The sequence below is a fragment of the Pituophis catenifer genome, unplaced genomic scaffold (genome assembly GCF_029215685.1).
Source record: "Pituophis catenifer annectens isolate HBS135680 unplaced genomic scaffold, rPitCat1.0.hap2 SCAF_1, whole genome shotgun sequence".
Taxonomy (NCBI): domain Eukaryota; kingdom Metazoa; phylum Chordata; class Lepidosauria; order Squamata; family Colubridae; genus Pituophis; species Pituophis catenifer.
In genome coordinates, this window is record NW_027256881.1 from 89,250,385 (window position 1) to 89,322,473 (window position 72,089).

Consider the following 72,089-nt stretch of genomic DNA (forward strand, 5'->3'; position numbering starts at 1 on the left):
ATCATCTTGATTTTTTTTGAACATACTCTAAGGACACTCCTATTTAACACTTACATAATCCAGCGTTTTCCCAGATTTTGTCATTGTTTGTAAGGTCTGATTTTTAGCACAAAGAATCCATGTCTGAATACCTATTATTTAAGGCAATGCATATTTTTTTTTGTTATAAAACTAAGCGTGCAACTGTAAATGCCAAATGCCTTTGTTTTTAAGTAACATGCCATACTTAAACATCATACGTTGTTGTCACAAATATGGCATAGGGTTGAGATGAGGATACTAGACTCTGTGGTGAATATCCTTTCCTCAGCAGTACTACCAAAAATAAACTTGATATAATAAATATTTGGATATATCAATCATGCACTAAGTTAGACTGAGTTTATTTGCATTCATGCGGTCATCTTTCCCACATGTTCTTCAGTTAAGAAAATAAATACTGTTGTTATAAACATCCTCAGTGGCAAGATAATTTGCATGCACATATAAATTATGTAAATATACAAATTCAAAGCTGATTTAGCCCTAACAATTTAAAGGTTCCTCTCTTTTCCTTTTTTTTTTTTTAATTGTTTTGGTCCTTTGCAAAATTCTTTTTTCTGAGAACATGGAATCATTATGTCTTTGTTTATGAATATGGAAATTATTTTAACAAAGTATGAGTGAGAAGCATCTATTTTTATTCCTTTAGGAATAACCCCCCCCCCCTTTTTTTTAGACTTTTTAAAAATAAATGCTTACTGGTCAAACTAGGAAAAACAAAGCAGCCAGAGTAGTTATAGATGACAGAAAGAAATTTTAAAAAGGGCTTATAGTAGCATAACAGATTTGAGCTGCAAATATTTGGATGAGAATGAAATGACAGCAAAAAATGAAAGTTTGCTATGTTTTTCTGAAGCCCAGATGCCAACTTGTGTTCTATGGCAACCTGGACCAGGCAGTTCTGACTTGGAGACCATTGAGTTCAATTTACTTTTTAAAGCAGGAAGTCCAATATCAGCCTCAAAAGATGGCTAACATGATACTCTTTGAGGGATTAGATGGAGTGGAGGATCCAAGATGGCAACACACTAGCAACTTCTGAAGTAAATTGGCTTAACCCAAAATAGCATACAAGGACGAGAAAAGAATCTAGATGAGCCCTAGCAATGTTATGGAAGCCATCAATCTTAACAAGGCAGAAAAACAGATGAGGATAAACTCTTATCTCCCTACTAGAGATGCACCTTAAAAAGTCAGTAGTGGATCCACTGTTCCAGAATCCCTTTAACTTCCAAAGACTATAAGAATGAAGAATCCAGCCATAACACAGGCCATCTTCTCAAGTCTCCAAGAACTGCCAAAATCATCCACCAAAGCAGGGAGATAACCTCCTGGAGCAAGCTCCTGGACCTCTCTGACAATTATATTTCTAGGCTTGTCTTCTGTCTGTTACTGTTTGAAAACTTCTACCAAGGGAGAACAAACTTACTGCTAAATGTCATAGTCAGTTTATTTCATATAACATAAAGATCAATTCAACAGTGATTGGACTACATCTTTCAATTTTCCTCTTCAGCAATGGCAATTTACAAGAGGAGAAATGTTGGAAGAAATGTCCATCTGGGTTCAGTTCCAAGTGGGAAAAAAGACACTGGAAACATGGAGACTGCTTGGAAAGATGGTTTAATGGTGGACACATGGTTTGAGGTCCTGGCCAAAAAAGAGCACATGGGTGAGAGAGGGTTAGAGATTTAAACCCTCTGTTGGGCTTTGAACTTGCTTCCTGTTCCTGTGGCAAGAAATGTATCCTGATTGGTTTCAGATTCCCATGGGGCCATGCAGGGATAACTTTGTAGGTTGTCTTGAGTCTCAAGCTTGGTTGATGTAATCTTGCTGGGTGATGTAATCTTCTCAGGTGTCATGTGATGGGTAGAGGGCTAATCCTATTATGTCCTGAGGGTATTATGTCTTTTGTGTTGTAGATAAGCTGGCCCAGCCTTACTAGGACTATTAACAAAGGTGGGGGCTGCTTTCCAACAGCATATTTCTCCTTTTCTCATCCAGGGAGGTATAATATTCTGCCTTTTTAATGTTTCTTAGAATATTTCATTCTTCTAGGAGAGGGGTGAGTGCTAACTTTCTATAGAAAGTGATGTTTTATCTGCAGGTTGAAAATGTTCTGCCTCAAGTTGCTGTTGAAGGCATTAAGATGTACCAATAAAGCTGAAACCATGAGTTTTTCTTATCTCATAAATCCTTACACTGGCTCTGGGAAGTAACTGGAGTGATGCATGAAGAATATTTCTACTTCAAAGTAGAATGTGGAGAGGAGAAGAGCTTGTGATATGAGTGTTGCAGATTTATTTCGATCTTTTTTCTCCTCTTTAATATTAATGCATGCCTGCTAGCACACATTTGCTTTTGGTTAAGTGTTGAAGTGGATGTTAACCCCATAACTGCAGTCTGTACAGCTGACCTGCATTTCTTGTCACAGGTTTGGCTGTGCTTACTACAGTCTTGCTCTTCTTTTCAGCCACTCATCTGGATCTTTTTTAGAGTTTTGGAACTTCTCCAGGACCTTGTTCTCACTTTGCTCTGGTTTGGAAGCAGTTTGAACTATTCAGTTAATGACTGATTTTTAAATAATAGTTTGCTTCGTGTTGTCACTTTCTGGTATTTTTCCCCTGGCAGGAAAATAAAATATGGAAAGGAGGATGTCAATAAAGTTTGTGAAGTATCTCAAATTTTGCTTTCTTCAAAGGAACAATTTTTCATTACGTTGAGCAAGGAACAAAGTTAGGGGGAGCTGTTTGAGAAAATGGGAAGCTGCCCACAATAATAACTCTTCGCTACTCCTCAAAACACTGTTGCTGCTAATCTCCTCCCCCTCCCCTTCCACCTCTCCTCCTCCTTCAAACCATCAATGTTCCATTCTTAGTTGTAGCTGGATTTTAAAGAATGCATATGCAATTCTTCACAATTGTGGGATTTCATAGGTGCGGATTGAAAATTATTAACAAATAATAAAATGGTTGGACCTGGGTAGCAAATGAAGCTTCTTGAGAGATCTATACCCTACCCACCAGTGGTGGGTTGCTCCCGGTTCGCACCGGTTCGCAAGAACCAGTAGTAAAAATTTGTAGTAGTTCGGAGAACCGGTAATAACATTGGCTGGCCATGCCCCCAAACCAGTCCCCAGCCCGGTCGCCGCTCGCTTACCCCGCCCACCTCATCAGATCTCTTCGGCTGAAAAAATGCTTTAAAAGTAAAAAAAAAAAGCGTCTGATGATTGCGCGGCTCAGCTGGGATCGTCAGAGGCTTTTAAAAGCATTTTTTTCTGCAATCTCTTTAGCCAAGGAGGTTGTAGAAAAAAAAAGCCTTTAAAAGCCTCTGGCGATCCCAGCTGAGTTGCCTGATCGTCAGAGGCTTTTAAAAGCATTTTTTTCTGCAACCTCTTAAGGTTGTAGAAAAAATGCTTTTAAAAGTAAAAAAAAAAAGTTGGCCACGCCCACCCAGTTACATTATCCCCACCATCAAGCCATGCCCACAAATTAAGCCACGTCCACAGAACTGGTAGTAAAAAATTTTAGAACCCATCCCTGCCACCCACCTTTAATGAAGAGTAGAGATAGAAGAGATGAGATTGTCAAAATATTCTGTATGCTAACATCACTTCCAGCCATTTTCATCATAACAGACTACAGCTGCTCTATGTGAGAAACAGGACTCCAAAGGTAACATAACTGAAAAAAACGGCCATGAAAGAATCCTCAAACTAAGCAGGTTCAAGAGGCAAAAACTGCACAAAGACCATTTGCTGATGGTTGTGGCACGGCTAGTGTGTCAGTATCGTGAATAAAACGCTTGGACCTGAACCACAACTGTATGTCCATCAAGCATTGTCTATATCAGAATTCCTTAAACGTTTCAAGATCAGGGGAACAATGTGGAAAGTGTATCGTTGTTTTTTCTTCTTATGGAAACAAAGGAATACCAGATTAAAACATGATTTAATGATACTCTATATTTGCATGCATTAGTGAAAAATGTCAGTGGGATGCCTGCTTGAATATGAATGACATCCTTAATCAAGGTCCTGAGTCTGATTGGTTGAAGGCAGTCTTGGAGCCGAGCAAATTCTTTAGTCTACTTTGATATTTGATCTTGCTTGTAGAAAGTGATAAAATTTCCTTTCACAAAGATTTGCTGAAAAAACTTTGATAGGACATTCAATAGCTCCTCCTTTAATGGCTCATATTTATGGTGAACTTTAACTCCAAAATCCCCTAGTGATTTTCCCCTCAGTTCATTCTCCTTCATTCATTCTGGTTTGGTTAGGAAAATTAAATGGATACAAATTCATAGGTTTGGGGTATTTTCCCTGAGAATTGTTCATACAACATCTTCATGTTGTTCAATAAACAATGATATTTTGTGGAACATAACTTCATAGGCCTCTGATAATAATGACAATGAGATCAATTGAATCACCATAATAGATCACTCTAGACTCTTGACAGGTTGAACAATATGGACTTTCTGCATCTGTTCATGCTAATCTGCACAGTGGCATGCTGATCTCTATCAACAGTAATCAGCTTCTGCTCTTTTGATGAAATAAATATGTTTATGCTATGTAGAATTCTAAATCAGCCCAGTGGAGAATGGAACATGCCTATCTGGCTGTTTCAGTTTTACTCATGGTGGAATCTATGCATTAGCAAAATTCTGTAATAGGAAGGTACATTTTCCATAATTTTAAAAATGTTAATGAGGTGATTCCTTCCTTCTCCCCAGGTTTGTCCTTCCAAAAATTTATTGTAAGTCTGCATACTACAGAATTCATGTATCATGCAATTTTTCACATTAAAGTGGAGCCCCAAACAAGTCCAGTTCAGGGGTGAAATCCAGCAGGTTTTGACAGGTTCTGTAGAACCAGTAGCGGAAATTTTGAGTAATTCGGAGAACCGGTAGCAAAAATTTTGAGTAGTTCGGAGAACCGGCAAATGGCCCCACAGTGGGGTGGGAATGGAGATTTTGTAATATCCTTCCCCCAGGAGTAGGATGGGAATGGAGATTTTGCAGTATCCTTCCCCTGCCACGCCCACCAAGTCATGCCCACCAAGCCACACCATGTCTACCAAGCCACACCCACAGAACTGGTAGTAAAAAAAATTGGATTTCACCGCGGGTCCAGTTCATTTAGATGGGTATACCCTTAACTACAGTGACTTACATAGCCACATTGCTAACTTTGATGATGCAAAAAAAATGTCATGTCATGATGTAAGCATCACACTTTTGTATTTTTTTTTTGTGACATCACACATAACTTTGGAAAAAGGTGAGATGTTTATGTTGCAAAGCCTAAGTTTAAAAGATATTGCTTAGATGTTAAAAACCAATTTCCAACATTAAAAAAATGTGTATCTAAAATTCTTTAGACCAATGTTCCCCACTGTGTTCTGCATCATCATTTTTTTTAATCCACTTAATTATGCATTGCATAATGTTTGCAGGGTGAAGGCAATGCATAGAACAAACCAAGATAGAATGGAAGCAATATTCAAGTTGCACAAGTTGAACAGTGCCCGCAGGTGCATGTGCACTGCCCCGCTGCTTGTGAAAGTCGAGCTGCGCATGCGCATGTGCTCATGCATACCGGCCTGCTGCTCACATGGCCCAATTCCCTTCTCCCACCCCCACTGGGCTGCCAAACTGCAAAGACTGGGGATTGCTGTTCTAGTGGATAGGAAAATGTCAGCAAGAATTACCAATCTCATATCATTATTCTAAATATCCTGTTTCCCCAAAAATAAGACATCCCTTGATAATAAGACCAATTGGGCTTTTGAGCATATGCACTAAAATAAGCCTTCCCCTGAAAATAAGCCCTCCCTGAAAATATTTAAACACAGAGCTGGAATCAGGTAAGACAGCATGAGGAGCCCATCTTGCTCCACATGCCCCAAAATAATAAGACCTCCTGGAAAATAAGGCCAAGCGCTTATTTTGGGGTTCAAAAAAATTTAAGATAGGGTCTTATTTTCAGGAAAACATGGTTCTTGGATGTGATAGGCAGGTTGACCAACACCCAAGATTTCTCAACACTTATGGATACGGAAAACTCACAATACCTATGAGATTTTTTCTATTAAGTGCATCATTAATCATGCTACAACTCTTCCATCTTAGTGCTGAATGACTGGAAAGGCCTGGATTGGTCTTTCAAAATCAGTGATGCGCTGAATGCTGAAAGTTACATCAGAAGAGGCGCAGTCAAAGAGGGTCCAGATTCAATAAAAGAGTCAATGAAAGTCAGATTCAGACAAAATTAGTTTCTTCTGAAAAACCAGATTTATGATTTGTTTTTAGATGCCTTAGAACATTTTTGCTTAACTTGGTGCTTCAAATTCATCAGCTAAGGAAAAATAAAGATCTTTATGTAGCATGAATTACTTGTAGCATGAATAGGGAATGCTCTCTATTATTTTTTTTTTTATGCTTTCACATTTTTACAGATTTAATAATTTTTATGATTTTTGTAAAAATCTTATTGAAAATATTACATAGAATGATGGGATATTGATGATGATAAATAATCTAATCTATTGTGGCTTGCATATGTGTGTGTGTGTGTGTGTGTGTGTGTTTCATATCATGAGTATATTATTTCTGAAATATATACTTGGTGGCATTTCAGTATATTCTATAACCAAAATACTGTAAGCAAAGATTTCACAAAATTGGTCTGATTGAAATTCATAAAACTATTGTGTTCAAGAAAAGGATAAATATTTTAGTGTAAATACATTGTAGAGTAGAACTTTTATTTTCTTGCACTCTTGCATCTTAACAACATCAACACACATCTAATATGTTCATTTCCTGCAGATTGTCATAAGCACATTCTTTGTAATGGGAGATGTTCAAGTCTAGTAATATGAATTGTGGCCTTTGGGACTGGCAGTTTCATATCTTACCAACATTTTGTCATAAGCATTCATTTCAGGTCTGAATCATTGACCTGCTACCAGGAACAGAATGCTGATAAAGAATGTTATTCTTAGATTTAATCAGCTTGTACTTTTGGCACCTATTCCATGATGTGCCTAAGCATGCAACAAACAACATTATCAAAAAAAAACCTGCCTCATTCATTGGGGAAAAGGGAAGGGAATATTGCCTTTGCTTCCTGAACACTTCATGAATTTTATTGTTAATTTTTAAAACACATCAGTGCTAAGTCACAGTCATAAACTTAGAATCCTCCAGGACTATATCCATTTACTTAATGAAGAATACTTAGAACTTTTTGGGGTGGGCCAAGGACGATAGCAGTAAGCAGAGTAAGTGATATCATTGTGTCAAACAAATGGCTGTGGTTGGGATTTCTTCTCATTTTGGGGAAGCAGTATGGTGTCAGCCCTGGAGGCCATCTTTTTCTTTGGATCTTCAAGGCTGCCACATTTAGTGCTGTGGGAAACTGGGAAGGGGGAATTGCATGGCGTTGCAGGGATATCTAGCCATAATAACATTCTTTTCTCTGAGAGTCAAAGACATCCAGCCTGCACCTGGAGTGGCATGACTGGCAGGCATCTCCAGTTGGGATGGTGCATTGATTGGACCATGTGATGGACTTGTGGGTGCAGGGGAAGGGACTTGGACTTTCTTTTGGATGAGGAAAACCTGGAAGCTTTCAGATTCAGGTTTTCCCAAATGTGCCAATATGACATCTCCAAAAAAATGGAACTTTGAGTAACTTCGAGCCTCGGAGTCGTCTTTTGTTGGGGATGTTACTTGGAACCCTGACATATGGTGAGATTCATTGGACTTTAAAGTTTAATTTACCTATTTTGATTGATTGGTTCAAAGTTACTACAGAACATCATGGCTTGAGAGTTGGGCTATCATTTATCAGTTGCAAAAATTCAGGTGATCACAAGATGGTAGCAAATAGATGCCAAAATTCTATTTGCTGCCACCTACTGGTCAATTGGAGTTTTGCAGCTGAGGTAGGATAGACCTGCTTGAGAAACCATTTAAACCAGTAGTGGGTTTCAAATCCCGTCGCTACCGGTTCACTCGTTGATGTGTGTGCATGCGCCCACGTGATGCTTCTGCACATGCGCAGAAGCTTCTGTGCATGGGCAGAGACATCCAGGCGGGTGGGCAGAGCCTCCCACCACCACCGCTACTAGTTCGCCTGATCTGGGACGAACTAGTAGCAATCCACCAATGATTTAAACCCAAGTTTCCCCAGTCATAAAATCAACACTTTAACTACAATGACTGCAAACTTACTGCTTCCTAGTGGATAACCAGATTTTTACATCTTGGATGGTTGAATTGTTTCTCCTTCCATAAGGAATCAGAGAAGTGGTAGGTTTCAAAAATTTTTACTAATGTGGGTGTGGCTTGGTGGGCGTGGCATGGCTTGGTGGGCGTGGCTTGATAGGTGTGGCAGGGGAAGGATACTGTAAAATCTCCATTCCCTCCTCAATCCAGGGGAAGGTTACTGCAAAATCCCAATTTCCTCCTGATCAGCTGGGACTTGGGAGGCAGAGAATAGATGGGGGCAGGGCCAGTCAGAGGTGGTATTTACCAGTTCTCCGAATTACTCAAAATTTCCGCTACTGGTTCTCCGAACTACTCAACATTTCCGCTACTGGTTCTCCGAACTACTCAACATTTCCACTACTGGTTCTTCAGAACTGGTCAGAACCTGCTGAAACCCACCTCTGAATCAGAGATATCAAAACAATAAAATCAATAGCAACCAGAATGGATATGGTACTTTAGGCCAGTATCAGTGCTGGCTGGCATTGGCTCTCTGGAACAAAAGTTTGAGAAAGAGACTCTTTTTCTTGTTAATTTTTTTTTTAAAGTCTGATCATATGCATATGAATTAATCTATCCCTCTCATTTCAACATAAATACCCACAAAATGCATGTCTTCCAGGTATAAGTACCTAGCTGCTTTATAGAATTGTTTATTAGTCAAGATGGGAGAAAGAACGGTCTGGGTAGGGGACAGATGGACATTAATGAAAGAGGATCTTGACGAAATAAAGGAAAGAAAACCAAATCGGTTTAAAAGATTTAAGTTCTATTTATTATACGGCTGCTATATCTGAGTTACAAAGATCTGGATCTAACAGTTGCCTGGATTTTTGCAATCCAAATCTGATCACTTGTAGCTATTTGCTACCTTAAGTCTTAGAAAGGCAGGCAACGTATGCATGTTTTGAATTAGTCAGTCAATCAATAATAATGCACTGGTGTTTTTGGAGACCAGAGATCATAGAGAACCTGATAGTACCAGCTTAATTCTCCAACAATCTTCTGCCCTAACAAGGATTTCGAGATTATCATTACTTCTTTTACTACCTTTTTTTAACTGATTAAACAATAGCAGCATCAATAAATTTTGATCTGAAAATTATCCTTCCTTCCCTCCATCTTTCCAGACTTAGTGAATAAAAAGGTATTTTCAGTTGTATCAAAAGATAGGTGGCTTGCTTCACTAACAGAATCAGTTTGACTAGATTCCCCCATTGCTTTTTTTAGAGCTGGGATCTCCCCACCACCTTCTCAAGCAAGGCAGCTCTGGTGGCATATCTAGGCAGCTGTGTTCTGCCAGCCTTTTAATGGCATACTAAGAAGGAGAAGATGATGACGCCATATGAGAAAACCATTAACACAATAGAATCCAATCAGAATCTTTGAAAAGAGTCCTATATGGTACTATGCAAATGCCTTTGCAAACAAGCTAAATAAATATATATTTATTATCCTTGGGCTAGCCTATATATGTCTACTCAGAAATAAGTCCCATTGTGTGTAAACAATTTTACTCCCAGATAAGAGGGCACAGAATTGCAGGAAAGTGGCTTAAAATACACTCTGTGATTTGGTGTGCACCGGTGATTTAAGTAATAGATGCAACCCAGAGTAAATTTGGCTGTACTTGAAATAAACAGGTTTAAATAGTTGCAACGGAAATGATCCCATTACTAGGCAGAAATTCTTTGTTAGAGCCTTTATTCCTAAAATAAATTGTGCTGTAAACTAAAGTAAGATTACATTTATTTATTTTAAAAGTGTCCATGTCTAAAAACATCTGTGCCTGTGTGATCTTAGAATATATTTTAAAGAAACTATCAAATGCACCCATTATTAAAAGCTGTTACTTTCTGAAAAAGCAACTACTATAGTTTGTAAATAGCTATGAATTAATTATACACAAACAAGGGTTTTAATAATTATTTCTGAAGGAAAAATATGTCTATGTAATCTTATAATAACAAAAATAATAGACTTGAACTTCTTTTTTGCTTGTGTATTTCATTTCACTAGGGGCATCTCTCAACAAATCCTAATGTGTGAGATTCTGTGGTTTCATGTTATCAAACAATTATTTCTGTCTCCACTCCTGTACAACTAAAAGTCTGTTCTTCAGAATATATTCTTGCAATTTTATCAATTCTTATCAAGTAGCCTATGCCCTTGGAACTTCTCTTGGTTATTGCTCTTTCTTGGTGTCCCTCCAACAAGGCTACATTCCATGTAAGTTCTCCATGGAATAACACCCTTGAACTATGTAAAAATGACAGTTTCAGCAAATTGCGCTCTGCAAATGGTGACTTGTGCCAAAGCCAAATTGTTTCTGTTGTTTATGATCTGAACTGCCTACTAGTTTATTTTCAATTGACAATTGAAAAAAGTTTATCTATGTGGTCTTAAAAACCCTCCATAAATAGAATGATACTTTTCATCCATTCTGTTGTACTATGAAGGAAGCAATCAAAAACTCGCCTCAAACGAAACTCGTTCTTTTTTTTTTTTTTTAAAGAAGTGTGTGTAATATGTTGTTGAGTAGACTGGGCATATATCACTATGATAGTTAGCCTCACATTCTTATGCTATTTTCAAAAGATACAAGAAGCCAGAAGTCAACAATTTTTTCTGACCAGAGTTATCATTTCACCAACCTGCTAAAATTGCATCAGCTTGCCTAAAACTCAGCGATTTTATTCAAGAATCCCAATTCTCACAGGATTTTGTCATTGTCAGATAAAGTTCTGGCAATCTCTGGAAAATGTCAGAATGTACTAATATTTTACTGCTTGACATTTTAAATTGTTGACATTTATTTTTTTAAAAAAGGAACGTTCTCATAATGCTTTTTGGCCAGGCCAGATGGGCCCTGTCATCCAGAAGCTCCATATTTATTGGTCCTGCAATAAGTATCCAGAGCCCATTTGATGAAAAGAATACCCTATTTCTATCCATATAAGATCAGAATCGGACCCTGGCCAAAGCTGAGAGATCTTTGCTGGCAACCGAAGTGCATAAACTGGAGAGAAGACGATGGCTTCTCTTTGGCAGTTGCCTCATTCTGGTTGCCAGCCAGTTGCAGTGAGCCTAATGAGAATGAGCTAAGTTTTCAGTGGTCTGAGCCAGAAGTGCAATTGGACAGGTGCCTCTGCAGAAAATGCAGCCTTCATATTTTCGATGGCTCAACCTTTGCGATTGCTTATCGTACCAAACTTCTCACAGGTATTTGAGCTGTTTGCTGGCAGCAAGCCCAGGTGTGAAGTAAGGGACCTTCTCCCCGCCCCCTTCCTTGGCTTGCCGCCAGTCATCTTGTGGTGCTGCTTCAGCACAAGAGGCAGATCAGCTGCCAGCACTGGATTAGCCCATCAGGGAGTGTGCTGGGTGGCAGCTCTGCTTTTGCCTCTGCAGGGTCACAGAGGGGGAGCAGGCTGCGTCAGTCTCACAGGCCCCTTCCGCAAGACCTCCCACCACGCTGCTTTGCCGCTTAATGAGCAAACCAATTAGCAAGTCACTGTTTATTTGCAAGGGGAACAAAGTGAGAGAAACTTGACAAACCGGATTGCAGTTCCTTCTTCTTTTCATGTCCCACCGGCTGCTCATTTGGGGCAATTTGGAAAGCATGACAACATTATAAAGGCTTGCATTGTAGGTCTTCCGGTTTACAGGGAGCAGGAGAAAAAGTGACTGTGAGAACGCATACACCCCTTTGCAAAGAGTAGCATGAAGAGAGCATCACTGTTCTGCACAACAAACAAACTGATGGCAACAGCTGAGGTTCAAAGCTCGGCAGTTGCACACTGTATTATGAAATCTTGGTGGGTGTGGGCCAAGCTTGGAACTGAAATAGAAGGCCACTGAGGCAACATTGCTACCAGAACATCTTACGCTGTGTGGCATAATTACTTGCTTTATTTTCAAGCTGTTTTAATTTGAGCTGAATAAAGGTATATTTTATTCTTGAGCTGAATAAAATTGACTGGTATTTATTTATTTTTATTTTTTATTTTATATTGGATTTCTATACCGCCCTTCTCCCTGAGGACTCAGGGCGGTGTACAGCCAGATTAAAAAACATGCAGAACAAATATTAAAAACAATTAAAAGATATATAAATTTGGCCCAATTAAAACTCATTACCAATTAAAAACGTTTAAAACATTTAAAAAACAGTTAAAAATTTCATCTTAAGCCAGCCCGGCTTGTTTAAATAAATGGGTTTTAAGGGCGCGACGGAAGGCACTGAGGTCTTGGATTCTCCGTATCTCTGGGGGGAGCTGATTCCAGAGGGTAGGTGCCCCCACAGAGAAGGCTCTCCCCCTGGGGGTCACCAGCCTACATTGTCTGGCTGATGGCACCCCGAGGAGGCCCTCTCTGTGGGAGCGCACGGGTCGATGGGAGGTCGTTGGTAGCAGCAGGCGGTCTCGAAGATAGCTAGGCCCTATGCCATGGAGCGCTTTAAAGGTGATAACCAACACCTTGAAGCGCACCCGGAAGACAACTGGGAGCCAGTGCAGCTCGCGCAGGAGCGGTGTTACATGGGAGCGCCATGCTGCTCCCGTCATTACCCGCGCTGCTGCGTTCTGGACCAGCTGGAGCCTCCGGGTGCTCCTCAAGGGGAGCCCCATGTAGAGAGCGTTGCAATAGTCAAGGCGAGAGGTGACGAGGGCGTGAGTGACTGTGCACAGGGAATCCCGATCAAGAAAGGGCCGCAACTGGCGAATCAGGCGAACCTGACAAAAGGTCCCCCTGGTTACAGCCGTCAGGTGTTCCTCCAAGGACAGCTGCATATCCAGGAGGACTCCCAGATTGCGAGCCCTCTCTGTGGGGGCCAATGACTCGCCCCCAATAGTCAGTGATGGAGTATGGGAAAGGGGCTTGGATTAAAAATGATATTTAGATACTTTGGCCCTCTTCTCCATTTTCTGTTCGACATTTATGTTGCAACTTTAAAAATCAGTATTGGCATTAATGTGGCTCTAAATATGTGTTGGGAAAAAGAGGAATTTATTTATTTATTTATCAGATGTAACAGTGCAGGTAAAAGGGCCAGGGCTTCAATACCCTTGGTGGCAGATCTAAAGAAGCAATCATAACGAACCAATAAAGGAGTACTAATTGTTTTAAAAATGCTCTTCCTTTCCTCCTGAGATGCAAAAGGATATAACTGTGCTGCAGTTTCGAGGAGAAATTATTCTTGCATTGTCCTCTCACTATGTGAAATGCATAGAAAAAAAGAGTTAGAACAATTAGTGAGTTCAGTAACACGCCTCTTTATGCATACATCAAAGAATATCCCTACACATGAATGGAATCCACAGAGAGATGTTCCAAAGGTATAAATGACTCACTGATCCGTTAACACTTCCGCTTATAATGATTCCTGCATCTAACAAGCAGTGACATGATCCTTTTCATTCCCAGGAAGGCTGAATCCCTTAGTCTGTTTTGCTGTTGTTTATGACACACTTTGTGAGACAGAGATACAGAGAAAGGGAGGGAGAGACAGCCTAAATAGGAGTTAGTTAATTTGCTTTTGAAAAATATCATGGCAAATAATGTGGGTAAACTGCTGAGTTTAGTAGGATTTCAGTATGCAATGAGGAGTCTGTTAAAAATCTGATCTTGGCACTATAACTCGAACCAATTAACTCAATTTTATTGATCTGGAGGTAAGGACTGAAGTATTTTTCAAGCCACTGATTACTATGGAAACATTTGCATTGATCTGAACATTTCCTTTATTCGTGTTGTCATGATCTGATTATTGAATCATGACACAACACCATTCAAGGCAAATGTTTAATACATTTTAATCTAAACTATGGTTGACAATAATTACACTTATATAAAAGGAAGTTGCGGGTATATCTCTATCACCTGTAAAAAAAATAGACCTACAGTAACAATGCAGAAGATGGGATGTGGTGGCTCAGTGGCTAAGATGCTGAACTTGTCGATCGAAAGGTCTGCAGTTCAGCGGTTCAAATCCCTAGTGCTGCATAACAGGGTGAGCTCCCGTTACTTGTCCAACCTAGCAGTCCGAAAGCATATAAAAAATGCAAGTAGAAAAATAGGGACCACCTTTGGTGGGAAGGTAACAGCGTTCTGTGTGCCTTTGGCGTTTAGTCATGCCGGCCACATGACCACGGAGACGTCTTTGGACAGTGCTGGCTCTTCAGCTTTGAAACGGAGATGAGCACCGCCCCCTAGAGTCGGGAACGACTAGCATATATGTGCGAGGGGAAACTTTACCTTTACCTTTAACATTGTAGATCATCAGTAGATATAGACTATAGATCATCACACAATTACATAAATTTACAAATAAATTAAACAGCATATGAATCTCAATTTTGCTCTAAAATATGTCATTCAAAAACTTTGTAAACATTTGCTACCAGATTGAGCTGCAAAAATCCAAATAACCATCGGATTGCATTAAAAAGAGTCAGGAACTGTTTGCATTTGTGGCAGCACAAATAGTCAAACAAGTGGCTTGAAAGAGGCAATCTATGGTCCTGGGGTTAGCATAATTTGCTGGCTAACAGGAAATAGATATTTAGTTTCCTGCTGAAATATGGAAGGAAACTAATCAATCTACTTTTCAACCAGATCATTTATTTATTTGATTTTTATCCCACCTTTATTATTTACAAGTAATAGCGAAGATACCTAATACTCCTTCCTTCTCTCCCCCCCTCCAAACAACAAACCTCTGAATTGCATTGAGCTAAGAAAAAATAACTGGCTCAAAGACACCCACCTGACTTTCATACCTAAGGTAGGATTAGAATTCAGTGTCCTAGTTTCTAGGCCAGCACACCTTAACTATTTACACTAAACACCAAATTGGCAGCCTGGTCTTTGGTTTTTCATGAATGGCAGCAGAAAACCAGTGATTTTCCAAGTCAATAAGAGGTTAAGAGGGAATGGAGTAATTGAAGAAAGTGATGTGTAAAAAGAGAGTATGATTATATGTCTATAACTGTGTGTATTTACCCTTTGATCTTACATGTAGGATTCTAAGAATCAGTATAATTTATAACCATCCTTCCTACTTCACCTTGGGACAGAACTTAATATTTTCTCTCAAATTATATAAATAAAACATGGTTGTTGCTTAATTGAGCAGAATATTGAGGTTTTATGGATGCAAAAAAGAATGATTTAATTACATTTTAAGCAAATCTCTGAATTCCATGAATGCCCATATATATCATAACAAAATTATTGGAGGAAATCAGTATGTTAAATATCTGAGTGGGTAAACTATTCATTTGAATACAAATCTATACTTACTGGTAGTTATTAATATCAGTCAATAACTGGCCCTAGAAAGACAAGCAATTGTTTATTAGCCTGCTTGATATTATTGTATAAATAAAAACTCTAAATGCTGATGTGAACTTCTTAAAGGAAAGCCAAGTTATCTATGATTAATGTGCACTGTTGTAATGTTTTAGAAACAAATTAAAATAGTATACCAATGTAAACAAATCCCAATCTTAGTATCTTTTTTTTTTTTTTTTAATTTGATTTATATGCCGCCCTTCTCCGGAGACTCAGGGCGGCTTACAATGCGTTAAGCAATAGCCTTCATCCTTTTGTATATTTATATACAAAGTCAGCTTATTGCCCCCACAAACTGGGTCCTCATTTCACCTACCTTAGAAAGGATGGAAGGCTGAGTCAACCTTGAGCCTTGGAGAGATTCGAACCAGCAGAAATTGCAGGCAGCTGTGTTAATAACAGGGTGCATTAACCACTGTACCATCAAGGCTCTTGCAGAATTTTGTAATTAGTTAATTTCAGCTTTAATTCAATATCTTTCATTTTTTATGTAGCTTTATGCTGAAATGCCAAGTTAAATTATTGTAGAAGGTATCATTATTTTCCTACAGAGGAGAAAATTGAAAAATGAATTTCCCAATACTCATTCAATCTGGCAGAATATATATTTTGTTGGTGAAGACATTTGGGAGTGTCAAATACAATTTAAGCATGTACTGAAAGATTTTAGTGCAACCACCAGGATATGTTCTATTCAAATTTTTTCTCTGCCAGTAAGATGAAAAGATACAGATCTTTAATAACATAAAATATTATTAAATTGCTCTTGGGAAAATCAGTCGTGAAGATCAAGATGTTTTCAGAATGTAGGGATTATTCAATCTTTTATCTTTTATAGAATCTTCAGGCTCTGATGTTCTATCAAAGACCTCCAATAATATGGGATAAGGTGTGTATGGATTTACACACCAGCCACTAGAGAAATTAGGCTCCATTTTCATGTTATAGGATTGTGTAAACCATTCAAAATAAGTGCTTCAAAACATGCAGGAGCGCATCCAAGGCATTTAATAATTAAAGCAGTTGGATTATACAGCTTCTTCAGACCATCTCTGCATGTGTGTGCATGTGTAGTCACTTTGCGTTGCTTTAAAGAGAACTGGAAGCTATTAAAAATGATAAAGTTGTAAGAAGAGAGAGAATAACTTCCAGAAAGCAAACCATTCAAAGCTCCATGTCTCTATGCAAATTTTAACACTTGATTCTGATTATGTATACTGTCTGAATATCCAAATTAAAGCATAAACCTATGGTTAGAAATAATTTTGTAAACCATAGTAGACATACTCTATTGGAACATGACTGAAGAGTTTTAAGGTAGTTTCTTCATCTTAGAATTTAAGCTAACAAGCTGACAATACATGTCCCAAAGAAATGAGTCTTAGCTCTGTAAAAGAAGCTGTGATTTCAATCCACCATTGAGAACTTAATTTGGGCTCACAGATATGGCTAGTGGCAGTCCATTCATGAAGGACTCCATATTAAACAAGGAAGCCCACAGCAAACAGATGGTTACAATACCAAATAATGACATGAAGTAACTGGCAGTTTCTGCTTTTTACTATAGGAGGTTTTGTTCCTTAAGGTTCAGAGTAGTCAAGCTATCTCCAATATTTATTTTATTTATTTATTTATTTATTTTTCAATTTCTATACCGCCCTTCTCCCTGAGGACTCAGGGCGGTGTACAGCCAGAATTAAAACATGCAATACAAATATTAAAAAACAATTAAAATATATATAAATTTGGCCCAACAAATTAAAAATCACTACCAATTAAAACATTTAAAAAATTTCTTCTTAAGCCAGCCCGGCTTGCTGGAAAAAATGGGTTTTAAGGGCACGGTGGAAGGCACTGAGGTCTTGGATTCTCCTTATTTCTGGGGGCAACTGATTCCAGAGGGTAGGTGCCCCCACAGAGAAGGCCCTCCCCCTGGGGGTCACCAGCCTGCACTGTTTGGCTGATGGCACCCCGAGGAGGCCCTCTCTGTGGGAGCGCACGGGTCGATGGGAGGTCGTCGGTAGCAGCAGGCGGTTTCAAAGATAGCTAGGCCCTATGCCATGGAGCGCTTTAAAGGTGATGACCAACACCTTGAAGCGCACCCGGAAGACCACTGGGAGCCAGTGCAGCTCGCGCAGGAGCGGTGTTACATGGGAGCGCCATGCTGCTCCCGTCACTACCCGCACTGCTGTGTTCTGGACCAGTTGGAGCCTCTGGGTGCTCTTCGAGGGGAGCCCCATGTAGCGAGCGTTGCAGTAGTCAAGGCGAGAGGTGACAAGGGCATGAGTGACTGTGCACAGGGAATCCCGATCAAGAAAGGGCCGCAACTGGCGAATCAGGCGAACCTGACAAAAGGTCCCCCTGGTTACAGCCGTCAGATGTTCCTCCAAGGACAGCTGCATATCCAAGAGGACTCCCAGATTGCGAGCCCTCTCTGTGGGGGCCAAAGACCAATAGTCAGTGATGGAGTCAACTGACTATATCGGGATGCCGGGAGCCACAGCCACTCAGTCTTGGAAGGGTTGAGCTTGAGACTGTTCCTCCCCATCCAGATCCGCACAGCCTCCAGGCACTGGGACATCACTTCAAGGGCATCGTTGGGGTGGCCTGGGGTGGAGATGTACAGCTGGGTGTCATCAGCGTACTGGTGGTATCTCACCCCGAAGCCACGGATGGTCTCACCCAGCGGCTTCACATAAATGTTGAACAGAAGGGGCGAGAGGACGGATCCCTGCAGCACTCCACAGATGAGAGGCCTCGAGGTCGACCTCTGCCCCCCTGCCAACACAAACTGCAACCGGTTGGAGAGAAAGGAGGAGAACCACCACAACACGGTGCCTCCCACCCCCAACTCTTCCAGCCGGTGCAGCATGATACCATGGTCGATGGTATCAAAAGCCGCTGAGAGGTCTAACAGGACTAGAACAGAGGAGCAACCCCTGTCCCGAGCCCTCCAGAGATCATCAACCAACGCGATCAATGCCGTTTCTGTGCTGTGCCCAGACCTGAAACCCGACTGGAATGGATCTAGATAAGATGTTTCCTCCAGGAATTGCAGAAACTGTCGCGCGACCACACTCTCAACAACCTTCGCCATGAAGCGAAGGTTGGAGACAGGACGGTAGTTGGCCAATATTGCCGGATCCAGGGACGGCTTCTTGAGGAGAGGCCTCACCACCGTCTCTTTCAAGGCAGCGGGGAAGTGACCCTCACTCAACGAAGCGTTGATAACACCCTGGAGCCAGCCTCGTGTAACCTCCCGGGAAGCCAGTACTAACCAGGAGGGTTGCCTGGATCTTCAGGCAAAACAATTTAATGTCTTGATTCCTTGCTACTATCTCTCCTTGTCAAAGTAATGAGCAGCCTTCTGTAGCTACCTGTTGGCCAGTTTCAGAGTAGTTTTCCTTTTCTGATTCTTGTCTCTTCCAATTCTTTATCTCTTGTTCCTTATTCTCCACTGTGCAATCTTTTTCTGCCTTGTCTTCATGCGTTTGGCACTTACTTTCAAATCCTTCTTCTTATCCCTGCCCTGCCTACCATATCGCCATAGTAGTTTATGGCCTCCTGCCCTAGTTTGTATCAGCTGACATTTTCTTCTGTTACTGATCTCACATTCTTCCTGCCAATGGTGCCTTTTATCATCCAACCTTACTTAATATAACAAATAGCCATTTGTGCCAACTACAGTACAGTATGTTGAAGCGTTTCCTTATCCCAACTGCTATATTTGTCAAATCATTCCAAACTTTTTCTGGTTCTTTGAAACCAGAAAAGCTTTCTTTGCAATAAAAATAAGACTTTCGTTTCATGAGTGAATACATGGCAGAAGAATGAGTTGATACTGCCATCCAAATGTATGTTAGTAAAGATGATTGTTCACTCTTGTCAATCTTGTCTGCACAAGTTCTGAGAGAGTCTTTCCAAATAGATGAGGGTATGTACAATGCTCCTATTTATGCATCGGTTATCTTAAACAAGCAAAATTAAGACCACAGAATGGCATGATGAATTATCATCATGCAATATATTAAACTTTTCCCTGAATCAATATTTTAGTTCAGATCATTTCAGATCCCTGAAATGCAATGACTTAGAACTATTCTTAGTTTAACTGAACTGGTGGACCATGTTTTTTGTTTTAAAGATAAATTAGGAAATCTTTCTGTAGCTTGGGCTCATATAGTATGATTGTACTTCATGCAAAATACAGCCTTTATAAATGAACTGTTATTGCTAAAGCACCTTAATATTTTTTTGCAATTAAGACATTAATTGGAAGTGATGAATTAAGGAGGCAAAGCATTATTAATAGAAGTAATTAAAGTTTGGACATTTTAGTTTTATTTGTAAATACAGAACACCGGCTTCATAGTAGATACAGGTCCTTTTCTACATAGCCCAGTTGGATATTATGCTATGCTATGCTATGCATATTAGTTCCTGAGGAATTACCTATATCTGACGGCACCCATGGTGGTGCTTAAAAATAAAAGCTTTTGTATTTACAAGAAGAAACTGAAATTCTCCCTATGGAAAAATGGAGAGATCTTCTGACATAACTGGTTTTCACTGTAAATAATATACTGTAGTAAAGGAAGTCTTTGGCTGTAATCTGTTTTTTTTTTAAATGTACCTTGTAGCCTCTTTGTCACTATCACAAGCACAAATTGAGCTGAAGTCATTTTCAAGTGCTTTCTCTCCTTTTCAGCATTATTGTGCTTCTCAGTTCATGGAGAATGGTTAATTTAATGTCCTCTAGCATCATATAGATAGATTTCTCTTCTGACAAATACCTGACATTATCTTGAATAAAATTCTGAAGATAGGACATCAGCAAAAATGCAACAGAGGAGTCATGTAGTTATTCCGGTACATTTTGAATCGAATTCTATAAATATAGTACTTGACCAATATTAAAGAAGGCAGGCAGACAGAATATCATCTTGAACATAATACAGCCAATAATGTGGAGAGGTTCCTGTGAGTGGGGCAAGTTATAACTTATGAGAAAACTTTGTTGTTATACTGGTTACAGCAGAAGAGAAGGAATGAAAACAAAAAAGTGATTTTCTGGAGAGAGAGAAAAGTTCCCTGAGGACGGGTTGCAACATGAATCCGAAAGCTTGGAAGACTAAAACTCTGGTCCCGGTGACTGACTCAGATTGGATCCTGCAAAAAAGTAATTCATTGTGAAATTGAGCAATAGAAATTAAAACATAGTTGATAACAACCCTTATAGTATCGGTAATGCTGAGTTTATTCCAAAAAGGGGGAGGGGAAGCAAATTTTGGTTATAGATGCCTGTTCAATATAATGAAAGCTTCTCCCAATTAGATCATGGGTGTCAAACTCAATCATATAAGTGACGTATCGTGACTTGTTTTGCCTTTGCGGAGCCAGGATGGGCGTGGCCTGCGTGGGACGCATCCGGCCCATGGGATGCCAGTTTGATGGTATCATCTAACCCTGGATTAGATGATAGGAATGATTGTCACTTGATCATAGAAAGGAGAAAGCCAGGAGTAAAAAAGTAAATTGTTCCTTTGTTACTGACCATCACCATTTTAACAATGAAATTGTGAATTTAAAAATGCCCTGTTGGTAGATGTTTTCTTCTAAACAGCCATAACCTGATCCCCAAATGTCCACTGCATTAATTGCCTAGAAATATTGGGGATCCTTGACGTAACAACCATCACCTTTTACCCCCCCAGGTTTGTTGATCAATACTTCACAACTTCTTTCCGTATTAGACACACTAGTTGAGGTTGCTCTGAGTTTTATCTCAGTTCATGGAAAGGCCAAATTTTCTCCCTCTAGCAGATGGACAGATCTGAAAGATCAGCAGTGACAAGATGGGCAAAGCCAAAAGAGGCGTTTGGCTGAGTTTTTCTGGTGCCCCATCAATCACAATGTTTAATGATTTATAGAGGAATATATTTATATTCCAAGTGATCAAGAAAAATCCCAGGACTCTGATTCCACAGCCATAATATATCATCTGACCAGCTGTGAGCCACATTAATCTCATTTCAATTTGAGGTTAACATAGGTTAACAAACTGTTACACAACCAGCAACAGCTGATTGAGATATACAGAAAAAGAGAGAAAGGTTTTTTTGGTCTGCAACTGTAAGTACTGTGCAGCATCTACTAGTGTGAAGTATATTTCTAAGACTAGAATTGTAAACCAATAATATAATTTGCTTTTCTGTGGCCCTTGGAGTGCCTATGTTTGCTGGATGCTAAGATCATGATTTCCTGACATTTAGAAGCAGGAAACAAAGGATAATGACAACACATGCTCTAAAAACAGACATATCATAGTGGAAAAAAATCAAAAGAAAAAACAAGAGTCTCTTGAGCAAGCTCAATTCCTGTGATTACATGGGCATGTCAATTTTTTTTTCTTGAAAACAATGCAGGAGTATCATTGCCTCCTTTTAAGAAGATTTTTAACTTCCCAATGCACTGTTAATCCTGGTGGTATTTCCCATCTAAATACAATCTTATTTCATTTTTCTGAGTCCAGGTTGGCCTGTTTACCTCTTGCTTTGATCAACTGAACAGGAAATCCACAATTTGCCCCAAGCCCCAAAGTCACTCACATAAAATTGCTGCTCTTGGTCCTCAAAAGGCTGCTCATTTTTGGTATTATCCATATTAGTAATATCAGAGCTGAAATATGCCTATAATGGCCAGTAGGAATAACCTTGAGCAACAGGAGGAAGAGCCACAATCAAGGCAATAGTCAGATAAAAGAAATCTTGAGTCCAACACAGAAATGTAATTTGGGAAAGCATTTCAGACTTGATCCTCCTTAGTTCTTTTGAAAGTAAAAGGAGAGGGGGGGGGGGGAAGCACATCCAGACTTGCAAGATTCTATTAATGTAATCTTATAATGAAAGTAGTAATTAGCATTTATAACTTTGGTTTCCTAGTTTCGTCAACCTTGGGCTGACAATGCTAGTATGAGGCATACTTAGTTTTGGAAGTTGGCACGGAATAGATACACTGCTGGTAGAATATCTGCTAGATTTCCTAACAACAGTAGAAAAGAATTTGGGAAAATGTGCAGAGAATGGTTTCTGGAATTCTTTCCAACCCCTTTACCATCAGTGACCTTAAGAGGTATCAAGTGTTCTCTTTTGTGCAATGAACTAAGCTTGGGTGTGGATATTAGTGCTTTCCTTTGCGTATCCTTTGCTTTCTGTGCATGAAGCTTAAGACAGGCTGAAAAGACTCTATCGACTCTGGGTCATGTTACGCGGGGGGAGGGGGGAGGAATTTAGAAGAGCAGTTGGCAGCATTCCCAGGCTGCTAACCAGTTGCTTCTCTCCTGGCCTTCTGAAGGTCTTCTATGGGGACACCAGGAGAGCATGCAGCCCTGAGGTGGTTAGTCCAGAGGTGGTATTCAGCAGGTTCTGGCCATTTCTGGAGAACCAGTAGCGGAAATTTTGAGTAGTTCGGAAAACTGGTAAATACCACCTCTGACTGGCCCTGTCCTCATCTATTCTCTGCCTACTGAGTCCCAGCTGATCGGGAGGGAATGGGGATTTTCCAGTAACCTTCCCCTGGAGTGGGATGGGAATGGAGATTTTTTTTTTAATTTGATTTATATGCCGCCCTTCTCCAGAGACTCAGGGCGGCTTACAATGCGTTAGGCAATAGCCTTCATACTTTTTGTATATTTTATACAAAGTCAGGACCCACAAACTGGGTCCTCAATTTACCTACCTTAGAAAGGATGGAAGGCTGAGTCAACCTTGAGCCTTGGAGAGATTCAAACCAGCAATAATTGCAGGCAGCTGTGTTAATAACAGGGTGCTTAGACCACTGTACTATCAAGGCTTTTTGATAGTACTATCAGTACACTGTACTATCAAGGCTCTTCCCCTATCAAGGGGAAGTATCCTTCCCCTGCTACGCCCACCAAGCCATGCCCACCAAGCCATGACATGCCACGCCCACCAAGCCACGCCCACAGAACCGGTGGTAAAATTATTTGAATCCCACCACTGGGTTAGTTCCTTGAAGCCATCCGTTCACTTTTTAACTAATTTGAATTAATTGAATTAGTTGAATTTGAAACCCTGGCACAAGATCAATCGACATGGCGCACACTGATTCACCAAAGCTGCCAGACATTTGAAGACAGAAGGGCAACCATAGCACAAGAGAAACAAGCACTCTGCAAAGCCAGAACTGCAAATGCTGCAATTGTGATGCCCACATATGTCTGCCCGACATGTGGCAGAACATTCCATGCCCCTATAGACATTACCAGCCACCTGCGGATGCACTGTGGACAGCCCACTACCCACTAGATGTCAAGGTCCTCTTAGAAAACGATGGACGAACACCATCAATTTGAATCTCTTGCCTCCTCTTAATTTTTTTTAAGCTTTTATATATATTGTTTTATATTTTAACATTTTATTGTACACGGCTCACAATCCCACTTTGAAGGAGATGAGTAGTACAGAAATGTGAAAAATAAAAAATAAACAAATACTGTACTAATACAATAGGGGATATGGTTTTTTGGGGAGGAGAGATATGCTTCCTTCATAGCCTCCAGACATATCCATTATCTTTTTTTTTTTTTTTTTTGGCCAGTTTCTTTCACCATACTCAATTTGGTCCTGTTCTGTTGTTTTCAGTGAGTTAGGCAGAAGAATTAAGTTAGTTAGCACTGACAGATGGAGCCCTGAGAACCTTTACATAGTTTCCTTACCTTATTAGGTAAATTGAAAAGAATAAAAAAGGAGGCACATGATTCTTCTCCTTACATTCTTCGGAACTGATTTCTATTTCAGTAGCAATCCTTTCAATGCTTCCCACTGCCTGCCTCCATGTTTTGCATCCCATTGACCAAAGCAGAATTTTATCATTCTACTGATGTCATCGAATTATAATTTCCAGCATCCCCGGCCATTGCCTGTGTGGATTGGGTTTGATGGTTGTTGTAAACTAACATCTGGAGGAGACGCTCTCCATTCCTTCCTGCAGGCACTCTTGTATTTATTTATTTTTTAATTTGATTTATATGCCGCCCTTCTCCGGAGACTCAGGGCGGCTTACAATGTGCTCAGCAATAGCCTTCATCCTTTTGTATATTTATACAAAGTCAGCTTATTGCCCCCACAAACTGGGTCCTCATTTCACCTACCTTAGAAAGGATGGAAGGCTGAGTCAACCTTGAGCCTTGGCGAGATTCGAACCCTGCAGTAATTGCAGGCAGCTGGTCTTAAGCAGCTTAATAACAGGGTGCCTTAAACCCTTGTACTACCAAGGCTCCTTGGTAGTATTTGTTTTCCCAGAACAGATATTATTCTTGAGGATATAAATTTCACTTCAGTAGCTTCACTCACAAGTTAAGCTAAACATGTTGGTAAAAAGGTACATTATAGCACAGAGTTGAAGCTTTTATTATTTGTAATTTTATTACAAGACATAGAGAAAGGGACACATTTCAATGGATTAAAGTACCTAATTGTTTTTAATTAATCCTGGGTTGTTTGTGACATGATTTCCACCAATTTTCAGTTCTTTGCAGCATTTATTATACATTTATTCCTCAGCAACTTAGATTTGCCTCTGAACTCTTTCTTCCATTGTTAAATCAACCCTCTTACTAGTCCAGAGAAGTCCCTTTTCTTCATCTTTCCCCAGACTTAACGAACATTTGAAACTACCTTACTGACAAAACACCATTGTCCTTTCTCAGAGAGGGAAGTGTGATATTTCTCTTTTTATGCATACTGGAAAATACTCTTCTCTTTTCCCTCTACTTTACTAATATAGCTGTTTTCTCTTGACTCCCACACTTGCCTATTAGGCAATTCTTCCTTGCCTGTAATGGCATGAACAAGCTCCATACTTATAACCATCAAATTCTTCTCTGTTACTTAACTTCTCCACCCTCCTCCTCTACTTTGGTTTCAAAGAAAATTGCCTCTGCAGGTATTAAATTTGGAAGTGAAGGTTAAAGGGAGCAGAACGCTTTAATGCTACTTTGGATTCAGGTGGGAAACCCTGCTTCCTGCTAAGAATTTCTCCAATATCCCTTCCATTAACTTCTAGGTGGTACTGTTTGTAGGTCCAAAGGCAGAGCCTCTTTCTCCTGATCTATAGAGGTGGGCTCTAACATGAGCTGTCAGTGCAATTATATCATTCATAGTAAAGTCTGAGGGTGGGTGTTTTTCATCTCTTTGACTCTAAAGCACAGGTTCCCCTTCTAAATTTTTGCCCCACTGAGCACAAAGAGCAGCAATCTTATTAAAGAAGACAGCTGATTGAAATTTCATGAAAAGCTTTTTGCAGAGTCGGGCAATGGCTTTACATAAGAGGCTTCACAAAGTGCTTTTAGCAGAGCTAAGGAAGTCTTATGTAGGGCATTTGAACAAATGCTTGCAAAGGGTTTTATTTCAGATGCTCCTAATCATGGTTGACCAGGAAAAGTCAACAGCAAGCTGGGAGGCAGCCACAGAAATGTCAGGAGTGAAAGAAGACTAGAAAAGAAAACAATTTAAAGCAATCACTCTGGTTGCATGGAATCGATTTCACAATCCCCCCCCCAAAAAAACCCATCAGCATTAGCAATAGTAATAGCACTTAGACTTATCTAACGCTTCACAGTGCTTCACAGCCCTCTCTAAGCGGTTTACAGAGTCAGCATATTGCCGCCAACAATCTGGGTCCTCATTTTACCGACCTTGGAAGGATGGAAGTCTGAATCAACCTTGAGCTAGAAGTGTTTCATACATGAGTTAACTGACATAAAGGATCCACCCTAAATCCTGTTCAGATTCCTTATGGTGATCTTGATGTTGAATTGTTATGGATGATTGACACTGATTTTTTTAATACTTAATATATATTCTGTTTTTTCACGCAAACATTTGAACAATTGGACAAATACATATAATGAGTAAAGGTATTTCTCGTTCCATTTTTCAGACTCTAATTACTGTTTATTTCTGTAATTAAAATATTTTAATCCCACTCCTAGATAAAGGTTTCAAGATGATTAACAACTAATAAAATGAAAAAAAATATTAATAATCCCAACAATTTACTGACTACTCTAACTTGAATGTAGCAAGATAATAGTGGTGTATTTTTAGACTATTGTATACATCAGAAGTGAAGTTACTTGCAGATTTGGAAAAAAAAAATCCACTTATTGCTTTCTGCATGTGCTTCGACCCCTTCATTTAAATCAAAGTAATAATACTGTTTCATAATCTGAACTACAGTATTCACTTCAGCAATTTAGTCTGTGACAGTTTGTCTAGTCATTTATTTAGATTGCAAGAGTTGTACAGTAACCTTTAGCACAGTTCTTCAGTCATTTTAGAGAGAATTTCCAATGCTTTTAATCAGGTGAGGATATTTGGAATGTTAGAACATAACAGTAGTCTCGTAAATGGTTGTGGTGCTGATGGTAGGACTTCTCTGTTTACCAATAACTATGAAACACAATGGCTTATGAGAGTAGGATTCTGGGCTAACAATTGGCAGGCTTGCGTTCGAGACCCAGTTGTTGCCAGGAGTCGGGGTGAGCTCCTGTCACATGCTCCACTTCTTGCTGGCTGTGGGCAAGTAGATAAATGAGTACCACTTTGGTGGGCAACTCAGCAGGGACATGAAAGGAGCCCCCAACTGGATGTCTCCCAAGCAATAGTGGTGACATCATTCAACCCTTTAAACCTGGAAGTGCTTTGACGCTTCCAATATGACTGTAGTAGTAGTAGTACTGACTGTATGTGCTTTTCTGTCTAGTCCTTTTCTTGAAGGACACTTCCTAATTCAAATGCCAAGCTTTGAAAGGGGACTTCACTTTAACATAGGTTTGAGTGGAGCAGTGTTCCCTTCCCTCTGCCCTCACTTCTAAAATGAACTAAAGAGGCCTTTTGCTTCACTTCATATTGTTCCGATCAACTCAACTGGCAGTTCTAGCACTGACTATGGCAATGCAGGTTCTGAAGCTTCTTCTGACTATTAGAACCATGGACTTGAAGCAACACAGGGTATCCCAACAAAGAGAATCAAACTGTCTCCATATTCTTTCAGCTTTGGTCCCACTGGCATTTTGTATACAGCCCCAGCCTATAAGTGCAAAGCCAATGAAATCTCAATAGAATATTTGTAGTTCGGGATAGAACCTGGAGTACTTGATGCTCTCTAAAGCCTGGTTGTCTTCCTCAATTAGGCTGTTGTTTACTGTTTGATTGTCTGAGCTGGTAGTTCCTTGACTGGGGCATTATTTACTGCTTGAACACTTATACATAAAGAGAGACCAAATTCCACGCCCTTCTAGCACTGATATTACCTAATTGGGTAATGAAACTTCTGCATGTAAACAATCAAGCTCAGAGAGCACCAAGGATGCCAATCCAATCTGCAAGATTCTTACCTTGCCCAGATCCCTAATCTTATAATGTAGTATTGAAATTACATCGAGCATTTTCCACTCTATAATGTTATGAGTTTCTCAGAACAATTTGGTGAAAATTTAATTTTAGGGGAGGCAAGGAACTTCTTTAGAGTTCAAATTTTACTATATAGAAGTAGACATGCATAGAATGGTGGAAAGAGAAGGAGATGGAAAAATGTCACAAAGGTGCTTTTTCAAAAGGCATCTGGACTTTCTTTGTTTTTTTTCCCCTTGAAGACATTTTGCTTCTCATCCAAGAAGCTTTTTCAGTTCTGACTCTGAACTGAAGAAGCTTCTTGGGTGAGAAGTGAAATGTCTTAAGAAAAAGAAAAGTCCAGTTGCTTTTTGAAAAAGCACCTTTGTGACAATCATGACCTGGATGACTGAGAATCACCGTAGAGAAGAAAAAAACTGATGTGTTTAATTGAAAAATAGTCCCATGGCATTATAGAGATTAATTGACATCTATCATCTATTGACCAAATAACCCTTGAGACATTTTTCAAAGGCCAGTTGTAGCACCTGTTTAAGACAACATGACTTTCATGCTCTGCGATACAGATGCATTAATCAAGTCAAGAAATGGGGGGGGGGAATATGCTCCATAAATAATTTGCAGCTCATTTTAAATGCATTTTTAATGACTTGTGCAAACTTTCATGCTTCAACCAGAAAGACTGCATTACCTCTCCAACCACAGTTTAAAATACAGAGTGCAAAAATCATGCATTTCCCTTTTGGCTCAAATAGATGCCCTTACAATGCAAGCAGATTATGAAATCTGAACTAATTGTGGCCCACATCTTTTCAGTGTCATTGCTTATATTGAAAAGCTTGCCTTTTGAGAATGATTTTATGTGGGAGATTCATTGGGAGCTAGAGTTTTCTAGGAAAAGAATTCTGAAAACATCAAGAATTGTTGTTTTAACAAAGAGCAAGGTTTTCATTAAGCCACGAAAAGCGCATCAGGAAAAAAAATCATGACGTTAAACCTAAGAGGGTATAAGATGTGGGTGATAGCCTTGTCAGAAGGCAGGAGCAGTAGTAGTTTATTAATGGATTATTCTTATGACCATATCACAGAAAATAAAAGTAAAATACAGAATCTAATTCCATTGTAAAATACAGAAAAGAAAGTACAATAATAACATACATATGTGATAAATACAAAGAATTAGCATCTGGATCAATACATCTCAGAAACAGTTTTGAAATGCCTTCTATCCTAATGTTCAATAAAGACCCAAGCCATTCTGGGTCAAATCTCTAGGTACTTCAGCCAAATTTGAACCTGTCAAACAAACTGGACACCTTACCCTTTATGAAGGCAAAATTCCATATGCTTCATCCAGATTGTCTATAAGCTTTAGTTGTTAAATAACAGTTTTAATTTTCTGAGCATTAACTCTTGCAATAAATTATAATTTTTTTTCTTCAAAAACCATAGAAGATATGTCAGAAATCCTTGACCTTCAAACAAAGATCCCTTAGTAGAGGAAAATACAATTACCAATGTCAAGGCTTAACAATTGAGCTAAATTAATTATGACCTTTACCACTATTTCTAAATAAGCAGCAAATATTTACAGCACTCAGTAGTACTAGAGTACCCGTGCCATGGGTTTTAATGGCTTTCATCTATAAATAATTTATTGGTTGCATCTTCTATATTTTATATTTCTTCCTCTCTTTTTCTCCTGTCCCTTTCCTTTATTTGTTGAATCTTCCTTCTCCCAGTAAGTAATATTTTATGTATCCAGGGTCATGAGTGGCAATCTTCACAAGTTGATGATGACATAATGTATTTGTTAGTTATTAACATTCCACAGGCCTCTCTTTATTGTTGTTGCAACTGAAGAGCACGGCACACATTAGCAACCTTCTCAACTGCAGTCACACTTGAGCAACTACTACGGTACCAGGAAATTTAAAAACCAAATGTTTGACGTAAAAGATGTCCCAGTTCCAATTCCTTGAACTCCATGATTGGACCGATTAACCCAGGAACACCATAAATCTGTAAAACAGAATGTCAAAAAATAGTAGTTTCACTTAACCAAGAATGGATTCCTAAATTGTTACTATAATTAGACAAAAGTTATGACATTCGGATTTCATATTTTGCTTCCTGATAATATATTTCCTATTCAGATGACTTGCATTCAATAGGTTGATTTTGGAAACACTCCAAACAAGGAAAACAGGGAAGGAGTATTCTGAATGCTTTCAAATATTTCAAGGAAAGGAAAGAAGAGTAACAAGATGAAATAATGAATTTCTGTAATATACTAAACATCATAACTCTTATTGCTTCTAATTTTTGTTCACCAGATAAACTCAGGATCCACCTGAAGCTCCTTGTCATTTTAATTTAGAATTCAGTTTTCATGTTTGTTTCATTTTAGTATATGAGTGTGAAGCATTCAGACATCAGTTATTAACTTAGTATAAAATAAGATAAATAATAAGAAGGAACAAACCCTGAATGAAATACTTTGCAGACTTGGTTTTCATAATCTGAACTACCACTTTTGCTGCTGAAGAATTCAAAGATAAGTCACCTTTAAGTATATTTCAAAAAGATGCATGGGATGTTGATGATTCTTTTAAAAATAAATCATTTTTAATGGAAGTATTTTAAAAAAAAATAATGTGGCCTACGGGAATAACTCTACAACTCTGAGATTCTCAGTCACACCTTTTCAAACTTGTTCTGATTTATCTGTGAAACTGATTTATTTTTTTTTAAGATACTGCAAATCTATGGGTGGGCATTTGCTATGGGTCCTCTTGTTAAATGATACATCCAGAGACAGACATATACATACATAGTTATACACTTACTTACACAGCATACTTACTTACTTACTTACTTACTTACTTACTTACTTACTTACTTACTTACTTACTTACTTATTTACTTACACAACAAACAGGGTGTACCAAAAGTCAGATTCCATTGACAATTTATTATATAAATTACATTCGTTCAAATATAATGTAAAAACTGCTTGCATTCAAATTAGTTGCATTTTCTTCTCAACACATCCTTACTCATTTTATATGTGAACTTTGAGCATTCCTAAGTACAGTAACATTTCTGGGGAAAAAATATTAAGTAATAAAACATATTGCCATTGACCTAGAAGGGCTGACTCTGTACATGATTACTTTTGCATATAGCCAGACAAATAAGTATAATGTGAAGTAAAGATGGGGATGAGTGATGTAAAACAATCATTTACTTCCTTTTATTATGGAGAGAACAAAAGGTGATTGTGTTGCTGCAGGGTGGGAGCAAGGGGTTGGAACAGAAGATGTCCAAGATCCCTTCATTGCTTGTAATCGATGAGCTTCACCTAGGATAATGAAATGTCTGTCTGTCTGTCTGTCTGTCTGTCTGTCTGTCTGTCTATCTAACTATCTATCTATCATCTATCTATCTATCTATGTAGGTCTTTGGTTATTCAGGTTTTCTCCCGCGTAAAATTGGAAGTGTCTTGGCGATGTTTTGATGAAGTCTCATTCGTCATCTTCAGGCTGGTGTTTTCGGCTTCGTGCTTCTAGGAGCAATGTGTGATTGCAGCTGTTTCTTCATCTATCTATCTATCTATCTATCTATCTATCTATCTATCTATCTATCATCTATCTATCTAACTATCTAACTATCATCTATCTATCTATCTATCTATCATCTATCTATCTATCATCATCTATCATCTCTCTCTCCCCCTCCTCCCTCCCCTCTCTCCCTCACTCTCCTACAGTCTTTGCCCAGAATTTCTTGCTGTTCATTTCTTGACCTTGAAATGTAGAAGACACCTGCACTGTATTGTAATAAGTATCCTGCTGGTCTTAGTCTCCTTGTGACCTTCACCAACATACCTCTGACCACTCTATTTAATTTTTGCTTCTTGCCCTCAGCATTTCTGAGCTGGCCAAAGTGAAGATCACAGATTGTCTTGTTTTGAAGGCTGGGGATTGAGAAATGAATGAAAACAGTGGTGGAGTGGAGGGGGATGAATAGGAAGGAAGGAAGGAATAAGTTGATTCTTTTAAAGAAAAATCTAGAAAAAGAGAGCTGTGAGTACTCAATACTTTCTGAACATCATGTGAATGATTTCATTAAGCAGATATCCTGCTGATATTTGACTTACTTGGAGTAGAGCTCTGCCCCACATTAAATTGAAGAATGAGAGATCTCTTTGAATAAGTTCTGTCATTAGACAGAATTTCATCTCATGAAACATCGTTTCATGAGCAATGAAACAATGCAAATCATTGTTTATTTTATTTATTATTGTCAGCAAGCTGTTGGCCATTAAAAATCAGCAAATTGTTGATTCTTTGTTTTCATTATTATATTTTTACTTTCAGGAAAGAGAGGAAGTGTTCCTGGGATTTTTTTTTTTTTTTTTTTTTTGCACTGGGTTTCAAAATAACTTACTTGGGCTGGATACTATTTACCTTGACTATGAATAGTGATGAAGGGGAATTTTGTTTGGTTTGCTTCTTTAGATAGCAAGGATTTGAAAACCTGAACGATATCTACATCCAGCTTTGTTCTTCAAAATCTGGCTATGAGGTTCTTGTATTTAACCATATTTGGGTTGCTGAATTGCTTTTTCCCATCCTTTTTCCTGATAGCATAGGCATCTGTTCCTAAACTACAATGAAATCAAAATAACAGAATGTGCATTGTGATGTCACAACACAGACGCCACTCTTCATTCTTGCATTGCAATGACAAATGCCAGTACATATGTACTGCAGTTTGTGTCATGTTATTGTGATACATGTTTAATCACATTCTCTTCTGCCCACCCCGCCACCTTCACCCAACCTTGTGAATGCGCTGATTGATAGACTACTATTTTTTAACAGCTACATAATAACAAGGTCATTTCCATGCTGGAAGTAGAGCCTTTTGAAATCAACCAGCATCAGACAGTAAGAATTTCATTTAATTTCCTTTCTAAGAAAGTTAATCAAGATCTGTATGTTATCCATTAGCCCGAGAAAAAGCCAAATGAGACCGGAGAACAAAACAAAAGGGATATGAGTCATATCATCACAATCTGCCTTCATTACTTTTTTGCTAGTTTATCCCTAGTCCTGAAGATCTCATTCAATTTAGAGACAGAGAAGAAATGGAGGAAAGCGTATACACCTCACAAACCAATAAAAGTCATATAAACTTAAAACCTACTGAGGAAGGTCCCTCAGAACTAAAATTAAAAAAGTCTTCCCCTGTTGTTCATTAGATATTACCTAGGAGCTTTAATAAATATATCATTAGAATACATGAAAATAAGTCTGGATATACAATTAAATCATTATACTACTGGTATTTCTTACTGAAAGTTTGTGTCAGCCTGTACATTAATTGTGAGAATAACTTACAACTGATATCAGCTTGAAACTGTGAGGGGAAGTGTATTCAATTAGGTCATGAGCTAAAATGCTAACGTGATCAGCTTGCCCTGAAAAAATCTTATCCAAATGCTACTGGGCAATAAGCAAAGCTTTTAAGTTTGGAACAAGGAGGATTGCAGTATGGCCCAGAATTTCAGAGAGCCATATTATCATTATTATTTCAATTGCAATAATAGTAGGAAGAATAACATGGAGACTGTTTTTAGATTAAACACTTCATTCTCATTTGTAGGACAGAAGATTCTATTGAAAAATGAACCATTTTTTTTTCCTTAGGCCCATAAATAAGTTCATTATAGATGGAAAAGTTGTACAGGCAATAGCTAGAGTTGATGAGACATGTAGTTCAAACTATCTGGATTGTCCACGATTAGAGAAAAGATCTAACTTGCTTATCACTGGACTACACAGCTTTCAAAGTACATCTCTTCCCTTATTGTGTACTGAGCATATCCAGTGCTCAGTACCACTGAATATGGGGAAGAAGAACAATAATATTGGTACTGACAAACAGCTTTTTAGTCAAGCATTAAGCAATACTGAGGAAGTCACTTTTTTCTGACCCACTTTTTCTTCCAGTAGCAGTGATATAAGAGATATTTGCAACATGTAATAAATGCTGTCAGAAAGAAAGAGCCTGAAAGGCAATGAGGTGGTTCAAAGAATAGGTGCAGCAAATAAACAGCAATGGGTTACTCTTGAGCAGAGTCTCCAAACTCTTCAGCTTATGTGCCACTTCACACAGTTTTGGATTGTTCATTGACTCCCAAACATTTATTATATGAAAATAATTTCTTAAATACTTCTTTAACTAATAGTATTATGAATGACAACAACAACAAGAAGAAAAAGAACCTCGATCCCTTGGATAATCTCATCAACTCTTGGGGGTTGATATTGATCACTTTGGAGAGCCCTTCTTTTGAAAGTGATTGATTGACTGGTTGAATATGTGTCATCAAGTTGATATCAACTCTTAATAATCACATAAGTAGATATTTTCCAGGAAAACAACAGCTCCAACCTGGTCCTTCATTAATGTTACAACCTAATGTAATGGGATGGGACCACGGCTATTTGGTTTCCCACAAATCTTTAGCTTCCCTTTTAGATGTATGAGATATTGCACCGATTGATTTAATGTTTCATTTTTTGTTTTTATCTATCCCCCTATTTTACAATAGGTTGCCACATCACAATTTTTAAATTGTGTTGAATGTACAGATCGCAAAAGATTTTTTGTGTTTTTTTTTTAAAAAAAAACAATACTTACGTTAAAATCATTAAGAAATGCACTGATTTGGCACAAGTGTATATAGTGAACAGTATACTGGAAAATATAGTCTATAGAAATCTCTGATGATTGAAGAGCAGTTATTTCAAATTGGCAAAAAAATGTCGCTCTGGCATAATTATAGCCCACATACAAACTAGCAATATGGAAACTTGTTCTAGTTTGTATCTTACAATATTGGCATTACAAAAAAAAATACAATTATTTTTCCAACTGTGTAACAAGAAAGCAGCTGCTTTACTATTAAAGAATTGTTTTAAAACTGTATATACAGGAACTATTAGTCAGAAGAATATATATTCCACATTTTATTTTGTGCAAAAAACATTATGTTTTTAATTTAATCTTTATTAATTATTTACAAATAAAAAAACATATAATGTAATGATCAAAGAGATATGAATTATATATGGGTACACAACACAACACATAAAGACAACCACATATAAAGACTAACCGGGGGTCGTATCGATCCCCCAACTATTCATAGTTACATCCCGGTAAATCTTTTTGTTCAGATAACATTGACTATTTTCAATGCCAAACGCTATCTAATTATGACTAATTATATATGTGATACTATATTGTTTACTCTATGTTTGTCCTCTTCTTTAGCCATATATACCAGCGTTCCCAGTTACTGTAGTATATGGATTCTTTTTTCTCTCTTAAGATATACGTTAATTTTTCCAATTCAGCACAATTCAATATCTTATTTATTATAAGTTGATCTGATTGTATATTTGTGTTTTTCCATTGCTGGGCAAGTGCCATTCTTGCTGCTGTTGTAATAGGGATGAATAGGTGCCAATCTTGCTTGCCCATGTCTTTTAGTTTGATTCCGAGTAAGTAAGAATCTGGAATTAGGGGGAAAGTCCTTAGAAGATTTTAATTGCTCTTCTTCAGTGGTGAAATCCAATTTTTTTTACTACTGGTTCTGTAGGCGTGGCTTGGTGGGCATGGCAGGGGAAGGATACTGCAAAATCCCCATTCTCTCCCCACTCCTGGGGGAAGGATATTGCAAAATCTTCATTCCTACCCCACTCTGGGGCCAGCCAGAGGTGGTATTTGCCAGTTCTCCAAACTACTCAAAATTTCCGCTACCGGTTCTCCAGAACCTGTCAGAACCTGCTGGATTTCACCCCTGCTCTTCTTTCTAAAAACCCTGTAAATCTCAGAAAAGTAAGCTCCAATATATGGGCTGGGTGTTAAAACAAGTATAGGAAAACGGATCATCTTCTTCCATCTTCAGATGCTTCTGATAGGGTTTAAGAGGTCCTTGTAGATTTCTTGAATATCTTCCTGCCTCTCTCAAATAAGGCATTCCATGTTAAGCAAACATAATTATGGTTGTTCTTGCATGACTCGTTTTCCCAAGGTAAGGGAAACCAGTGATCTTTCCTACAAAAATGTTGCTGGAAGAAAAAATTGAAACCTATCTCCCTTACAGTAGTATAGTAGTATAGCCTTTATTGTCATTGTATATCATATATACAACAAAATCGGTTTAGTCTCTCTGGTGCAATCCATAACAGAAAATACAAAACAACATAAATAATATAGAGAATAATCCGAATACAAGTAATTGGGAAAAAAGACTAGTCATACGTTTCCGTATGTGCGTGGAGTGATTGTGATTGTGTTTAAGAGTCTGATAGCCCATGGGTAGAAGCTGTTTTTAAACCTGTTTGTCTGGCTAGCTATGCTTCGATGTCTTCTGCGTGATGGTAGAAGCGAAAAGAGACACTGGCCAGGGTGTGAATCATCCCTAAGTATCTTCCTTACTCTGCTGAAACAGCGTAAACAGTCTGAATGTCGTATAGGTACATATGTGCACAGATATGTGTGAAAGAGCAAGTCAGAAAGAATGTGCTCACACATCTATAAATTGTGCATCTTACGTTCATTTAAGCAGTCTCCAATAGATTACAATTGCAACTAATGTGATCCTCCAGTTTGGAAAATTTGATCTGCTAAAATTTTAGAAACCTAAGAAATTTGGAGAAAAGCCTCTTGGTCAGCATTATATCTTTACTCGTGCTGCTTTTAAGACTAGTTCCATCTGTTGTAGTGCTCATAGGTTTATTTGTTTATTTCTGCAATAAATTTAAAAGATCAGCAAAGGTTATGGGCCTATGTAGTCCAAACCCTGCTTATGCTGTTTTCCAGGTGATCAACCAGTATTTTTAATACTGAATCTCAGAATTTAGCACACTGTGAACATATGGTTTCAGTAATAAAATTATTGGGTACAGTAAAGTCAGTTTCCTATTATAAAAATATCCTCAGTTGACAAGCAGCAGGAAATCCAATTATGTGAGCACAGAATAGAAAATATCACCAGTTATTTTGTCAATGCTTTATTAAACAAAATAATAGAAGAGCGAAACCATCCTAAGTAGTACATCCTGTTGAGTTCAATAGGGCCTACTCCCAACTATGTGATTGAAGAATTGCAGCCAAAATGTCCCAGAGAGATAATATTTGCTCAGCTCACATAACCCATCAAGAATTATGGTCAACGAGTCCATCTTTTATTTTAAGACTGAAACGTGCTACTTTTGAAAACTACATTTTTTTTTTATTTCCAGGATTTTAATTCTTCCTTGTGTTGTGATGGATGAACACATTAGCTCAATAAAGATAGCCAGCATTCTTGAGGTTCAAATCTTCTTAAAGTAGAGTGCCTATAGATCACTCATAGGGTGTTGCTCAGCTCATGTTCAGGTAATTTTTATGTGGTTTACTAAGCATATAGAAATTTGAGTATTCTGTTCTCCATGTTACAGTTAAAGATTACACAAAAGTTGCAGCTATGGTAGATCCCTAGCCCAACGGTTCTCAACCTGTAGTCTGTGGACCCCTGGATGGGCACGATGTCATCACAGGGGATCCACAAAGACTTGAAGAAATGTTATGATTTAAGTCTTGAGTTAAGTCTTGGTGGTCCGTGGTCATGGTCCATGGCAACAAAAGATATTTAAAGGGGATCCATGGTGAAGAAAAAGTTGAAGACCACTGCCCTATCCTATAAAGTGTGATAGCTTTGAACCTGTGACAAGTGTCTGTTTCACTAAATGACTTGTGTCAGATCCATAGGATAACACATTACTTTGGTCAACATTCTTGCTGGAACTGAAGATGGGAAGAATTCTGTATTGCCAATAGCTGCCTATGAATCTGGAGGAGCAGAGTTTATGTAATTGGAAGGTCTACTGGTTTAATGAGGGAAAGAACAGCTAACTAATGGGTGTCATTGGCAGTTTGAGTAGACTTGCTAATATGAATGAGGTGGGGGGGTGGAAATCAGTGAGTCCATTTGCATTTGGAGGTGTGGAAAAAATCTTTTCATGGATGAAAAGAAAAGCACACGTGTGCATTCACATCATCAGTATGGGAATACAACACATGAGGAACACACAGTTGATCTGTAGTACATCTTAGTTTGCATATTATACAAGATAGCCTTAATGGTTGAGGAAGGATATGACTACCCAACTGAGATTGAGAAGGGGTAAAGTGTAGGTCCCATCAGGTAAAGAATAAGCATGTTATAAAGTTCAACAAATCATGACCAACCAAAATCAAGCAAGGAAAAGACCAAGAGATCATTAAACTCTGTCATAGTCACCCAAAGTAGAATAAAATACAGGATTTTATGTTGTATTCTGAAAATTGCATTCTCTGATGTAGCATATGGAATGCACAGATGTTGCTGAACAAGTACTGAAAGCTAAATGGCCCCATAGATATTATTGCCAGAAGCGGGGCGGGGGATGTGGTGTGGAAGATAGTTATGGCCAACCCGCTGAGTAACTATGAGTAAACAGTGAGAACGCAATTCAACCTAATGACCTGTGTTATTTATTCCATTTTAAAATAAATGAGATTCTGCATTGTGAATGGTGGCATTGTGGCAAAGATTGAAGCTACATCAATGCTGGGTTTGGTACAGTGGTACATTATTTCGGCTAAGTAGAATGAATGAGCAGTTTTGCTGAGTTACTGTAGTTGGGATTTTACATACCATTCTGGATTAGGCAAACTTTGATGTGAGATCTGCGGGTGTAGCGTATTTTCCAAGTTAAATACATTTAAAAATAAATTTAAAAGAGGACCGCAATCTTGAAAGATCATCAAATGGCACAAAATGGTTATTTTAAGAAGAGGATGGGCAATCTTGGAAAGATTTGTCTCTTTTTCCTATTTACGACCATTGCAACATCTCCTTAGTCACATGGTCAAATTTCAGATGCTTAGCAACTGATTCATATTTATGATGGTTTCAGGGCCCTAGGATCATGTGATACACTTTTGGGACCTTTTGACAAGCAAAGTCAGTGGAAAAAGCCAGATTCACTTAACAACAGGGCTACTAACTTAACAATTGCAGTGATTCACTTAACAACTGTGGCAAGAAAGGTTGTAAAGTGTGGGCAAAATGCACTTAATAACTGTCTCACTTAGCAACATAAATTATGGGCTAAACTGCGGCCGTAAGTCAAAGACTACCTGTATCCAGTGGTGGGATTCAGCCAGTTTGCATCTATTCAGGAGAACCGGTTGTTAACCTTCTAAGCAGTTCGGGGAACCAGTTGTTGGAAGAAATCTTATTTTTCCACTTTACAGGGCTAATCCTGTAAGGAAGGCAGGAAGGAAACATTCTGGTGTTGTTTCTAGCCTAATCTTTATTGCGCTGTTTACAGAAACTGCCTCTCTGGTTAACCCTTACTACATTGTAACAGCTAAGGCAAAGCGTCCATCAACCTGAGTGACGTTGAGTTGGCAATGCCCACATGGTGATATGACCACCAAGCCATGACTACCCAGCTGGTCATTAGGGCAGAGAACCCATTGTTAAATTATTTGAATCCCACCACTGCCTGTATCAATTACGTAGAACATAGTAGACACCTTTTATATGCTCTTCCAAGGGGCATAAAGGGACTGGCAGTTATATCCCAGGAGGGGCAAGGCTGGCATTTATAGGATTTCAAAATTATTTTGAAATTGGGTGGGTGGGGGGCAGGTTCCTTGCAGTAAAATAAATGTGATAGTCCTATCGGTGGCATAGAGGTACTCTTTTATGAGCACCGCATTTGCAAAGTTATTTTTATGCCTCTGTAATTACCAATCACAGTTCCTATTCCTAAAATTTTGTATCATTATTCCTAATTATTTCTGCAGCTCTTTTCTGTCCTTTCCATACTGCAAAACATCAGCTACCACCACAATACAGAAACAATAAAAAGAGGCAGGATAATGAATCGTTATGCAGCCAGAAGCTCTTTCTGTTGGTACAGCAATGACTAACTTTTGAAAAAGTTCACCAGGGAGCAAAAGCTAAATCTCATGATAGATCCCATAGTTAAAGTAAGTAATCAAAGTTTTCAGTTCTGGTAAAATCAAGCCTCTGTTCATTACATTTAGCAAAACTAAGTCCCCATTTGCATTTACCACAGCACAATTATTTATTCCAACAACATCAATTTTCCTTGCAAATTGCCTAGATTTTCGGTCTCAGATGGTTAGATAAATTCCACAAACAAACAAATCTGCTAATGTTGTCTTCAATTCATCCCCAGCCCATGAGTGATATGGTCCTCAGTCATAATTAGGGATGCTGGCTCTGAAATAATACTTTCTCCCTTAAACTAATACTATCCTGGCAAATTTTCCTGTTTAAAATCTGTAAATGTTTCATCCATTATCTCTTAGGAACAAGGTCAGGTGGTCTGTTATGGGAACAATCAGTGGTATTTTTTTTTTGGCAGGGAAGGACAAGCTTCTATAATAGCCATTTTATGGCTTGCATTTCCCCCTCTCTATTCGTTTCTTGAGCTCTTTCATATATAGCAATGCCTTCTTCCCTTTTCTTTAAATATACCATCTATCCTCATGCTTCCAAGAAGGCAGGGGAAAGGAGGGTAGAGCTCAGCGGTCTTTTATTTGTAGAAAGAGAGGAAATTGGTTTACATTGTTAGTTTTAATAACATTCTGAGATGTATCCTTTCATTAAGATGCAGCAGCTCTACTTTACCTCATGTCCATGCTATCCAAAACCTGAAGAATATGAAATTTAGGGTTTTTTTTCTTTGCCGGTTTCCCTATATATGTCCATTTCAATTGCTTTCCCATCCCTTGAAGTAAAAGAAGTGGCTACCAAGCAGCTAAACAGTTTTCCCTCATTGTCTTTTCGGGATTTAGCCAATTACACAATCAGGGCACGGTTTGTCTTCATCTTCTCTGGAAAGATTTCTTGCTCTGGTATTTTCCCATAGGTTTTATTAGAATAGAATAGAATAGAATAGAATAGAATAGAATAGAATAGAATAGAATAACAGAGTTGGGTGGGACCTTGGAGGTCTTCTAGTCCAACCCCCTGCCTAGGCAGGAAACCCTACACCACTTCAGACAAATGGTTATCCAACATCTTCTTAAAAATTTCCAGTGTTGGAGCATTCACAACTTCTGCAGGCAAGTTGTTCCACTTATTAATTGTTCTAACTGTCAGGAAATTTCTCCTTAGTTCTAAGTTGCTTCTCTCTTTGATTAGTTTCCACCCATTGCTTCTTGTCCTACCCTCAGGTGCTTTGGAGAATAGTTTGGCTCCTTCTTCTTTGTGGCAACCCCTGAGATATTGGAACTATTATTTCACATTAACTTAACTGGAGAGATGTAAAAATGAAATGGATAGACAAACACCCTAGAGAAGACAGGTAGTTCTGATGGATGTTTTCTTTACATCTGCTGAAAGGGAAGTGCAATATAGCCAGAAAGCTCCTACATCTGCTATTGAGTCAAGCTCAAACTTAGTCACTCCATAAATATCCATGTAGTTCTTTCTGACAATTGTAAAGAAGTGGTTTCACACAGAATGGTTTTTGTTTCCCCCCCCAAAAAATCTCCATTTAAATTTGATTATTTTTCATCCAAGTACTAACCAAGCTTTTTCAGTCATGTGCTGAGAGTCATTCTCACTTCTCTTAAAGCCTATTAATTAACCAAACCAGGGGTGAAATGCTACCAGTTTGTACTGGTTCAGGTGAACCGGTAGTGATAAAAGCTACCAATTCAGGCAAGCCAGTAGTAAAAATAAACCTACCTGTTCATCTGAACCAGTATTTCTGACAATCAGCTGTGGCGCGCGATTTAAATTCGCTAGAAAGCAGGAAATCCAGCGGCACAGCTGTTCCACCCTTCGCTGTTCTATTTACCTTGTTAAGCCTCCTTTTTCTGTGCAAAGCATGCGCTTGGCATGCAATGGGCATGCATGCGCATGCAACATGCTTCTGGCAAGCACTGCACATGCACGTGCACAGTATGTGTTTGCCGCGCATGCACGGACAGCAAACCAGTGGCAAACCGCAGAGGATTTCACCACTGAACCAAACCCATTCCTCTAGCTATTTGCTGTGGCTGATTGTCCACTTGGCTGACAAATAGGCTCAGAGAAGGAAGTTGGGTCTCCTGTGGAAGCAAAGGTAATCTCAGGACTGAAAAGCAAAAGAGATTGCCAGTGGATTCCTGTTTCTGTGGAGCTACGGGAGGAAAATTAATCATCTGGTCTCTGACAATTGTCTCTGAGAAGCCATCCACCCTTTTCTCTTGCTTACAACTACCAGTGCTGTTACAGAAAAGTTCCAACTAAGGTAAGCTAAGCAACACTTTAATGGTAAAAATTAGAAGGCAGAAATGAATTATTATAACTTCCCTGTCTTGTCAGTGAGGTGAAAGAATATAGCCTTGTTTTATCTTAAAAAAGCCCAGGACCATAATGTTCATTTACTGTACTTGAATCGCCATCTTAAGACAGCGAGAGATGGGTAGCATACCAAAATTCCTTAGCAATCTTGCCAACTGGTTTGATTTCCTAGAAGATTGAAGAACAGCCAAGAGTATTGAATCTCTTAGATTTGATTGTAAATAACAGGATAGAGCTGGTTAAAGAGGTAAAAGCTGTACGAATTCTGGGAGGAGGAGACTAACACATCTCAATGTTTTTGATACTGCAGCAACAGAAATTGGAACTCTTCTTTCATTAGATAGACATTTAGCTGGTTGAACATTACATATTAATGTAATTAGAGCCGAGGTGGCGCAGTTGTTAGAGTGCAGTACTGCAGGCTACTTCAGCTGACTGCTAGCTGCAGTTCAGCAGATTGAATCTCACCGGCTCAAGGTTGACTCAGCCTTCCATCCTTCCGAGGTGGGTAAAATGAGGACCCAGATTGTTGGGGGCAATATGCTGACTCTGTAAACTGCTTAGAGAGGGCTGTAAAAGCACTATATATATAAGTCTAAGTGCTATTGCGATTGCTATATTATGATGAACTTTAGTGGCTCTGTAGAAGCTGGAGGCAAATGTTGAATGCTGTATTTCAGGGGCCTATTTTAGTGTTCAAATTGTTTAGAAATAAATTAGAAAAAGACTTATAAAATGTTTACCACATTTAGAGATGATACAAAGATGGTGTTGGTAGCATAACAAACACATTAAAGGATAGAAGTGATTTAGATGGTCTTGACAATCTGGAATATTGCCTCAAACCAGCAAGATAAAGGGAAAGATCAAACAAAGGAATACAGAATTAAAAAAAGAACTGAGAATCTTGGTGGATCACAGTCTAAATGTAAGCCAACAAAATGATGCAGCTAAAAAAAGTAAATGCAATTTTGACTGCATCGAAGAAATATAATGACAGCATCAAGAAAAGTCATTGTTCATTCTACAATGGTTAGACTGCACCTAGGATATTGTGTCTAGGTGTATAATTTTAGGAAGGACATGGATTTAAAAATAAAACAATGTTTTCAGCAAAATATTTATTTATTTATTGGTTCAATTTATATGCCGCCCTTCTCCGGAGACTCAGGGCAGCTTACAATGCTTTTAAGCAATAGTCTTCATACTTTTGTATATACCTGCTTAGTAGGGCTTTTGGCCCCTCCTAAGCGGTGTTCTTTTTTATACAAAGTCAGTTTATTGCCCCCACAATCCGGGTCCTCATTTTACCTACCTCGGAAGGATGGAAGGCTGAGTCGACCTTGAGCCTGGTGAGATTTGAACTCGCAGTAATTGCAGGCAGCTGGCAGCTAAGTGCTACTTGAACAGCACTTTAGTCTGCTGCACCACCAAGGCTCTCTATTTTAGGCTTATTGGATATCTTGAATAATGTTTAAAAAAGGATGGTCATTAGTTCAACTTTGCTTTATTTTCAAATCATTACATAGGTAAATACAGCTAGGGATAGAACTGTTGTATTTAAAAACCTTAACATGATGTTAAACTATATTTCAAAACATGGAATTTGTTATCTCATGAATAGCCTTGGTTCTATAGAGCAGAAGGCATAGCAAAGAAGATTAATTTTACCTAAACAGAAAGAAACTGATCTGAAAAAAAAAAGGTTCAGAATATGTTAACTATCTTTGAAAATCTTTGTGTTTTAATAATGAGAAGAGTATTTCATTATTAGAACACAACATACAATATGTTTCCATACAGTCTATATATAATGATAAATTTAAATTATTAAATTTATATTGACACCTATAAATATTATATCACACTATTATCTTTTTATTTTGTTAACTAGTCCTTTTTTATTATTTTATTTTTATTATTTTACTTTGATCACCATAATATATTGGACGGTTTTTCTATCCTTCACTGTGTTTCACTGTTAAAAATAGTAACAATAAAAAAAAAACCCCAAACTCTTTATTTAAGAAGAATCTGACAACTGGAACACCTCCACAGGACAGCAATCAAAATAGTGAAGAAGCTGGAAGGAACGAATGTATAAGGAACTGTTAGAGATGCTGGGTATGTTTAATCTAGGGAAGAGACGATTGTAGGGAAATATGTTCAAGTATCTGAAGCGATTATATGTAGAAGACAGGATAGCATTATTTGGAGTTATTTCAGAAGAAAGTGTTGGAAGAAATCTCCTTCTGGGTTCTGTTCCAAGTGGGGAAAAAGACACTGAAAACATGGAGGCTGATTGGAAAGATGGTTTTAATGGTGGACAGGATCACATAGCTTGAAGAACTTGGGTGAAGGAAAAGAAGGGAAGAGATGCTGAGAGTGCCTCTCTAAGCTTTTGAATTTGAGCTTGTATTCTGGTTGGTTGTCAGACTCCCATGAGGCCATGCACGGGTAACTCTGTAGGTTGTCTGTGTCCCAGGCTTGGTTGAGCCTTGCTGGGTGATTTCAATCTCCCCAGGTGCCATGTGGTGAGTTCTGGTGTTAGATGGGTAGAGAGCTAATCCTATCTTTGTTGGATCTTGGGTGAGGGCAATTCCTACTATGGCTCTGCCTGAAGAAGGTAGATCTTTGTTATCTAGAACAGACTGGCCCAGGCCTTAATGGCCCATTGACAAAGATGTGAGGTGAGTTTCTGCCTCCCTTTTAGGGGAAATATTCTGACCTTTTAATATTTCCTAAAATATCTCATTTTCCTAGGAGCGGGGAGGGTGCTAACATCCTACAAAAGGAAAAAGATGGAAGTAGCTTTCAGGAATGGTTTCCTAACAGATTTGTTCAACAGTAGAACAGAGTCTCCTGGGAAATGGTGGGCTCTACTTTGCTTAGAGAAGTTTAATTAGAGACTTAATAGTCATCTGTCATGGATACTGTGTCAGCTTTGGAAGCCATATTAGGCCAGAAGCTTCCATGCTGCCACCTTCTCATGTGTGTGAAAGTAGGAGGGGGGATTTAATAGAGGGGTTGTCTGTAGACATAATGGCATTCTTCCTGTCAGTCAAAGTCAGGGCAATCCTGCATCTGGAGAAGGAGTGATCGGAGTGATGTCTTGAGGTGGGACGGTGGTTGATTGGAGCATGCGATCGACATGCTGAGGAGTGAGGGGATGGTTTGGGGGGTTTTGATTTACTGAGGGAAAACCCGGACCTCTCAGATTCGGGTTTTCCCAGATGTGCCAGTTTATCTATTCTAGTAAATAGAACTTTGAAAAGGCAGGGGATTGGATTAGATTCTTTTCAACCAACACTTCCAACATTTATATTCTGTATTCCTGGTTATGTATATAAAAATTCCAAATCCTATAGAAGAATGGTCTCATTGTTTCATTGTTTATTAAAAATTATTTGCAATTAACAGCTCTGTAATATTTAAATCTCTGCCAGATTTGCAAAAATAACTTAAAAAATAAAAGACAATAAAATGTAACTTTAAAAAAAACCAGTACAATAGAATTTGGGATAGCTGTCCATTGTGCATAACTGTTTAGTGTCATGATTCCCTTTTCTTCAATATTCTTGGAAAATATAAAGATCAGGAAAAAATTGATCCATATCTATATCGTCTATCACATTCTCAATTCATTTGCTAATTTCCTTTGGTGTGTTAAGACTATTACATGGGGAAAAGATTACAGGGGGAGAGGTATTTAATATCAGTTTATAGGAACATAGCATATGCACGTTTCAGCAGGCTACTTCCAGCCTGCCCCAACCACCTATCTTTTTCTGTTGAGTGGGAACATTCCTTACATAGATCTCAGAGGCTGGATCTTATGATGATCAATTACTCCTTTGTGTAATGATAAGCTGGCTAGTGTATATCTGTGTCAAGTATTCCATGTATCTACTGGACTTGATGCTAAAAGAAATATAAGACAACAAGGTACAGTTTATTTTCCTTTGCCCTATATTTTGTCCATGATGTGATTACCTGTAAATCAAACAGAGTCTTTGAAAGATTAAACTTTTTCAATCAAGCAAAAGACTGCCAACATGCTTTTCTAAAGAGCAAATGTAAGTTGAGCTTCCCAGAGGATTGCAGAGTTCCAGGAAAACAACATTTGGCCAGTGAGAAGGTGCCCCTTCTGCTTTCCTATAAGAAGGGAAGAGCCAAAAGAACAGCCTGGTTCCATCCATCAACCAGAGAAGGGGCAACTGGGTCAATCACCTATCAAAGAAAGAACATTAAGCTCCAAGTGCCACTTTACACCCATTGATCAAGGAATTAAGTGTCTGCTGATCTAAGTGGATTTGGAATTTAAATTTAGGATGATGATGATGATGATGATGATGATGATGATGATGATATCATCCATATCACCCGGTAGATGGAGCTTAGATGTTTTTTCTTGGAGCAGGAATTTTTGGTAGGATTCATTATTTTTTTTAAAGCTGTGTTAAATCTTAACGTATAGTTTTTGATTCCTGTCTCAAAAGAATCAGAAGGCACATCACTAATTTTCAGCAGCAGAAGTGGGATGAGTCTGTCTTCATAAATCACAGAACACAATGGTCTCTGGAAACAGCATGTTGTCCTACTGTTACAGTATGCCAAACTCTGTTTTAAACAAAGCATGCCAAAATTACAGACTGGGATGCAAGATTTGGTGCGCTGGTATTTCACAATTTAAATTTCACATTTTAGAAAAACATATAGAAAAGATTAACAAGATGATACGCATCATGGTCCTAATGATTAACAATAAACAATTTGTTGGCTTAACGTTCATACAAAAATGTGTTCAATAATCTGTGTTCAAATGTTTGCTAGGACTTAATTTGATAGTAGTGATGAGGCTGGACATAAGTGAGAAGGCTGTTCCTTCCATACTCTTTTGTGTTACAAGACCCGCTTGCTAAGAGTTTGAGATTTCCTCCTTGAATGGGAAAGGTTCAAGAAAGATCTGTTCATGTCTGTTTGTACATTCAATCAATCCTCACTAAAGTAGACATATATTGAGCTGATTTTGTGATTATGCATCTGAATTTTAATCCTGAATGAAGATGAGAAGTTCTCTTTTTTTCTTCTTCACACAGACCACAACTCTTTCTCAATGTTGGCAATTTTAAGATGTGTAGACTTCAACTAGGGAATTCTGGGAATTGAAGTCCACATATCTTAAAATTACCAAAGTTGGGATACACTGCTATAGAGTCTAATGCTGAAGGGGGTTAGAACAAATAAAAGGGTGCCTGCCCAGAGTTGTGTTTTACAAGGTAGGTGGTCATATATAAGAAGATAGATAGATTCAGTGGTGAAATCCAAAATTTTTTACTACCAGTTCTGTGGGCGTGGTTTGGTGGGCATGGTGTGGCTTGGTGGGCATGGCTTGGTGGGCATGGCAGGCGAAGGATACTGCAACATCTCCATTCCTACCCCGCTCCAGGGGAAGGATACTGCAAAATCTCCATTCCCACCCCACTCTGGGGCCAGCCAGAGGTGGTATTTGCTGGTTCTCTGAACTACTCAAAATTTCTGCTACTGGTTCTCCAGAACCTGTCAGAACCTGCTGGATTTCACTCCTGGATGAATGGATGGGTGGGTGGGTGGGTGGGTAGGTAGGCAGGCAGGCAGGCAGGCAGGCAGGCAGGCAGGCAGACTGACTGACTGACTGACTGACTGACTGACAATAGATATAGATAGAGACAGAAAGAGTCAGAGAGTGAACAGAAGGCCAGCAAGTACAGTTTTCTCTCTTCTATTCAGTTGTGCATTCAAGGTCTTGGTCACTCAGCAATCCAGAACTTGACATTACTATTTTCCTGGAAACTGAAAAAGATTATAATAATCTTTTTAATTACATACTCCAGTTAAGTAACAGCTGCATGCTTATTCCTTATTATTATAAAGTTATTAACATGCCACTTGCACAAGTACTATACGGCACTCCACTTTACAACTTAAATATGTATATTAGAAAACAAACTGATCAGCCAGCTCACTTGAGCCATTATAAGTAGGCATCTTTCAAGCTTGGGGTACTAAAATAAGTTACCTGTATTGGCATTTCCTTTGATATTATTGATATAAAACCTTTCATTTTAAATTAATGTAAAATTTTAAGAAATCTCCGAGTATTTGAATAAAGGAATGGAGAAATACATTCAGTGAAAGTTGTATCAAGCTGGACAGAATGAGGATTGGAAATTACAAATTAAGCAACTGTCTCAGAAAAGGGCTTGTCTGTCCTAAAGGCAAGAACTTTTATGCTATTTATCAAGAAGATATATGTTAGCAAGAATTAGCAGGAAGAAACAAGGAAGTTACAGAACTGGGAGAAAGTCTAGCTAAAGCTTAGGAGAAAGTCTAGCTAAAGAACTGGGAGAAAGTCTAGCTAAAGCTTAGGAAAAAGTCTAGCTAAAGAACTGGGAGAAAGTCTAGCTAAAGCTTAGGAGAAAGTCTAGCTAAAGAACTGGGAGAAAGCCTAGCTAAAGCTTAGGAGAAAATCTAGCTAAAGAACTGGGAGAAAATCTAGCTAAAGCTTAGGAAAAAGTCTAGCTAAAGAACTGGGAGAAAGTTTAGCTAAAGCTTAGGAAAAAGTCTAGCTAAAGAACTGGGAGAAAGTCTAGCTAAAGCTTAGGAGAAAGTCTAGCTAAAGAACTGGGAGAAAGTCTAGCTAAAGCTTAGGAAAAAGTCTAGCTAAAGAACTGGGAGAAAGTCTAGCTAAAGCTTAGGAGAAAGTCTAGCTAAAGAACTGGGAGAAAGCCTAGCTAAAGCTTAGGAGAAAATCTAGCTAAAGAACTGGGAGAAAATCTAGCTAAAGCTTAGGAAAAAGTCTAGCTAAAGAACTGGGAGAAAGTTTAGCTAAAGCTTAGGAAAAAGTCTAGCTAAAGAACTGGGAGAAAGCCTAGCTAAAGCTTAGGAGAAAATCTAGCTAAAGAACTGGGAGAAAGTCTAGCTAAAGCTTAGGAAAAAGTCTAGCTAAAGAACTGGGAGAAAGTCTAGCTAAAGCTTAGGAGAAAGTCTAGCTAAAGAACTGGGAGAAAGCCTAGCTAAAGCTTAGGAGAAAATCTAGCTAAAGAACTGGGAGAAAGTCTAGCTAAAGCTTAGGAAAAAGTCTAGCTAAAGAACTGGGAGAAAGTCTAGCTAAAGCTTAGGAGAAAGTCTAGCTAAAGAACTGGGAGAAAGCCTAGCTAAAGCTTAGGAGAAAATCTAGCTAAAGAACTGGGAGAAAGTTTAGCTAAAGCTTAGGAAAAAGTCTAGCTAAAGAACTGGGAGAAAGTCTAGCTAAAGCTTAGGAGAAAGTCTAGCTAAAGAACTGGGAGAAAGCCTAGCTAAAGCTTAGGAGAAAATCTAGCTAAAGAACTGGGAGAAAATCTAGCTAAAGCTTAGGAAAAAGTCTAGCTAAAGAAAGTCTAGCTAAAGCTTAGGAGACAAAAATGTATTGTGTGATGCGGGAGGAAAAAAAACCCCATCACTCAAATTGGAAATGGACCAGTTCCAAGCATCTATGAAAATGGGTATCCCTTTTGAGGTCAGAAGAGGGAGCGATCTCTACCTTTAAAGGTAAAGGTTCCCCTCGCACACATGTGCTAGTCGTTCCCGACTCTAGGGGGTGGTGCTCATCTCCGTTTCAAAGCCAAAGAGCCAGTGCTGTCCGAAGACGTCTCTGTAGTCATGTGGCTGACATGACTAAATGCCGAAGGCACACGGAACGCTGTTACTTTCCCACCAAAGGTGGTCCCTATTTTTCTACTTGGACTTTTAACGTGCTTTTGAACTGCTAGTTTGGCAGAAGCTGGGACAAGTAACGGGAGCTCACGCCGTTACACGGCACTAGGGATTCAAACCGCTGAACTGCCAACCTTTCGATCGATAAGCTCAGTGTCTTAGCCACTGAGCCACCGGTGTCTCTGATCTCTGCCTTTAACTGACAGCAACTCCTTCTCAACTTTTCACTGAATGGTGTTAGTACTACACAGTGTAAGTGGACAGATGTGAGACCAGTGAATCCTCCAGCACAGCTCTTTGGCTGAGCAGCATCTAGAGCAGTTCTGTTCTAGCTCCTGCATGTTCTGTCTTTCAATGACTCTACTCTCTTCACCCTCCCCTGCTGTTCCTCTTGTCCCTGCTGTCAGATTTTACTTGACGCAATAATCATGAATCATCCGTGGTATATCTGAAATGCAAATTTTAACCTGGAATTGCAACATCGGGCTGCACAAATTGCATAACTTGTAATTATCCAATGCAAGTCTGAAAATGCAGGGCAATGAGTTCTTCTTTCAGGAAAAAGAAAACAGTTTGGTTTGAAATGCAGTGATGTACACAAGATCTAAATTCAATTAAAGAGTCCAAAGGGGGATCCCATTGCAGTATTATTTTAGTCTTTTGCTGCAAACATACTACTGCCTGTTTCTTTGCTTTTGATTCTCAAGAAATGCAGTAATAAGCCCCTTGATCAAATAATCAGGGACTTGAAAGAGAAGACAGTGAAGTTATACATTTCATAACATCTAGCATTGTTATGAATGCTAAGACGAATGCTTAGAGCTAAAATGTATGGATCAACGCATACATAAAATGAAATGGTGAAGGTCCTTTTGCAACCTACAGCTCCCCCCCCCACCAATGCTCAGAATCCCCCTAGACCTTTTGTGTGTCAAAGTATGGGTCCTGATAGAGCAATGTGAAATCAGCTGGGTCCAGCTGCATACAGAGCTTCTACTAAGCATTGTTCCTATATGCCTTCAAATGACAATTCAGAATGGCTGCAATTGCAGTCCTGTATATGGGAAAAAAAACGAATGGAGTTCTAATTTAATGAAATAGTTTAAAGTACCATATATATGCAGAAGTAAGTATTCACATGTGCTGTCTGTGTCTGTGTTTCTAACTCTGACTCTGCTTGTGTCTACAAAGCAAAGCTAGACTTCTTTCAAAACAGGGGTTCAGTACTTTTGGGAGAGGCAACTAGACTTCTCTTTTGAGAAATCTCTTTCAAAACCAGAAGGAAGGAGGAACAGTGCAAGATTGCTATGAAGATTGACAGCAAATTCACAATGATCTCCTCTGCTGTACCATTGTGTGCAGTCAGAACAGCAGTAGACACTGAACTCTTCAATGTAATTTTTCTGTTGATCATTATAGCAATCTGTCAAAATATGGCACATGGAGGGTGAAGCGGGATAGTGTTCAACTATTATTTCCCCAATGTGTCCTCTTACATCACCCCATTACTTGGTGTCCCTCACATATAAATAATATTTCAGGAGAATATGTGTTTATTGCTCTCCCAAAATAATGTCAAACAAGTGTTTAGGACTACACCAAATGACAACCCACTAAATGATAACAGACTGTCCCTTTGGCAACTTGAACATTTGTTTTAATTTCAGTATTATTGTTAAATTGTCAACATGGCTATAGCTTATGCTAAATAAATAGTGTCAAGTTTCCAATTCACAGGCTCCTGTCAACCAACCCCAATCTATTACAATGTTAAGGGTTGATTTGTAGTTGTTTTTCCTACTAAGTAGTTAGAAGTTGTAATGATGGTTGGAAGAAGAAATGCAGCCACCAACAGTCGCCTATTATTTGTCCCACATTAAAATTATAAGGACAATTCCACTTGTCAGTCTCATTACTGAGGAACAATAGAAATTGGAAGAGAGCAAATTTTGTACCTCAAAGCAGCCAATTGGATGAGCCCTGAGTAAAGAAAGAGTACCAAAGTTGAGATGCTTCTTTCATTTGCTCATAAACAAAGTTACCTAATATGCAACACAGCAGTGAGAAAAAGTAATCACCTCTTTTACATTAGTAATGGGTTGCGTCACCTTTGGCTGCAATAACAACTAAATGTTTCCTCCAACTGGTGATCAACCTCTCAAATCACTGCGTAGGAATTTTGCTCATCATACCTTGCACGCCACTTCAACTAAGTAACATTTGAGAGTTTTCTACCATTTCAAGCCACGCCACATTTCTAAGGAGTTTAAAGCTGGACTTTGAGATGGCTATTCCAGAACATTGAATTTGTTTTTCTTCATCCATTTTGTTGCATATTTGTTCGCGTGTTTTATTATTTATGAATTATTATTTTGCTGCATGACACATTCATGCACAAGCTTCAGCTTCATCTGACAAATAGAAGGTTGAATATTTTCCTGTAGAATTCTCTACAGATGCAAAGCAGAATTCACACTTCCTTGATGGAAAGTCACCCAGGTCTACAAGCAGCAAAAAACCCACAAACACTGCTACTAGTAACCTCAAACTTGACAGCTGTCATGAGATTCATATGGGTACATTGAAGTAAATTTGAGATAAAGTAAAGGTAAAGGTTCCCCTCACATGTATGTGCTAGTCATTCCCGACTCTAGGGGGCGGTGCTCATCTCCGTTTCTAGACCGAAGAGCCAGCGCTGTCCAAAGACATCTCTGTGTCATGTGGCCGGCATGACTAAATGCCAAAGGCGCACAGAACACTGTTACTTTCCCACCGAAGTGGTCCCTATTTTTCTACTTGCATTTTTTACGTTCTTTCGAACTGCTAGGTTGACAAAAGCTGGGACAAGTAACTGGAGCTCACCCCATTACGCGGCACTAGAGATTCAAACCGCTGAACTGCCGACTTTTCGATCAACAAGCTCAGCATCTTAGCCACTGAGCCACCGTGTCCCTTAAATTTGAGATAAGCACCAATATTACTTTTACTGAGCCATGGCTTCCAGCTTGCTGTTCCCTCATCAATTCCACCCTTACCTGGTACGTTTCTGATGGTGGCATCATGAATATTGATTTCACCTGTGGAAAGAATAATATAAAGATACGTGGATGCTCTTCAGTGGTTCTTTGTGACTTTCTGGAAGATTTTATGCTCTCAGGGAATAATTTAGGCAAGGCAACATTGTCGCCCGAAATTTTTCTTTCAAGATTCTGTCCCTGACTGTAGCTCAGTGGACCTACAGTCTTAAAAATGATTATATAACTTTTTACCAACTGATAGGTATTAAAGAAGGGAGGTCTTCAGTTTTATCTTCTGAGTGGGGCATGTCATACTTCTAGAATCCAAGTGGTGAGGATTTCACTGTGATAAAGTAAATATATATGAGATTTATTCAATCAGGACTGACCCAAATTAACCCAGTTTTTTTTTTAAATGTAGTATTTATAATTGGTCCGAAATATATTTTTAATGTAGTGGATTGGATGTCCTTCCACCTTGATACATCATCATTGCATCAGGGCAATTCGCAGCAGGGCTCGCTTTGCTTGCATGCGCATACACACTCTTCTGCGCATGCGCAGAAGCGTTTTGATGACGTCGGGGTTGGTGGGCGAAGCCTCCCACCGGTTTTACTACCAGTTCTATAGCTGCGAACCGGGGGCAAACCACCACTGAATTACATACATGGCTTTATACATGAAATAAATGTAACAGGCACCAATTTTTCATGTTATTGGTGCACTCAGGCTTCCCTTATATATAATTCCGGCCAGTAGTGGGGTTTCACTTACCTTTGCTACCGGTTTGGAACTGTGAGAGTGTGTGCGCTTGCTTTGCTTGTGTGCGGCGCTCCTGCGCATGCACAGAGCATCTGTGATGACATCCGGGTGAGTGGGCGGAACCTCCTGCCGCCACCACTACTGGTTCCCCAAACCAGAGCAAACCCACCACTGATTCTCACCATAGGAAACTCGGATAACATTCAACAGCATTATATAAAGAAATTCTCCTCAGGTTGCCATCGGCCAAGTTATGTCGGCTGGCGACACCCAGGGGGAGGGCCTTCTCCGTGGGAGCCCCAGCCCTGTGGAATGAACTGCCCCCGGAAATACGTAAGATCTCCGACCTCCGGGTGTTTCGCTGCGCTCTGAAGACCCTGTTGTTCTGCCAGGCCGGGCTATTAACATAACGTTTTAAATTGGGGTATTTTAAATTTCTGGGATTTTAATTGGAGCCTAATTATTTAATGATTTTAAATTTTAATTATTGTTTTGTTTCTGTGTTTTTAAATAGGCTGTACACCGCCCTGAGTCCTTCGGGAGAAGGGTGGTATAGAAATTTATTTATTTATTTATTTATTTATTTATTTATTTATTTATTTATTTATTTATTTATTTATTTATTTTTTCACATAACTATATATATTTAAAAGTTTGCCTGCATAGGCCTATGGGAGAATATGGACTTTGTTCTTTCCAGCTGCAAATGAATTAAGACCTTGTATTACTTCCTGTTGTCTGACTGAAATCTCAGTTTGTTAGGATCATTGTCTGATAAGAAAGTTTGAGAATGGTTTGGAGACTTGTAAGTGATATAGTAGTTATATATTTCACATGAGCAGCATTTTTTCTCCTGGATCTGTTATGATCCATTTTAGGTGATCCTATTCTTTTATAGGGTTTTTATGTTCATAATTTGAAGGTTGCCTACAGACCTACTTTATGGCCATTTGCATTGTGTTTCTAGACAATACTAGTTAGTCATAGTATCTGTTCTTTTTCCAGCCAATATCACTTAGACTTATATGCTCCTTCATAGTGATTTATAGCCCTAAGCAGTTTACAGAGTCAGTCTATTGCCCCCGACAATCTGGGTCCTCATTTTACCAACCTTGGAAGGATGGAAGACTGAATCAACCTTGAGCCAGTGAGAATCGAACTGCTGGCAGATGGCAGAATTGGCCTGCAAAACTGCAAGGCTAATGGTGGGTTTCAAATTTTTTTACTACTGGTTCTGTGGGTGTGGCTTGGTGGGTGTGGCTTGGTGGACGTGGCAGGGGAAGGATACTGTAAAATCTCCATTCCCACCCCACTCCAGGGGAAGGATACTGCAAAATCTCCATTTCCTCCCAATCAGCTGGGCCCTTGGGAGGCAGAGAATAGATGGGGGCGGGGCCAGTCAGAATTTTTACTACCAGTTCTCCAAACTACTCAAAATTTCCACTACCGGTTCTCCAGAACTGGTCAGAACCTGCTGAAAGCCACCTCTGACCACAGCCCTTTTAGCTAAGCCTAACTAAACTTTACAAATTATATTACATTATCTTTTTCTAGGGTGATGGTGGTTCCAATGGTTGGAGACTTTGCAGTTCAGATCCCTAAAGGGTATGATGCCCATTTGATACTTTGGATCTCAGATTGTCTTCCATTAGGAGAACTGCTTGACCCATTTTTGAAGTTTCTTGTTCTGACCTAGGCTTCCTGATACAGTAAAAGCACACAATGAGTCCCCAAAACCCTCTCTTTATTTCAATGGCTGTGAATTCTGCTCATTCAGAGCCTGTTCATTCTCAATCTGTTCATTCACAGATGAATCCCAAATAGTCGTAAAGAGTCCGACAGAAGTCTGCCACAGTTCTTCTGATAAGGCTGATAAACACCCACCTTTATCTCCCTTGACTCACTGCCAAGACCTTATTGGCAATTAACTTTGCAAGGCCACATGGAACACAGATTCAACACAGAGCTGCACTCTTGAAACCAGCCAGCACGAACACAGTTGCTTCCTGCAAAGGCCCACATGCCTTTGCTCCTCCTTTATGTCTTATGGGAGGGGCCAATCATCTCCAAGCCCTACTCACAAGTCGACCCTTTTGTTTTAACTGTTCTTGCCTTTTGGCAGCTCTGCACATGCACGCACTGGGAACAGGCTCCCCTGTTCTTCTGCCTTGACTCTGGAGGCTCCGGAGTCCGCACATAACTCCTAGATGGCCCTGGCCCACTCTCTGCCTCTGACGCAGAGCCCTCGTCCAAGCCTTCCCCAGACTCCAGGATTGGCCCATGTTCCTCCCCAGCCTCCTCAATGTCTGACTCTGCTGCCAGCTCCACAGGCTGGCGGCAGACCACAAAACTTATTTTATATCTATAGTTATCAAACAACAGCATCAGTAGTCACTCATAGGAAGCTAGGAGAGAAAATAAACCAAGCTGCTATTGGGGTGGGAGTGGGGGAAGAAGGGGCAGCAAATGATGAACATGCATTGCCACAGCATGTTGCAAACTCTCCCCCTCCCCATCTTGTGCTGAAACATCATATACAGAAGTACAGCTTGTATCAGGATATTGCAACACATATTTTGTCCTTTGGATGAAAATCTCTATTGGGAAATTACTGTGGATGATTTTCATTTTAATTTGTACTTACATGCTCCTAGTCAATCCTTATATCAAGATCAGAGCAAACACGCCTACATTCAGTATGGCTAACAAAAATGTAGTTTTTCTTTATTAAACATCAGCAAATAAACAACAGGAACAATTTACATCATTATACATCTTTATCAAAAGGGCACAGAATTTTCTTGAGTCACTACAAACAGAACTGTGGGAACATGAGCAGGGACAGTCCCAAAGAGGAGCCTTTAGTTATACCAGCCTTAAGCTGTTTCTATGCAAAACAGTAGCAGAATAAGTATAAGATGGAAAGTAGGACACCAGGTAATCCTTCCTGGATTCTGAACAAAGAATTTGGTGGATGGGGATGTCAATCACAGCTCATTGCAAAAGTCCCTGTTTCCACAGTTTAAAAATTTTGCTCTGAGTCATCACTTACACATGATCAGATATATAAAGCAGTAAACAATATAGCTGTTTGTCCTGGGGTGAAGAAGTCTAACCAACCGCCAACATAAATGTGTATATTAAATTGGCTTTTGCATTAAGACCTTATAAAGAAAGAGTAGAATTTGAACTATAGAGATAATTGAAAGTATAGATTTTTTAAAAAGTTTAATTCAGTTTAATTGTGCTCCCAAGTGCACTTTTAACTTAACATAGATCTGCCTTTCAGATTCCTATAAATTTTCAGTCACAAGTATCAGAGAGAAGATTATGTCTCAAGATTTATTCCTACATTTTTATCAACAATGGTTTGTTTGCTCCTCAAAACTTCAGAAAATGCTCAACAGAGCATTTCAGGAGGATAAAAACATGGCTTCATTTCGTTTGGACCTCCCATTGAACTCAATGCCTTCTCTCATGATCCTCAGGAAGCTAAGAAATCAAAGGTGTTCCAGATCCCTTTTGCAAAGCAACAATCAACTAATTAAATATATGAGTAATTTAAATCAAGGCATTTCACGTGTCAAAATAAAATGAATCATTCTACATGAAAATAGCTCTAGGGTACTTCCAATATAAAGACATATATGGTAAGCCTACAACAACACAAACTTCTTATTTTTAGGTACTACATATAATGAAAGATTCAAAAATCTGGAAGTTGATAATTTGGAAAAACAAAAATAGTTTCAAAGCAACTTCTCACAAGTTGCATAGTGTGTAAAATATAAGTTAATAGTATCAAACAACTCCATGGGAAGCACAAAGCAATAGAGAAAGATCATTAGATGTTTAGGACTTAATCAACTGTTACCAGTTACATTATTATATAATAGAGGTTCATATTAAAATTACATGTGTACAGTTGCTAACAATAATTAGGGTACAAAACCTTAGTTGACTTTGTTGCAGCATGATTTTGTCGAATTAGCATCTTAAAATAATTTTACATGATTCAATACCTGTCAGATGGAAATTTGATTTATTCTTTGGAAGAACAGATTCTCACACATTAGACTAAAGCGCAAGCCACAAAACCTAGTTAGATTCATGGAGATTTTAGAACTCTTCATCTGAAATACAAGGGACAGACTAATGAGAATTTACAACTCATAAATTACAGAGCAGCAGATGGAATAGCTAAGGGCTATGGATCTTAATATGGAAACAGGCTTTTTAACAACTCCATGTTTATTTTATTGTTTGCAGTTCACAGTTCCTTCAATTTACACCATAGCATTAAATAATAGCAGTACTGGAAAAAATAAACTTCAGCTAGACCACTGATTATCAGGTTTTATATCCTGAGAAGTAAATTCTTCTCCAAGTACTAGTCAAGGATTAGAAATAAATGTTCCTTTTTAAAGCTTGGTCAGGCTATATAATATAATTAGTACTACAAGCAGGAAATTATCTCATAATTAAATGATGGGAATTTTAATGGGAGGAACCCGTTTTTATGGAAATGGAAATGAAAAAAAATATCTTTCGCAGTCTTCTAAGAAATCCACATACATTGGCAAGGAAGTTTTGCTTTATTGTTAAAGCAAGAAGGTAATAGCATGTTTTATTTTGAATATATATATGATACATTATCTATTATTGGAGACCTATTTCTATAAATCAGCAGGGCTTAATAATCTAAACCACTGTTTCTCATCCTTGACCATTTTAAGGTAAGCGGACTTCAACTCCCAGAATTCCCCACTCAGCATGCAAAATTCAGTTAAAGAATCTCTAGATCAGGGCTGTCAAACTTTTGCCCAAGGGCCGAATGTATCACGTGTTGGCCACACCCGCACCCGGTTTAGCAAAGGGGGGGGGAAAGTCCTGATAGTCACGTGACGCTGCCATGACAACCTGAGTTTGATACCCCTGCTCTTGATAGTTGCTTATTTTGACCTGCAGTTGAGAATGACAATTGAACAAGACTTACCCTTGTTCTCTGTTCTTTCTTGTCACTGGATTCTTTCAGAGACAGGAACCCAGTTGATTCAGAAAGAGGTGGACTGTTATTTCATGCCTTTTATTTCAATTCTAAATTGGGAGCAGATTAAGTGTGAGAAGTAATATTTCATCCCTTACTTTGAAAGCTGCATTAAGTTGTACCAAATAAGAATGATCTTCCCTCTCCATTTTGAACTTTTTTGTTTAGATTCTCCTGATTGAATACCAGTGAGGATGAAGAAAACAATCCTGGAATCTCATATGGAAAACAAATAGTCTTGGGTCTGATAAACCCACCTTTTGAAACATATCCCTGAGAATATTACTGGAGATGCTTATGAAAAACTTAGAGTGCATATTGATGTGTGCCCTCTGAGGTTTGTTTTTTACAAGCATAGCTAAGGTGGATGGGATGTAGGGAAGATTTGCCTTCCTGCCCCTGAATTCAGATGATCTTAATTTCCTTGTGAGCCAGTGAATCTGAAGGATTTCTGTTTCACTTAAGAAATTTCCTCCAACTAGTTAGCAATTATTAGAAATAAAATATTGAACAACATTGAACTTTAGCCCAATTCAACAGAAAGTGGATGCTCAAGTTTCCCCTGATTTATGACCAAAATTCCAAAATTATGACCAAAATTCTGCTGCACTCATCAGAATAGCGCAGGAGAGTTTTTCTTCTCCAATATTATTTATAAGTATATTTGGCTTTTCTGAACTTTATTATTACTTAGAGGAATTGGTAACAAATTATAAACTTGGTTCAATGCAGAAAAATAATGTCGAACAAATGCCTATTTAATGCTTGGAATACTGTATTTGATACACCACTATTGTGATACCTGCTTATTGGCAAGTTTCCCTTATAGGAAATACTTAAAGTGAATTTGAATAGAAATATGTTAACCAATGTACAATATTTTAAGACTTGGACTTTAATATTATCAATGCTTTCCAATATTTTCAGCTCTAGTTGTGGAGCTATCAGATTTGAGTTTTTTTAAAAAAAAATCTGAATGGCCATTAGGAAATAACAACAATAAATCTCCTGACTTATGTCTCAATGTCTCAAATCTGATAACACTAATCTCTGGGTTAATAATGTGTGTTTGGATTTGGAAAGATAGACAATCTGAAAAGATTTCTAATATAATTTAGGAAGAAATCTGTTAACATTTCCCAGGAGTCCAAGCACCATTTGCATTTCACAACTCCTTTTAGATACTTGTGTAATACCAGCTTCTTATTTGCTGGCAATATTCATAGAGAGTGTAATGTAAGTCAAGAAAAACGATTTGAAAAAAATGTTGTGCTTTTATCTTGATGTTCTATTCTAACTAGCAAATAGTTGGCCTTTCCTTTCTTCGAAATGCTTGCATTAAATTGAAATCAGTCGGTCTTGCATAAATAAAAGGTGATAAATTATCAGTTGTTGACATTGGTCATTTTAGGGATTTATTGTTATTCACCCAGCACACTTTCTGTGTGAATTTCAGATTTTGGAGTGACTTCCTTGGCGTGCTTGATTGAATTTGCTGCTAGACCACCGAATAAAAAGTGCTCACTGAACAATGTGTAATTGAATGTATTTTTTAAAAAAGAAAAATGATTTCAACTGTAAAATAGCATAAAAGCAATATAAAAACCTATGCCAGGAACTGTAAAACTGGTTGAATTAAAAACACCAGGGAAATATCACACCTGAAAGGCCATAATGCAGGTGAATCACTTTAATATGCTTTGCTATATTTTACATTGTACTTTATATATGTATGTTGTAAATATTTCTTATGTGATAGCTAGCCTATTTCTAATAGCATTTCCACGTATACACATTGTTTAAACTTAATTTTCTACAGCAGACAAGGCAGCAGAGAGCCTTTTGTCATTGCTGAGGACATTCTGAGGCAGCAAGAAGGGGAATGGTGCAAGTTCAGACAATCTACTAAGCTTACTACTAATCTACAATATAGCTTAGTTTGATGTGTGAAAATATCATACAAGCCCAGTCAGTAGAGATGTGATAATAATTCTTCCTGTTTTATTGAATTACAGGTAGAGAACGACTAACTGTATCCTCCAAAATCCTTAAGAAAATCTCCATATGTATAAAAAATTATGCAATAGAAAATTATTTTATTCTAATTTTCTAAGTGCTCAAAACAGTCGTCCACCTGTTACAAACATATCTATTTTAAAATGCCAAATCTGCATCTAGAAGATGATGAGCCAGATGTTGCTAGAACCTTTCTGCCTGTTCTTTTATGGTTATATATTGTGCACAATCTTTGAGCCCTGTAAATATTTTATATTGTAGGGGTTGTTTCACCTGGAAAAATATTCCCCTCAGTTTGCTGCTCTATTCTGACACACTGAGAATATGAAGAATGAATAGGGAAGAGAAAATAGGGAATACTATCTTTATGTGATTTTCTGCATAATTTGATACATTTCCAGTTGTCTTGATTTCTGGCAATATCCATTTGCAAGAATCCATTTCTATACAATGACTTTTCCTGTGATAAATCCATGTGTATATATTTTTATGCAATCAAATAATCATCAAATATTTTCATTTCAGCTGAAGCTACCGTGTCTCCCTGAAAATAAGACCCTGTCTTATATTTTTTTGAACCCCGAAATAAGCGTTTGGCTTTATTTATGGGGAGGTCTTATTATTTTGGGGCACATATGGAACAAGATTGGGCTCCTCTTGCCCTCTTACCTGATTTCCAGCTCTGCATTTAAATATTTATGGGGAGGGCTTATTTTCGGGGGGAGGCTTATTTTAGCGCATGTGCTCAAAAGCCCGATTGGGCTTATTATCAGGGGATGTCTTATTTTGGGGGAAACAGGGTAAATGTCACCATTCAAATTACTATACTAATTTATACAAATCCACAAATGACGGAAAGGATAAATAACTTCTTGCAAAGCAAGGGAAATGCTTGGAAAGGCCCAGCATCAAATCCAAATTTCATTTCATTTCACTTTCTTCAAAATTAACTCAAGTTGATGTGATTCCTCTTTAGTTATGTCTTTTAATACTTTCCCTCTTCTGTAATATTAAAAAATCCAATGTTGGTGGTCTCTAGAGATCAAACCCAAGGCACTCAGGAGCACACAGAGTGATGGGGCTTCAGATTATGTACCTCTGGACTGTAACATCAAAAAGGAAGAACAAAATTCTGAATCTCAGTCCACCCAGAAGACACTAGAAACAGAAGCCAAACCATGATGGCTTTGAAATCGTGTCTCCAAAAGCCTCTGAAATTAAAATTCATAATTTGGATGTCTTATTCAGCTTGTCCGTAGTTCAGTTAACTTGCTAGTTTACATTGGGTTGCTTCGGAAGCACAGCTTGAATGAATCTATTATAAAAAATAACAATAATCAAAGGTCTGATTGAGTCAAAATAAAGGTAGGCCTCGGCTTACAACCATTCGTTTAATGACCGTTCAAAGTTACAATGGCATCGAAAAAATGTACTTATAACCAGTTCTTGTGCTTATGACTGTGGCGGCATTCCCACAGTCATATGATCAAACTTTGGGTGCTTGGCAACCAACATGTATTTTCAATGGTTTCAGTGTCCCTGGGTCCTGAGTTTGTCATTTGCAACCTTCCTAGGGAGCTTTTGACAAGCACAGTCAATGGGGAAGCTAGATTTGCTTACTAACTGCATGGTTTATTTAACAACTGTCAGATGTAAATGCCTTATTCTCTAATGTGTAAATAGTATATGAACAGGGTATCAGGGGTTAATTTATTCTTCACTTCTTAATGTATTCATAATTCACCACTCCCATATCTAGCTCCACCCATTGTATATATAAGGAGCTGTATGCACCCACTTGCTTGCTTCTATCTGTGAATATTCAGTGAATATAGAATGCCTAATGTAAATAAAAGGAGATATATTTGAACTCTTACTTGATTTATTGAGTCTGATCCAGAAAATATTGCAACAAGCTGGTAGCAGAGGATGGTTAATTGACTCAATAAATACTTAAAAATGTCTAAGAAAGATAGGCCCAACACCAGGGCATACAGCAAAGAAATGGAAACAGAACAAGAAATAATCAACGAATCCACAAACGCGATTTCGAGAGAATCCGAAGAATACACCACTGAAGACGAAGAAATAATAGATGAAAATGATGATCAGGAGGAAATCGAAATAGAGAATAACGAACTCAGGTCAGAGATATTAAAACTATTGAAGAGCCAGAAGAATGATGAAAGCCTCATCGCGAACCTCCAAGATATACTGAAGAACAGCGGAGCAGCGAGAGAGAAGCACATCACTAATGAAAAATCAAAAGACCCAAAAATAGTGAGTGATATGACTGCAGAAAAAATTATTGTGAAGAAGAAAAACGGTGATCCCGCGCGAAATTTTGAATGGCAGCCATCTTGGTTTCAACAGACCTCCAGGGTGAGCGAAGCAGAGCCAATCAGAAAACTCAATTCAAAATTTCTGGCGCGAAAAACATTATCAGACAATGAAAACGAAAAAGAAGATTCAAACACCTCAGAAGAATCAGAATCAGAAAGTGAAGGTGATTCAACAAACAATCAAATAAAATCAGCAATGAAAACGCTTTTTGCTGCATTTGGGCCAAAACTAAGAATTACTAAAAAGCTAACGAAGAAGCGAACGAGCAAGCCAATGCCTCAAGACCTGCCTGCTCCCATCCTGACTACGAGAGCACCGACGCCCGAACCCAGAGAGCCCTGCCGATACCGCCCCACGCCACAGACCGAAGCAAGCACCAACGCCCTCAAAAGAAGAGGAAGAACAGCCGCCATCGTCAGGACTCCCAAGATCGAGCCAGAGACCGATTCGTCTGAGGAGGAGCAGAACAAGCGAGCCGCAACGAGGAGAACCTCTCACGACGACTCCAGGGAAGAAATGGACAACGCGCATGCGCAAGACTACGCAGACGGTCCGGGAAGACATGAATTGACGAGAAGACCATGCAGGCTCGTTGCGAGCATCCCCACGCCGTTTTGTAACTTTCTGCATTTACGAGACCACGGACTACCTCAGGTTGTAAGTAATGGACTTAATAATGTCGGAAATTTACCCAGTGACTTCCCAAAGCTAAGGATAGATGGCATTAATTTACAAGAATGGTATCAGCAGCTCCAGGTTGTCTTTATGAAGGAAAACTTACTGTTTTTTATCACTAGTCCCCCAAAAAGACCTTGGACTCTAAAAATAGACTGTTTACACCATAGAGCATTTTTCTTATTAATATCTAGTGTATCTCCTGCAATGTATCACAGCATTAAGCAAAATCTGACTGTTTCAGAAATTATTCAATGCATGTTCAATTTGTTTCACAGTGACAGTGTAGCTACCACCACAAGGATGTCTAAAGATTTCTTTTCATCTAGGATAAAACCAGGGGTCTCCATAAGTGAGCACTTAATATCTTTAAACAAAATAAGAGCTGAACTGCATTTAAGGGGGGAGGTGATCTCAGACCAAACAATGAAAAGTGTTATTATCAACTCACTTGATTCATCATGGGACAATTATATGTCACATTTAGACACAATCAATCTAGGATACTTATCCATAGAAAGTCTATCCAATAAATTAATAGCAGAAGACAATTCAAGAAGGAATCGTTCTAACAATCACATAGAACACAAACCATATAGGAAAGTAGCTTTCCAAGAAAAATATAATGAAACATTTAAATGTCATAACTGTGGATCCAGGGAACACAATAGAAGAGATTGCCCAAAAATTTCAAAAGAAAGACATAGGTCTGAATATAGAAACAAATACAATTATAGACAGTCTTCCATGGATAGACATAGATATAGAAGCCCACCAAATTACAAAGAGAATAGAGGGGGCAGAGATAATTCAAAGGATAGAAAATCTGGTTCACTGAATGGATTAAATAAACAAGACAACACTAACATACAGCAGAATGAGAACAATAATTGGCTTATTGATTCTGGAGCAACTAATCACACCACTAATAACAAAAATATATTTTCTTCATTTGTAGAAGATAAATTTGTAATAAAGGTAGCTAACCAAGAAAAGGTTCAAGTATTAGGTAGAGGGAATGTAACCTTGCCTGGTCTAGGAAAAATAGAGGGGGTATTGCTAATACCTGAAATACCTCATAACATACTAAGTGCCATAAAACTAAGTAGAGATTTTGATATTAACATTGTTTTTTCTAAAGGAAAAGCGACTTTGGAGAAAAATAAAATAGATATAGGCACTGTGATGATTAAAGGAGGCCTACCTTATCTAATAACAAAGGAAAAATGGTTATACAACATTGATTCAAATATGGAAGATTGTATTGAAGTAGATGATGGAAACATTAGCAACAGTGACAATGATGAATGTAAAATATCTCATGATCACAAAGATGCACACAATGAAAAAAAACCAAAAATAGGTAAGCCAATTCATGATGAGTGTGCTCACATCTTACATAGGAAGTTAGGACATGCCAGTTTTCCTGTAGTACAAAAAATGACTGAACACGCAGAAGGTGTTAAAATAAAAAATTGTGAAAACTATTTGGAATGCTCAGTATGTAAATCTACAAAACTAAAAACTAGCCCCAGGCCAAGAAAATCTACTAGATCAACCAACAAAATTTTTGATTTAGTACACATGGACTTAGTTGGTCCACTAACTCCATCAATCACTTATAGAAAACGTTACTTCTTGACCATAGTAGACGATTATAGCCGCTATGGATTTGTTTATACATTAAAACACAAAGATGAAACCTTTCAAAAATTTAAAGAATTTTATAAACGCATAGAAACACAACACAATATCAAAATAAAACAAATCATGACAGATAGGGGATGTGAATTCATGTCTAAAAAATTCTCCCAATGGTTAAAGGACAAAGGAATGTTACATTACACATCTAGTCCATTTTCTGCGTTCCAGAACGGGATTGTAGAGAGGAAGAAGTCAACATTACAAACCATGATTAGATGCACATTGGAAGATGCTGGCTTAAGCAAACAATTCTGGTCAGAAGCCCTACATTATTCCAATTACACACAGAATAGAACCTGGTCCAGCATTGTAAATAAGACACCATATGAAGTGATGTATAATAGGAAACCAAAATTGGCACACATGCACATATTTGGAGTCACTGCAGACGTACACATACCTAAGCAATTAAGAAGAAAGGGAGAAAACGTGTCCAGAAGACTCAGATTTATGGGATATGAGACAGGCACTAAAGGGTACAGATTCATTGATAATAATAACAAATTTATAGTCTCCAGAACAGCTGTGTTCCATGAACAGGCCAACTGGTCTAAAATACATCTTAATGAAATATTTCCAAGTAACAACAAAGATACAAAATCTCAAGAGAAAGGGACTATAGAAAAGCAAAATATCAACAAATATAAAAACAAAAACAAAACATGGACAAATAGCCAACACAAAATAAAGACAGACACACTAACAAAAAAGGAAGCAAGATATTTGCATGATAACAATAGTAAACCTGAAAAAACAATTAGAAACACCAGAAATCAGATGCCTAATAAATACAAGGATTATATAATGCATATGGATGGTGAGTCAACGACACCTAATACATATGAGGAAGTGTTAAAGCTCCCTCGTAAAGAAAAAGAAAAATGGGAATTAGCAATGAAAAAAGAGATGGAAAGCTTACAAGGGTTAAATGTATTTACACCTGCAGTTGCACCAAAAGATAAAACAATTATTGGTACCAGGTGGATATATAAAATTAAGAACTTAGAGGGAGGCAATACACTATACAAAGCTAGACTAGTTGCACAAGGTTATGCACAGAAATATCCGGAGGACTATACTGACACGTATTCCCCCACAGTAAGAACTGAGAGTGTCAAAACAGCTCTAGTGGTAGCATCAGCACTCAATCTCGATGTATTCCAATATGACATACAGACTGCGTATCTACACGCAAAACTAGATAAGGAAATATATGTAAGAGCACCTCACAGTCAATACACAAACAAGAATGAGACTTGGTTGTTAAACAAGAGTTTATACGGGTTAAAACAATCTGGTAAACGATGGTATGATTGTTTAGTAAAAGTACTTAAAACCATGGACTTCAATGCCACCACTGCTGATAACTGTTTCTTTGTCAAAAAGGGTGATGATTACATAGAATTTGTATTGATCTATGTGGATGACATTTTATACATAGGAAAACATAAAGAGAGAAGAGAAACTTTTGTAACTAAGCTAAATGAACATTTCTCATTGAAATCTTTAGGCAAAGTAAACAAATATCTTGGTGTTCAAATTAATAAGACTAAAAGAGGATTCAAACTTACTCAGAGAGATAAGATCATAGAGCTCTTAAACAAATGCAATCTAAGTGATGCCAAACCTTGTGATACTCCTATGCAGACTGACTTTCTAAGAAATGCTGATGAATCATCCCCTGAATTCAAAGATAACACATTTTATAGATCAGTCATAGGTTCACTTCTTTATATATCTAATTGGACAAGACCAGATATCGCTTTACCCCTCAATTTATTATCCAGACATGTCAGCAAGCCAACAATGTACCACTGGGAAGCTGTTAAAAGAATATTAAGATATCTGAAAAATACACTAGACTTTTGTTTAATGTTGGAACCTAACGATAATAAAGAACCAAAGCTTACATGTTACGCAGATGCGGACTGGGCTGGAGACACCTCATGTAGAAAAAGTACATCTGGTTATATATTCCTCTTAAATGACTGTCCAGTTTACTGGTACACGGGTAAACAAGAATTAGTGGCCACTTCAACGACAGAAGCAGAATATGTTTGTTTATCCAAAGCTGCAAATAACCTTGTATGGTTTAATGATTTGATTTCAGATGTTTGGAAAAAACCTGCTTTGCCTTTTGTTATGCATGAAGACAATAAAGCAGCTATTGAAATATCTAGATCTGACGCCATTGGACAAAGGTCCAGACACATAGATATAAAATTTAAACATGTGAGACAATTATCTCAGGATGGATTTATTAAAGCAGTGCATTGTGAAACTTCAGAACAATTAGCTGACATATTGACAAAACCTTTACCTTCTAAGCAGCATAAATACTTAACTTCTAAGTTGTATGTTTTGTACTGTCCTGAATCTGAATGTAATTGGTGTTGCATAACGAATCGGCATTTAGAGGGGGATTTGTCAGATGTAAATGCCTTATTCTCTAATGTGTAAATAGTATATGAACGGGGTATCAGGGGTTAATTTATTCTTCACTTCTTAATGTATTCATAATTCACCACTCCCATATCTAGCTCCACCCATTGTATATATAAGGAGCTGTATGCACCCACTTGCTTGCTTCTATCTGTGAATATTCAGTGAATATAGAATGCCTAATGTAAATAAAAGGAGATATATTTGAACTCTTAACTCTTACTTGATTTATTGAGTCTGATCCAGAAAATATTGCAACAACAACTGTAGTGATTTGCTTGAGGACCATGGTGAAAAGATTGTAAAATGGGGCATGACTCATTTAACAACCGCCTTGCTTAGCAATGGACATTTTTGGCTCAATTGCGGTCATAAATCGAGGACTACCTATAAGAATGCAATGTACAATTAGAAAGACTTTCAAGCTTTTAAAAGATGTCTTATTTTTGGGGAAACAGGGTAGATTTACATCTATAAAAGATGTAACCCTGCTCCCGAAGCCCTTTAGACATATATAGTCACACCAAAAATAGCATTCAGTTCCTATACATCTGCATTTACACAGATCACATGCCATCTGTATTGCTGCTGTACAAAGTTTATGTATCCAGGTAGCAATAGATAGCTTCAAATATTAGCTGTAGCAAGTGACTAGCGAGCACAAAACTTTCATGAAGCTAAACAAAGCATTTTAAGCCTAGATTAATATTAGTTTGTGTCCACAATCATACTTTTTTACATTTACAGTTGTCTGTCCTAAGCAGAAGTTTGCAGTTGGCCATAGAGACTAATGGACTAGAGTGCCTTAAGCAACAGACAAACCTATTGATTTCTCTGTGTATCTTCATAATGATGCTCTGTCATATCATCAATATAATGAACTCCAAAATACCATTCTTTGATTGTGGTAGGCCACTATGGTTTATGGCTGACTTTTCCCTAACAAGGCATGAGCATTATTGCTAAAATATGTATAACATCTCTGGCTTGCTCTAAATAAATTGTTTGAGTTATTACATTCAAAATGTTTAAGTCAGGAAAGTGAATGTTACCTTGTTGTGGCCCATCAGCGGCCTGTGCAGTTACTAGCTGATTCTGACAACGAGGAGGCTGGTATGGTGCTGCGCCAGCAGCCTGTGCAGCTGGTGCTCGTGTCAGACAATGAGGAGGCTGGAGAAGATGTGGTGCCAGAGGCAAGGATTCAGCCAAGGTCTTCAGAACCTCCAGAAGCTCCCATAAGTGAAGAGAAAGAAGAGGAGGAGCCTCTTCTTGATGCACGAGCGTGCAGAGCTGTTAAAAGGCAGGAGTGGCTTCTCAGGAGGAGCTCTCCTCAACAGTAAGGCTTGCGGCTAATTGGCCACTCCCCTAGCCTATTTAAGGAAGGATGACGACTGATGCAATTTGCAGGAAACAACTTCGTTCATATTCCTTTGTGTCTTGATTCCAGAAACGTTTGATTCGGCTCTTGTTTCTCTCTTGTCAGTGTTCCTGCAAATTGCTTCTGGGCATTCTGCCAACCACAGTAAGATTATGGTTATCTGAAATACTGTGAGTCAGAATTGGGTTATTATTCTTTGGATTCTTGTCGGCTATTAAGGAAGTTAAATTAACCGCTCTTGTTCAGAAAAGACTGATTTAAACTGTACTTGTATTAGAACAACTACTAAGAAAGCTCATTAGTAGTCCTTAATTAGTAAACTAAGGTTTGTACAGACTTTGTATGTGCTGCATTCTTTGTGGTCCGTAGCTGGGGCAGAACATACTTTAAGGGAAAGATGAAATGACAAGATTTTTATTTATTTATTTTTTATTTGTCAAGCATATATAAGATAACAGTAAAAGTATAAACATAATTTGAATACATGAAAAGAGTAAGAGTAAAAAAGAATATTAGGACAGGGATGGTAGGCAGACTGGTGCACTTATGCACGCCCCTTACAGACCTCTTAGGAATGAGGTGAAGTCAACAATGGACAGTTTAAGGTTAAAGTTTGGGGAGTTTGGGGAAGAAACCACAGAGTCAGGTAGTGCATTCCAGGCATTGACCACTCTGTTACTGAAGTCATATTTTCTGCAATCAAGTTTGGAGCTGTTTACCTTGAGTTTGTATCTATTATTTGCTCGTGTATTGTTGTGGTTGAAGCTGAAGTAGTCATTGACCAGTAGGACATTGTAGCAGATAATTTTATGTACTACACTTAGGTCAAACCGAAGTCTAAACCATTTCTAAACCATGCTTTCCTGGATGTTTGATAACTGAATTGCAGGAAGAGACTTCTTCCCAATCACAGGATTCATAAACTAGGGATTATGATCGTTGACTCACTTCCTGATTTCTCAAAAACTGTGTCACTGAATTGTCCTTCCTATCTGCTACTAATATAGTTCCATAAATGTTGTTATAGAGCTTTTCTTTGCACATGTACTTGTATCCTTGATTATAGTTCATAAGAATTTCAAATTATATGTTTGAAGTACATGACCTTAAATCTGATCTCTATGCCAATGTTACAGTGTTCCAAGTTATAGCCAAGTTAAATGGTGCTTTAGAGCACCCAAAATAATATCTACATGAACGTGATTTAAAGCAGTTCCCTATTTTTATCTTCATGTAAACCACTATAAAGGCAACTAAAATTCTGAAGACCTAAGCCAAGGTTATTACAATTTATAGAAACACAGGAAGCTACTATTTATTGAGCCAATATTGCCGACATAGACTGGTAGTTTATATATGGAGTTTAAGGCAGAATTTTTTCCAGCCTTGTGTGAAGATGCCAGAGATCTTTAGACATTGTATTGTATCATGTATATTGTATCATTTTTTCTTCCTATTACTATTTAGTTAATCAAAATGTATATCCTACATTTCAATCTATCTGCCAAGGTGGTGCCTTAAATGACTCACTATGGCAGGAGACAAACCATGCATTTTAAAAATGGTGAAAGTAGCTTCTGTAAGGCATCCCTGGGCCTTATTTTATACACATTTTTGAAATCCTCATAATACATTCAGTACAATGAAAGTGAAAAGCTCCCAACAACCAATACACCTGAATTCAATCCCAACAGATCACATGTGTGTGTGCGCGCACATGTGTGTGTGTATCTGTGTGACCCTGATCCATTGGTTCTAAATATCCATCCATTCCTTCTTCTATCCCAGGGGTCAGCAACCTGGGGCTCTGGAGCCACATGTGGCTCTTTCACCCCTCTGCTGCGGCTCCCTGTCACTCAAAATATGCGTCACAACCACCAATCTGCAACACCCGCCGGCACACGATTTATTGAGTTTTTCAACCCCCGGTAGGCCAACCATGGATAAACCCAAGAAAAAAAAAGTTTCAGAAGAAAATAGAATGTTTAATTCAACTACATATGCTAGTTTTGTGGCCACTCAAGAAATAGTCAGGCACGGGAAGGGTTTTGTGGCTCCCGGTTTTTCTTTTCTGTGGGAAACGGGTCCAAATGGCTCTTTGAGTGTTTAAGGTTGCAGACCCCTGTTCTATCCTGTCACACCCATACACCCACTTTTAGAAGCTTTTGAATTAATTCTTTAAATTTTCAAAAGTGAGTTTCTTTTTCCTCCATTCCCCCAATTCCACTACTTAATTTGCTTAAGGGCTAGTAAAACTGTCCTTATCTTATCTCTAGTTTCTTTATCCTGCTTTTATTATTTAACCAAATGTTTTAACTTTTTCCTGACTTGCACCAACTTTAGTGCAACTGACTATACATGGAAAAAAAAGGAACAATAGAAAACCTATATAAAGCTTATTGAATTACAATTCTGGATGTAG